This window comes from Sinohyriopsis cumingii, chromosome 12 (assembly GCF_028554795.1).
Source record: "Sinohyriopsis cumingii isolate HCF-2022 chromosome 12, ASM2855479v2, whole genome shotgun sequence".
Taxonomy (NCBI): domain Eukaryota; kingdom Metazoa; phylum Mollusca; class Bivalvia; order Unionida; family Unionidae; genus Sinohyriopsis; species Sinohyriopsis cumingii.
In genome coordinates this window covers 61,313,376-61,385,464 of record NC_142972.1, presented here as the reverse complement: position 1 = coordinate 61,385,464, position 72,089 = coordinate 61,313,376, and the positions used below count along the sequence as shown (strand labels likewise).

At 35.4% G+C, this 72,089-nt stretch overlaps 1 long non-coding RNA gene across 2 annotated transcripts; it reads right to left on the bottom strand.

Annotated features, from left to right (window-relative positions):
- Positions 1 to 21,762: 21,762 nt before the first annotated feature.
- LOC149786572 (uncharacterized) lies at positions 21,763 to 67,311 on the bottom strand. Of its 2 annotated transcripts, none has more exons than XR_016425208.1 (3): positions 67,174 to 67,311; positions 33,757 to 33,949; positions 21,763 to 22,383 (listed from the first exon to the last, which is right to left on the bottom strand). It is a non-coding gene; the product is annotated as an uncharacterized LOC149786572 (long non-coding RNA). The 2 variants fall into 2 exon arrangements; XR_016425209.1 differs by lacking the exon at positions 67,174 to 67,311 and adding an exon at positions 34,088 to 34,187.
- Positions 67,312 to 72,089: the final 4,778 nt, after the last annotated feature.

The following is a 72,089-nucleotide window of genomic DNA, read 5'->3' as shown; positions in this document are numbered from 1 at the left end:
CTAGTTTATATTTCATAATCAATTTGGTACTTTTACTGATTTCATTTTGCAGCTGTTCCTCCTCTTCGATTATATTTTGCGTCGGTAACATTTGGGATCCATTATTCTTCTTCTATTAATGATACTACAGTTGCAGGACTGGTCATAAATGATCATGCCCAAGCGTTATATGCGTCGGAACTTCTAACCATTTACAGTATTTGAATATTACAGCTGTCACACAATTATAGAAAGCCTCTGTCTAAAGGAAATTTAAATTTTAAACAAGAATACGTTCCAGAGGTATACCATCATTTTCATTAAATATACCGATTGCACCTCCGCCTGGTGTCTTAAACGATCTTTCTCGTCGTCGCCCATTAACTGTTACTCGGATAAGTGAGTCCTTGCTGAATAACATTCGAGATCTTTTTTGTTTTAATTGAGTCAATGCTGTTAAAACACATTCATTGGTAAAGGTAACCGGGGTGAGTTCAGGAGCAAGTCAGACTAAATTTTCTAGTGGCACATCACGGTGGTCACAACTGTTGCTTTTATGTGACATTTAACGAGGGTCTGGTAACACCGTTTTGAAGCAGATGTTTGTCGACAAATGTAATAAAATTGCGATCAATGTTAAGATACTTCGTTAGGTCATTCAACATTCGGCAACCTCAAAGGAATCCATCACGTGTAATGACAAGACTAATCTGTAACAACAACGCTAAAAACGGTTAAGTAGCACTATTTGGAAAGATGTTGAGTCCCTCGAACTGAATTTCATCACCAACGACCAAAGGCACTGACTTTGTAAATATTAGCAATGTTTAATATATTAACTATTTTTAATAGTATCGTCGTTAGTACCACTCCTTACTGATTGCTCACCCACCCCCAATAACAGTATTTATCATTATATTTAATGTACCACACTTGCCACTAAACTAACATGGATAATATAACCATACTCGAGAACCGTTAAAAAGTGACATTTAGGAATATCAAAGACATTCCCGACAGAACTGAAAACAAGTAGCCCATTTGATATGTCTACAGTTTTTATATCTCCTTTACCGGTTAATATAATTGAAATACACCCCAGAATTTACTACACGTGATGCTGATAGTACATAAGAATTTGTCTATCCACGTATTGTTTTGTTGTAGCAATAGCGGCATCTTTGATATAAGAAACTGACACACCATAATCTCTGATTTCCCATTGTATATTTGATCTCAGCCAGGTTCTTTGCGACAGCGCATTTCAACTTAATTATGCTGTGAATGTTTGAAAGACTGATCTTCAAAAATCACAAGCTCACCTGGTTAATATAACCAACAACACGACTAGCAAACTCAGTCAAATCAGCTTTGCAGGCAAACCTACTAAGATCGACTTCACCAACGAGAAGTCGAGTTATATAACATCAGTACATGTTCATATATACGTTGTGTAATATGAAACTTACTTCAAAGTGAAATCATTAAGTATTTGCGGTGTTGATTGTACGGAAAATTTGATTCCCACCAGCGCATGCAACACTTTAGCAAGAAGATCCCCATATATGTGTCTCTCCAAAAGAGAATGGTGGTAGAGTTGAATAAAACAATGGTAGACGATTCTGTCGTTCAAGTTTATCGTTCTCCGTTAAATAATCACCAACTTCAACTAGTTATGCAAGTCAATACAAGTCAAAATACTAACGATGATGAGGTGTCACCACATAAACCACACAATCAGTGTCTGTTCTTGTTGTCAAATCCAGGTTGTCATTGCCGGTTTCACGTGTGCGTGACACTATCGATGCAAGTTCATTACGCCTAAAGACACCACGAAAACGCTTGTCTGATTTTAATTCGTGCGAAATTCAAGATTGGTCAATAGACGCTTGGCTTTCTGCATGTTATATCGGGTAATCAAAGACCTCATCGAGATGATATTCAACGACTTGTTGCTGGTAAATTAAGGCCTTTTCCTTCTCTTATTCGTGTACAACCTCCAAACTCCTTTTCCAGTTCCAACAGCCCATAACGCTGCAGCATTTGCAACTACTGGATCCGCTTCAAGGAATGGAAATATTTTACAAGTCTTTTGTATTTGTATTACCCCTTATTCGGAATTATAATGCCACTAGGGTTATATTGTGTTTGGCTTCTTTAAGCTGAGCAAGGTGTGTTTGGGCACTTCCAGCCAATTTTGTTGCAGAATGGTTCAATATGACCTTGCAATTGATTTTATTGCGTTTGTTATTTTTCCCAGCTCATTTTCACCATTTCTGATCTTTACTTCGTGATAGGGACAACTCTGGTGGTCTAGTGGTTAGATCGTCTGCCTCTGATACTGGAGGTCGCAGGTTCGAACCTTGTACCAAAGTCTTACAAAGATGGTGCTAGGATATGATTCGCTTGGCGCTCAGCATTAAGAGGTTAGTGCTAGGATTGGTCGGCCTGTTGTCAGGATAAAGGATTGGGTGGGATACGATGCTACATGGCTACGGAAGGATGCCCCAGTACTGGATATCACTATCAACTGCCAAACTGGAGACATAGTAACGATATGACTCGAAAATTGTCAAAGCTACGTTAAAATCAAAATCACACACACCTTACGATAGGTAGTGTATTTTAAGAATGTCACACTTTCAATGTATGTGTATATTTCCTACAGACGCATAGAGGAACATCATTAGACCATCAGCAACAGCCTTGCATACAAACATTCTAATGAAGCTCCAAGAAGTTGTTCTTGACGATGAGTAAATTCTTTCTTAAAAGTGACGTTAGGGCCTACAATTACAGCTTGTAGATCTGAATAAGCGTTGCAATCATGATTAAGGTTATACATGGCGGCCAGTATTAATGGTGGAGGAAGAACCTGGGGAAAGACCGGATGGAACCACTGACCCACGAGAGGCTACTGGCAAGCTTTCTCACATACCGACATTGACCGAATCCGAAACTCGAACCCACGCAGAATAATAAGGTCATACCTCATCAAAAATCATTTGCGTAAATTGTCCATGATATTTTTCCACCAATGGCTTCTTGGTCCTAGGTTGTTGAAAATAATTGAATCTGCTTTGCCGTGTTTAACGTGAAAGCATTGAGATGGAACTCATGAAGTTCAAATAGAATTCTACACGTTCACCTTCCAACAATGCTAACCAATGCATCTTCTCATGCCCGGAAAAGATGCAAGAAGATATTACGGAGGCGATATTATATTATAAAATATAACTCTTTAGCAAGCAATATTAGATGCAAGTTTGTTTACAGGCATTTAATCATGTGATTGATGTCATTATTTCATAAATTTGGAATTTTCTTTCGAATCGTAGAGGATGTTATGTTTAAGAGTGTTTAATGACTGCATTATGCTAGCGAACGCGTATTACTGCACGTAGATCTATAATGAAAGAACTCCAATTCAAACTATAAATTGAACAGTTTTGTCAAATATGTGGAAACGGACATGAATTACCCGCTGTATCAGCGAGAAAAAAGACGCGGGAGTAGTTCTAACCAACCCTGTTGGTTATGATATCGATGCATTACTTTCTGCACCCACAAATACATACGAGGAAACCACCACGTTTTTCTACTCGACGATTGTACGTCTCTTTCTGGCGTACGGCATGATGAAACGGCTATGTCAGCCGCCATTGCAGCATCATTGTGTAGAATCCAGTGCAAAAGTACAATGATATTGCCGCTTGCATGCCTCATGGGTAACCCTCTTCCACCGCAAGACGAAGACTCAGTTAGGAACATGAAGATATGAAACTATATCGTTGATGTCTCTCATCGAGCGGAGGCACATGCGTTTCTTAAAATGGACAGTATCTGTGAGCTTATTTTGCACACAGACACACCAGTGTCCCACCAGTTTGTTCCCAGATACAATGATGTGTAAAAAGGGTCGAGAGTGCATCTAACATGTAAGTCGTGCTATCAAACGCACATTAGCAGTACAACACATTTTATTTGCTACTGTGGGAACATTTTCCTCCCCTTATTCCCAAATCAATATTAATGTTTCTTTCTTTTTATATGTGTTCGTAGTGTAATTTTCCAAGAAAACCTTCTAAACCCTCTAATTTAGGTGATTCCCAATTCATTTTTACATATATTGATATATTATTTACTTCATGAAATCAAAAATGCAAAGGTTGCTCATTGATTCCGGCTGTAAGACAAAATCCCCACAGAATCAAAACCGCCCCCAGGACAAATCATTTAGACATTAACATATTAAATAGCTCATTTTATTTATGACTGTTAGTTTGTGCTTGAAGATAAGATCATTTTGTTGTAGCCGTTTGACCGTGGAAAGTGTAGACGAAATCTTCATGACGAACTTGTTGGAAATTCTAGTTCAGTCCTAATTGGTTAACTGCTAATGGACTTGACATTGTAACTATGATCTAGAAATAATTATTCGACCCTCATTCTATTTATAAACTTGCATCTTAGTTTTGCCTATAAGGCATGTTTACCTGAGAATTATGTTATTTCTTCCTTAAACATCAATCTTAGTGGAGTCATTTTGTTCAGTTGAGATTGATTATCAATTTACATTATTCATTTTAATTACAAGGAGTACATAAACTTTGGTACTTAGCGGCTATTTTGGAATTACTGGTAATTCATTCAAAGACATTTCATCATTTCATTTATTTCCTTCATCAAATTCAACCGCATCCTCCAGAAACGTGCAAGATATTTTCAAGTCACATCTATTCGATTGTTCACTAAATCCCTCCGATATAACAACAAGAGAGACCTATTATATATATATATATATATATATATATATATATATATATATATATATATATATATATATATATATATATATATATATATATATATATATATATATATATATATATATATATAATGCTAACTATAAGGTCCCTGGTGGAAAGAATTGTTGTTGATAATATTTATATTATTGTTATTATATTTGAAATTGATAGAATATTTAGCATTTTAGATTTCATTCGCTATACTGTAACTTATTTTTAAGTTTTCAATTTGTATTTTAGGGAAATAAATAAAATATTTGAATTTTCCAAGACTTGATGATTTTCGCAGTTTTCGGTTACTAATTTTAAGACTAAAGATTCTTAGCATAACATATATATTCCTGTCCTACTCTCTTTAATTATAGTTTTGGTAGTGATGGTAATTTTGTATAAAAAGGAATAGTTAGTTATTTACAGATGGATGAGGGTTTTAAGTTCTTTGTAAGTAGATAATTGGAAAGTTTGAAATAAGTTTTGTATGTAAGAGGTTTAGATGCATTTTACGTCACTTCTTTTACATCCTTCGGAGTGTGGACAGCAGATTAATGGGTAATGGTCACTCCAAACGGCGTATTGAATAGCAATTATGGCATATTGGCCACTCGAAACGTCCTTCTGACAAGCTATTTTAGGGTAGTGGAGAGCAGATGACCAGGTGACTAATAGCAGATGTAGATTTAACATTATATTTTCTGATTCACTCTCGCCCTGTTGCCTTCTTTCTCTATTACGATATATCTCCGCAGTCCAAACAACTTTCATAAATAAAACCTCAAACATTTAATAAAGAATACATTTCTTGTTTGCGTGGAGACAAAAACAAGACAAATCATTAAACCTTCTTTTAAGACATTGAGAGAAACTAACAAAGCTTTTAATAACTAGATGGAACTTTGATCTGATATGTATGTTCTGCAAGCAAAAGCATCGTATAAAGATCGTATGTTACAAGCTCCCTAAGGAAAAATTTGGCACTTTATGTGATAGAGATAGACTATAGAAATTTGTTGACTTTGTTGTCGCAATATTTGCAAAACTGATGTACGTTTTGATTTACAGGAGAAAAATATGATTTAGAGACGGGAATTTAACTTGAATAAACTCGTAAAAATTAAACAAATGGCTATAGTTAATCATTAGTGTTTGCAGATAACTATTATGTTGTTTCTGATAAAAGACTGTAAATACCAAACAAGTAATTATTCAGTGGTAAGTATTACATACTACCTGTGTGGTTGGTAGTAAATAAATGCAGATCTATCATACAGGGCCTTTTCTGGACATTGGAGATTTCTAGCTCTCATTTACTTTATAAACTCTATTGAAACTGTCCTTGAGGTAAGTACTATAAGATCTCTGATCATGAGAGATTCGATGGTTGAAAGGTTGAAAGAAAAACAATTAATTATACTTTTAACTTGTTTGGAAATACCTGTTTGATTATAAGCTATTCCACTGAATAAAGCCATATGGAAGTGTGCTTATGTTAACCACTAAATACATGTTGTATTCGTAATAATGACTTCCAACATCATTCAACGTAATATTTTATAATTGATGTACAAATTATGCTTATATGATCTATTTATAGCCTTAGATATCTACAGTTGAGATAAACAGACAGTCCTTAAACGTCTGTGAACATCATTTCGTTATCACATTAATTTATATGCTCTCATTTCAACCTTGTGAGAATGCAATTTTTGTTAATGCATACTATAATTTTTTCTTGCGAGCTACCACCAAAGTCCTATTACATGTATTTCAGGCCCCCAAACCCTAGCAACAAATATATACCGAATCTGCTACAAATATATTCTACATAGCTATGATTATAATGCGTCCAGTATTAATTTTGGCTCTGAATCTCAATCTCAAAACAGAACAAGCATATATTTTATTTTTTCAGCAACAGGATACCTAGATATGAAACACAGGGTGATTCTGAAGGCGTTATATAAGTTCATGACAGGTGTGCTATGTAAATACTTCAACTGATATATACACCTCATCGGCAGAATTAGTATAACTACCATGGTTTCTTTATATTTCATGTTCATTGTAATGAACTGAAGGGCAGAATTTTGCGTAAATTATAGCATGTGGGCCGGATCAGTTACATGATTCTGTATTTCCTGTATTTCCGATTTGGCTTCATAGGTCCTTAATCCCTTGTAGAGCATGGCTATTGCCAACGGGGCATTCTTTAGCCAGATACCCTGCGGCGGTGCGCGAAGAAGGTGTGAAGAAACCTGGACACAGCCGGGTAAAAAGTGATTATAACTACGGTAAAAAATGATTATAACTACTGTGATTATAATGGCAGTCATTGATAACAATGGGCTTGTATAATACAAATACATGGACTATATAGCTGATATTATCACAAACGATTCCATACCTTTTCTAGACGGCAAACAAAATGTTCACACCTAACAAATAAGGTTATTAACCTAACAATGCTGTATTTAGGAAGACTGCCATGATGGAAGATGCTTTCATCAAAAATACTGAAATATTGGAACCAGATCCTGATCCTGATGAAGCTTTGATCTGTTTTAATGATTTCTTAAGAGCTGAAAGCTCCATGTTGGAAATATCTAATTCCTTCATGCACAGCCTGCATGAAGCTTTGGTCTTAATTTTGGATAACTAGCATACCATAAAACTTAATGAAATAATCTTTAAATTGAAATTGTTAAGAGTTGACCAGTTGTCAGTACGTAGGACTTACACATGGAGAGAATAAACACTGGAATGTTTCGTTAAATGAAAACAAAACTAGTCTGCAATACACTAGTATATTGACAAAGTGCATTTGTGTATCATATCAATAATGCGTCAACGGTTAAGTACTCGACATGTATATGATAAATTAATGAATCTGAATATGTGTCACATTGTTAGAAAATTCACGTGTCACATCCTATTAGTAAACATAAATAACATACAAATGTAGTCCTTATTTGATCTGCATCTCATTGTCAATAAACATGTGTTACTAACAATGCAATGTCATATTCATTGTCACCACTAGCCATTGGCTGTATAATTGGTCTTTTTTGTGCATGCCTGGTTTGCCTGAGACAACTATCAGCTTGCTTAGACAACATGAGGGATGAGGGTATTCCTAGGGAAATAAAACATGTGAACAAATTAAAACGTTTAACAAACAGCTTTGCGAGTTGCTTCACATTCGATTAACTTGAAAGTCAGATATCTCATTTTGAAAGATTTAATTGGCATTTTATAACACAGCTGTCAATGTCGAAAGTCAATCTTTTTTGTTCTGTTAGTGAATGAGTACTATGTCAATTTAAGACAGTAAAAGGAGATCAGCTTTTATTTCACGGCAACAATTTAACAAATACTTGTGCAAATCAGGTATCAAAACACAATCAGCACTTAATTAGGTTCTCAGAGAAACACTCAAGGACGTAGATGTTACCGTAGACTGACATATTTCACGTTTGAATACAAAAGAGCACAGTTTGTTTATGATCATTATACTTAAACCAAAACTAAAAGACAGAACTAATACACAAATTTAACTTTGTAAAAAATATTATTGCAGTTTTGTTGTTCTCAGTGGTAATGCTATATTTCTGTCCGTATACATGTTTTATAATTATGTTTTATTCTATGTTTCGATTCCATTGTTTTACATTTGATTTTGGTGTTAAAATATTTAATCCACGATAATGATGTGTGGACTGGCTTGACGTCCTGAATATGTAACCTTCAGACATATTCAAAGTCATTGTTTAATTACACGTACTGTTATTTTAAAATAGCAAAGTGCAAATGATATTGCAACTGCAGCTTCCATCATTTGCAATCTTACATTTTGATAGTATAGACAATAGTTGTCTGAATAATAGTTTGCATAAGTACTTATTAAGCAATAAAGGGGAATATGAAAAGGTGTTTCCGATTCATGTCAATATTTGTATGCAATCAAAGGGAATACAAACAGCAGCAGGGATGGTCAAAAGACCACTTACTTGAAAGTCCATTTATCAAAAATAAAACTTCATGCCAAATAAAAAATGAAAATTACAATCATAATAACGTCAAATCGAAGCCTCTAGCTAACACCAAGAGTTTTTCTAACTGGATTAGCTCATTTTGTTGCTTCATCTTTGTCGCTCGTGTTTTTCAAAAATTGTATGCGTGTTTTGTTTATCTTTTGGAGACTATTTTTTGGTCGCACCCTTCCTGCTGCTGTATTGCGTGATTATTTAAATAATTATTATCTCAATAATATAATCTCGTATAGCTAGGTTAGCTCGAGAGTGACTAGAGGCAATTTAGAAATATATCCATGTTCGTGATGCTGTCCAGCAGCAACTACAAGCGCGTCAAGAGTCTTATGTGGAATTTGCAGATGGTGCAGAACATTTATTTAAACCGGTTACGAAGGCTACCGAAGGGATTACAGAGGCTACAAAATATCTTCTTAACGTTGCAGTAAACCACTAAATTAACTGGAATAATAGAAGAGAGAACAAAACAAAAACAAAAAGGATTCTACCAGAGCTTCCAAGTACAATAACGTCTGCTCAACGAATGAAAGAAATACTTGAAGGTATTGTTGTTGTTGATGTTGTCATTGAGGGGTTAAACGACATTTTCAACACACGATAGGCTATACATGGCGGCCAGTATTAATGGTGGAGGAAGAACCAGGAAACACCCGGAAAAGAACCACCGACCCACGAGACGCTACTGGCAAGCTTTCTCATATACCCAAGTTGGCCGAATCCGAGACTCAAACCCACGCAGACAGAGGTGAGATGACCCCTTGAGGGTATTGACCAAGCTCGTGCTGAAATAGGTGATATATAAGATCGTATACCAGAATTAGAACCAGAAACATAATCAAAACGAGCAGGTGAGCAAACTGAAATAACTAATACATCTTCCGAAGAAGATATTACAATCATCAAACAAATTGACGACAGGGAAACATTATCTGAGTATGCCGTGAGCAGTTTTGACCAAACAAAAAGCACTTTGAAACCCGAGTACGTTAATGATACTGTAAGTCGTGATAACTGGTACAAATGGCTATTTCGTTTACACTACTAGTTGATCAGGCCCAAAAATGTGATAAAAGATATATTGCATATATTAATAGAATAGATAAATATTTGGCAATGTTACAACTACGAAACAACAACAACAATCACAAAAACAACGACAAAAAACAAAACCACAGCAACCAGCACAAATAACAAGTAAGGAAGATGCAAATTCTTCCCCCGGTGCTACTGAAAGTGGTATTGGTTCATGTACCAGGGGAGTGGTCTTATTACCCCATGTCCCAATAACGTCCTTGCCGATGTTGAACGACTAAAAATTATGATTGGCGGAAAACGAGCTCGTATCATTTACACAGCAATTATTAATGAAGTAGTGGATATTTTTCAACGATTATTTACAGGCGGTATCATGGACAATAATGTTTATCAGTCTCTTATTGATGAAACCTTTGATGATTATCACAGTGATTGAGGGTATATAGATCAGTGACGAGAAAATAAGATGATTTTACATAATGCTCAACTTGAACCTGTAACGATCAGGGTGATAAATTCGAGATTACCAACATAAAAAGTTTCCTACGGAGATAGACTGGGCGATGTTGTTCAGGGACTATTTAGAAGGAGAGCCCCAAAAGCAATACCGATTGCAACTGGGAATGAAAGCTATTGACATTGTTCGTGATAAAGGTATTGGTTTGTTGGTGATGTTACTACTAAAGCATTCTCAGAAATCAAGGACAGACTAGCACGATTAATACGAAGAAAACCCCAGTCATTAAAATTACCCAGCACTAACGTTATGCCTGCAAACGTTAGTAAATAATAACTCAAGCTGCAAATCAAAAACTACTGAGTTGGCTGGTGAGCCCCTGCAAGAAAAAGAAAGAATATAACTGCTAGTCTGCAAGCAGGAAGTGGTCTTCGTGTTAGACGATAACAATTATTTAAAACATGCTCATACGTTTACATGGATGCGCCAGTTCTCAAAGATGAATATGTGCGCGATGATCAGTATTGTTCTTATGACGCATGTGTACCTAATGCAAGAGGAAGAATCGAATAACAGGTTCAGGATACAAGTAGATATTTCTTACCCGCTGAGGCATTTATTGAAGTAGAAGATAGACTTTTGAGAGCAGACGATACAGCATACGGAATTGGTGATAGAGTTGGTTTTGTTAAAAATTGTTTCATGGCGTTATTTAACAAAGCCATATATATTATTGACGGAATAAGTATTGAATCATGCCTGGAAAACGTCGACGTTACTACGACGATACTTGGCCTTGCAAGACACAGCGACAATTACTCAACATCAGTTGGTCCCTCAATGATGTTTGCAAAGAGATACCACTGATCATCCAGAAAACAGAAACTTTACAATGAACGTAGGTGGAACTGAAGTTACATCGATGAATAAAAATTTCAAATTGGGATTCGCAACACGTCGAACACTGTTCAACGGCGATGGAGAGTTCTCATGCGCAATTCTGCTGTCTCATATCTTTAGATTTGGATAAATGCTAGAAAGGTTATATTTGGCGCTAAACACACCGTGGTACTCATAAGAAAAGCCATCTATAATGATTCAATATGGAGTGATGCTGCATTTGATGTTGGTAAAGTAATACTAACAAATCTGTCGCTGTGGATGTCAGTAATGAAGAACAACAGTTACTTTCTTTCATGAGTCAGGGCGGTAAATCAATATTATCATGATTGACAATGAGTAAGGACAGTATTCAAAGGAATACTGCTGGGTTATTCGCATGGCATATAGCAGTAAAGCAGGAGGTGTCAGCACCACGACATATATTCATCGCATTTCAGGAAAATGCCAGAGTAAATTGTCAGGAAAGAAATCCAATAGCGTCTGACACGTTTGGGGTTTCTGAGGCTGCTTTGAGGATAAATGGACATCAAGAACCTTCTGAAGAAATTTTGCTAAATTTTGATCACAATCATGTTGCACTTGCATATCATCGTTTGATGACATTCATTGGACGTGTTCAAAATGTTGATCTAAGTGGGATTTCACAACGCTGTATCCGATCTATTATTTTTCATTGGAATATTTAGATTTGTTCAGGCAATCAGTCATTGATAAACACTTCCCAACTCGTGTAATTCGACTGCCCGCTGGTGGTTATAGAGCAATTGCTGTTATTGTCTCAGATAAAACAATGTTGCTTGAAGGTTGTGGACGAATGAGAGTCATTGATGCTTTAGTAGAAAACGTGTAATTAAATCGCTCATGATAGTTATAATATAATATCATCATGTTAGTTTCAGTCTAACTACTGGTAAGATTAAAAAGCTTCATCCAAAATCAGCAAAGAACTATGAAATAAAAATATCACTAAAGTAAGATCAGATCACAGGTGGTAAAAATAACTATCATTGTCCGAACGTCAACTCAGCCATTTCAATGCCACCATACAATCAAATCAGGCTTTAAACTTAATCTTTCCGCTACCGCTTTTAAAGATTAAATCAAGAATGGCGGTATATCTCCACTTGTTGCAGCTATACCAGCGTTAATAGCCACTGCTGCTCCAGCGGTTGCAGCTGCACTTGGTACTGTTGGAACTGCTGATGGAATGGTATTAAATAAAGCGACAAGAAAAGGAATAAATACTTCTAAAAAGGCAAAGGGTCTAAGATTGACATGAACAACTCATTGGTACGGAAAAGGTCTGAGACTACCAGGAACACTTCGCTGATTCTGCCTATGTCAAATTTTGATTTACTTGATGCTGCTAAAATATTAAATGTAAAAATATTTAGAGGTGTTTCGTATGGGTTGGCGCCAGAAACAGAATCTTTTAAAATATGTCTCAGGCATTTCATTGACGCCAAACAATCAAAAGCAGGCGTTAAACTTAATCTTTCTGAGAGCACCTTGAAAGATTCAGTCATGACTGATCGTATATTTCCACTTCTTCCAGCTATACCAGCGTTAATAGCCGCTGCGGCTCCACCTGTTGCAGCTGTACATGGTGCTGTTGGAACTGCTGCTGGAATGGCATTAAAGAAAGCAAAAGGAAAAGGAATGAAGACTTTTAAGAAAAGGGAAAGGGTCTACGATTGCCAGGAACAACTCATTGAAACGAAAAACTTGATTTACTTGACGCTGATAAAAAAAACTAAATGTAAAAATCTTAGAGGTGTTTTCTGCGTCATCAATTACCAAAACCGCCAAGCAATTTTGAAACCTGTATCATAAATCTTGATAAAAGTTCTGGTCCAGGTACTCATTGGGTTACATACGCGATTGATCCACGTGGAATTATTTATTTTGATTCGTATGGGTTGGCGCCACCAAAATAATTTTTAAAATATGTCGGCACAGTGCAAGGCACTCATTTTCAAAATATTCCAGTCTGGCATTCAACATTACCAAAAAATTAACTGATCCGACAATATGTGGCCGTGAAGTAATTGCTTTACTCGACGCTGTGCCATCATCAACAACACCATTGCATAATGTCGTGCACGAGTATAAAAGTAGACGGTCCTTTCTTTTAACAGATCTCAAAGTGTAATGGTCGATATTTACCAAAAAAAATCTAACGGAATAACTCATGAAAATGTGATTAAACAGATTAGTGATGAAATTTCTGAAGTATTAAATCTTGCAAATGTAGATCCTAACGACGTGGTTGTATTTCAAGATAAGCAAGAATAATTGTTTTATAAAAAAAAAGATTTCATTGATAGATATTATCGTTACAAGTAATGGAACAATTGAATAAAGTATAGCTGTTTTTTTATAGTAATGGAAAAATCAAACCTGGAGTTATCATGTTAACGATATCATATTATATTCGTGGTTGAGCACAAATATCCGGTGATACAGTGACAGGTTCTCTCACTATCTCTAATAATACAATTACTGATCTTGGAGAACCAGAATAAGACAATGACGCTGTAACGAAGACATTCATCACTCCAATGATGAACTCGTTTTCATTTAATGATGCAATGACCACACTTAAATCTGATTATAATACTCATGTGAATGCATCTTTGAATTTTCGCAAAGGAATAAATGGAATTGGTGATGATTTTTTGGGGAGAAAGTCAGTAGTTACCGGTATTAAACTCTCAGACGTAAAACAAAATTACCAACAGTTTAGTGTATCATCTGGACAAGCGTTATGGTCACCACGCAATAAATATATCACACGTTCCGCTGAGGTTACCGGTATATACAGGTACTCAGTACTTGGCGTTACAACATTTACCATATCTACCACAATTTCACGGCGTTATCTACTCCTGACTCCGTCAGGCGGATCTTCTGGCTATATATTAGTGATGTTGAAGCAAAACAACTGAAAGACATTTGTAGTGGAACCCGAAGAAACAAAACCTCGGTTTGATTTAATCTTGGTATCTTGAATTAGCCTTTAAATTCCCACCTAATTGATATAATGAGCACTCCGACCAAAGTTCAACGTTTTTGATACAATCAGGCACGTGAATGGCAAACAAAACTAAAAAATATCGTATAAAGTAAAAGTAAAAAAATATCGCATACGTGTGGTCTTATTTAAATAATAATGCTAATAATATTGATAATAATAATAATAACAATAATAATAATAATAATAATAATAATAATAATAATAATAATAATAATAATAATAATAATGTTAATAATAATAATAATAATAATAATAATAATAATAATAATAATAATAATAATAATAATGACAACGGCAAATGAATTACTAAAATATATCTTTGGGGCCCCAAGTGTCACAGTGGTCTAAAGCGCTCTACGTTACGGATCATTGCCATCTCATCTCTGTCTGCGTGGGTTCGAGTCTCGGATTCGGCCAATGTGGGTATGTGAGAAAGCTTGCCTTTAGCTTCTCTTGGGTCGGTGGTTCTTTCCGGGGTTTTCACGGGTTCTTCATCCACCTTTAATACTGGCTGCCATGTATAGCCTATCGTGTGCTGAAAAATGGCGTTAAACCACACAACTCCAACACCAACACAACATATCTTTGTTAATACTACTCCGTCAAGAACAACGATGATATCAGCAAGTTCGACTGCTCCTGAATTTAGTGTCAACTTTCCAACTGCAATTCGCGCGAATGAAATACCACTAGCGCAATTAATAATATATCATAGTTGGCCAAATATTAGATCAAAATCATTTGGTGGATTACCAGCAAATACATTTTTGGTATTTGCAAATAAAAATAACCCCGATGCAATTCCAGATTGGCATGTTGTAAATATTCCCACTGGTAACTATAAAATTGAACAAATAAATGATGAATTCCAGCGCAGATTTAAATATATCATAAGGAGAAAAAAATAAAAAATCGCTATCACTGTTCACGAAGCAAAATTATCATCGACTATATAAATAAATTCTTTAGATTATGTTGTAGATATATATGAATCGTCAATCCGAAGTGTGATAGCATGTGTTGGTGTTTAGCCAGAATATCAAGAAAACCAGAACCAAAACGAGACGATTTCATCACGGAAAAGAAAATATTCTTATATATAATTAAATTTCAATAATATTTCAATTTCAATATATATTTGTCTTCATTATGATATGTAAGAGTGTGAGAGATTATCTGTAATTGAACCTTCTAAATCTAGATTCGATCTTGATACAAGAACACCTGACTTGTGGAGGCGAGCTCTGGTTAAACCGATGTAAACTCTGATTAAAAGTATATGTGACGCCAAGAAAGAATTTAGCAGAGATGGCGCATCTCATGTGTGGTCAACATTCAAATTTATGCACAACACCAAAGGAGGTATTGATGCTACATTGAATGACCAACAAGCGGTGACGATTATTAATTATCTCGATAATCAAAGACATTTTTTCAGAGTAAAATTTATTTGTTTAAAAACGACGACACTTCGTTTATCCGTGACAAACATGACCCTGTCCGTCTTCACACTGGAAATATTGTTACGTCAAATAAAAATTCCAAACCAGGAATGTTGACTGCTATTAACAAACCGTATTATGATAGAGCGTATCCTGTGACCGCATTTATTTATGCAATATATCCGCTAAATGATAAACCCAGTGTTAGTGATCTCAAATCAATACAATTTGTGTAAATAAATTGTGTAGCCGAACGAGTAATGGAACATTTTACAAACGCGATACGAGGAAATGGTTTAACGGATATAAGATGTAAAAAAAATAAACAAATGGGAAGAATCAGTCAAGAATTAAGGAGCTACAATAAATGATGTTGCTGACTTAGGAACGAAATTAAAATTCCCAATATGTTTAATATTATTAACGAAGTAAGTAAGAATGATCTTGTATCAGTATGGTTATTTCAGAGTTTTTAAGAAAAGCACAACGAATTGATAAAACCTGATAGAAGTATCTTTATCGAAGAAAATAAGTTCCATCGGTTTGTAATACTTAATGGTGAGATTTATCGAACATAATATCTCCACGAAGAAATGATAAACCTTGCGTTGAAATATACTAACGATCATGAAAGGTTGCTCAGTAATTGTATTACGATTCCATCAGTCGCAGCTCATTTTGCTAGAGAGAAAAATTCGTCGAAGCCTACGAGGTTCTATTTTCCCGATGATATAATATTGAGATGTGTCGAATACGGACACGGTGGATTATGGAATACAAGATACGAATATAAGGATGTTATCTCGGTTGATAAGGTTGCATGTTATCCCGGAAGTTGTCTTGGAATGAGAGAGTGTTCTAAGTCTTAAGAGTGATTATGATATCCAACACACGAGATGACCAGATTATCAATAAACGGACCATTAACAGATTTTGACCTGACTGGATTCGCTTGTATCGAGTCATTTAAGTTTGGCGAGGATCTTCATCCAATTTGTTGTATCTGGTTTGGCAAACACTTTTCATAAACATGTGGGCACTAACAGTATTCTTAAGGTATATGCTTGATGTAAACATCTATTATTGTTAACAGTAAGTAGAGCAATTATAGAATAACGTCCGCAAAAACAAGTTCGTTTACCACAGCAAAAGAAATATTATGATGATGAAAATCCTGATATAACCGATTTTGAAAATAAAATCGCAAAAGATCGTGGCAGGAAAATAATTGGTAAATCTACCCAAGGAGGATAATATGAACATAAACGAGATAAAATCTGCATATTGAATGTATCTAGATGGTGGTAGAATATTTGCAATATTGCCACTTTGCATCAACAGAACATATAACATTTCCTGCATCTGCAGCTTTACTAAAAGCTGCTCTACCCCTCCAATATCTTCTTGGACGATAATAAATAGACTCCATTATAATAATAATAATGAGTTGATTAATTACAGCACATGGGGGCCCCGAATGGCCGAGTGGTCTAAAGCACTCTCCTGATGAAAAAATGGCGTTAAACCCTACAACAACAACAACAATAACAGCACATAATACTAGTTTACCTTTCATCGCAGATTGTATTAGGTAGCTAGCATGTTTTTATATGACAAGCTTAATTTTTTTCTGGAATTTAACAAGTGAATCAACTTCACACCCCCAAAATGTCTATTGGATACTCTCCAGGTCTTGGTTGATTACGCTCGTCAATGCGGATATCAATTTGAGTTCCAGGACAACAATAATTATATCCAGGAAGATGTTTTTCTCCTGGATACTTAGCCCATGGAGATCCTGGTAATTTTCCTAACGAATCAGCAATATCACCAGCAGACACTTTGTGCACTGACTGTGACAAGGAGATAAATGTATATCTTTTTTGTACCACGTTTTACACATTTACCTGCAAGTGCACGCTTTTTAATTTTAGTTATTATTGTTGTTAATCTATAGTATTTATTATATTTGTACAACACGGATGTCATTGATTTTTCAGCAACACGAAAACAAGACCCAGTTAAACATATTTCAGCATTACCGAATTCGATCATAATGATAATAATAGGTCCATCCACAACCGGAAAAACACAATATCTGCTTAATTTGATAATGATATGGCTCAAGTGGGATACGTTATATTTGTGGCACCATCTGTGGATGATCAGAGAGATTCTACGATCTGCTTAAAAATTTAATGAAAATGCAAAGTTGTTGGACGAGGATGGTAATGATATTAATAATTTTCTCAATGATGAAGCGCCATATGTAGATGACCTCGATGGATTTATTAATAATCTCGTAGTATACGACGATGTAATGCTGGACAAACAATCAAATCCATCTCGGATATTTCCTCGAGGTAGGCATAAAAACACAGACGTAATTTATGTTACTCAGCGATGTACACAAATACCTAAAGTAATTAGAGATAACTGTAATATTTGAATTGTGTTCAATGGAGTCGATACACATATTCTGCGAAACATTCACTAGATCTGGTGTTTTTGGGGATGTGGACATGATTAAGTTCAAAAACTTCTTTTCAAAAGAACAAGCTACCCTACACGGAGTTATAACAATACATGTGCATGATCATAGGTCGCGGTATCGCATAGGCCTTGATTAAATCTTTGGTTAAGAAAGACATTAGTTTGTCATTATTTTTAGATTTCTCATCAGAATCTTTATAAGTCGACTAGCTCTAACTCTGATTTAGAATCATTTTTGACTCGCGGTATTTTTTCATTTACACGATTTTCTTTTGCTTCATCTATAACCTTTTCAAATTCATTCCCTAATTCCGAATAAGTGTCCGAAAGGTTTAAAAAAACAACGAGCATAACAATTTGAAAAACAGGAACGAGAAAGATAAAGTAACTATATGAGCTAAGCAAATTAGAGAAACTCTCGGTTTTTGGTTATATGCTTGGGCTTGACGTTATTACGCTTGTATTTTTCCTTTACTTCGTAATAAGTTTTTTCTTCACAAATGGAATTTCACGCAAGTGGTCTGTTCGCCATCCCTGCTGCTCAAAATGGTGTCTTGCTTTCGATTCAATTTTTTATGCAGTCAAAGCGATAATAAAAAGGTGCTTCTGATTAATATACTTTATTTGTATGCAATAAAATGGCCACTGCAGATCATAAAGTTACAACATATTTATTTGCTGGCGACGACTGTGCGACAAGGATTTATCTGAGCCAAGAGTGAACATGCGGTTCAATTAGCACACTACTTGGCACGCTACAGGAGTAGTCTTCTATAAGGGGGTGTCTCAACAGAACCCTATTTTTGTACTTGGACGACAACATCTTTATTACTCTCTCATCCTCCCCATCCCAAACACCCATACCCCGCCCGGGTTTATCAAAACATATCTGAAAACAAATTTGTTGACTCAACAAAACCGATTTCATTATTTCATTATCGATTACGATATGGGACCGTCATGGAAAATCATCACCGTATTCACACATAATAGGGTTTTTAATATTCACACAAAAGTTTTACACAGTAACTTGTCGAGATATTTTTAACGTCTCAGCTTCTGCTATTATATAACTTTCATCATCATGCTAGAACAGGTACAAGTTCATTTTGCCACTGATAGGATAACCAGGTTCCACAGTCTTAATAACATTTCCATATGAGACTATTGTCTTATCGACATATCATTTTTTTAGCTCATCATCAACTGTGATCTGAGTATATTGATCCTGCGATATCGGATTGTACAGATTATCAACAACACCAGAAAGATAGTTTGAGACCAAAGTTATTATATCAAAATACTCTAAATCTTCTTCACAAACAAGACACAACATTATCTTGTTTCTATTTTTATAATATGTGAAATATTTCTCATCGTTGAGCATAATAGTCATATGCTTACCTCGGAAGATAATTTATTTCATCTTTATCTTAGAGTCCGCTACTGTAATATCTTCCATATTTCATATATCTCATAAAATATACCGAGTATCGTTTGTCGTGTTTCAAAACTCTGTTCGGTATTATATCAACGAGCAAACCATCGTTGAATCTCATTTCTTATATCAGATCCAACGTAATGGACTTTTCCCCTCTGAGATAAGCTCGAAACCGATTAAGAATCTTGTTGTAGGTAGCTATTGATATTTGACACGAAGTATTTCTATTCTCGTATTTGTGCTCGATTCTTTCGCTTATTGCTGATAATACAATACATGTTCCTGATACTATCAGCATTAGTGGATTTGCTGTTTCACCCGCTAATGATATTCAAGCTGTTGTTAGTATCATTGGAATGTAGTTTAGTACACTTATTAATTCTCTGGAATATTATCTGGTGAGTATGACCCAGTAATATTTTTAAAGTTTTTCTATGACAATCATTTTAGCATTTCATCAGCTAATCCCTTTCGTTCCCTGAGAGACTAGATAATATGTGATTGAACTTAATTATTTTTCTTTTTGTCATTTTGAAACTGGTTCAGTAATTATATTGATTGAAAGTAAACGTTTTCTCAGCAGCTGCAGCTTTATCAATTTGAGGATGAAATTTGCTATTAACAGGATCAGCAATAAAATTTGATATGCATTATATACGTTAGATGATGTATTTCCATAACTGACATCATCATTAAAAAAATTATGAATCAAATTAAGAGCAGGATCAAAATTCGTTGGTATGTCAGTGATATCATTCACACTATCCTGATAAAGATCTTGTTAAGTACCAGATATTATGCAAGTATTTCATAGGCTTTGCAAAAGATATACGTCAAAGTTTATCTTTCTGATGAGATAATAATCGAATATATCATGATTGACAGGCTTGATAATATTGCTAATACTTGTTATATCATCAAGTGTTTGATAGAATAGATCTAGATCGGCATCGCTGCAAGACTCGATTTTTGACTCAATATCAGATATTGCTATTAATGCATCGTTTATCTGACCAGTAGAATGATTTTATAATCGCTGTTTGTCAGAGTATCTACTAGCATAAGATACGACGTAGCCAGGAGATTGGCATCATCATGATAATCTGCGACCTCAAATAACGTTTGTATTAGGATAGTCCATACCTAACTCACGCAATCTACGACGCTTAGCAAAACCGTCTCTTATTCTGCGATTTTGTGTAAGCCTATTTTATTCCTGTTTCCGCTAGTTTTTCAAGTTCATTCTTTATTCGTTCCTGTTCTGGTTTCTTACCACCATGAGATTTTGTTTTTATAAGATGTGTTATAGCCACCTATTTTATTTGCCGTTTTTCGTTGCTTATGGCATTCAGGCACGCTTGCTAATTGAACTTGATATATCTACAGTATCTGAGAGCGAGTAGGACGTTTTGGTGTTTACGCGAATATATGATACCTTCATGCAGGTGTCATACTCCAGGAACACTAGTTAAGATAAGATCAAGTCTGAACATGCAAAACAGAACAAATACCATAATGCAAAGATAAAGAGTGAGGTCTTCACTTTTGGCGACAAAATGTTATTATACAATTCAAAAAAAGTAACACTGAGTGGATAACTTAAGGTCTAAAAGAACTGGACTGTTGGCAATGAACGCGATGAGAAACAAAGGAACATTCGCGTTGCAAGGTATAAGATCAGAATCCATAGAAATAGGTTGAATGAATGTAAACAAACAGAAGGAAGATAAGGACCATATCTTCTAAGACAGAAGACGTATCAGACGAAAGCATATCAGAAAATAAAGCGCCCCTTAAAAAAACAAAGCTGAACAAAAACCTGAAAACATCACTGAACAAGGCCATGTAAGTGAAAGAGAGAGGGGGAGGAGAGAGAATATAAAGTACTTAGTATTTTATCATCAAACGCAGTTACTTTTACTAAGTTTGTTAAGTATATGATCACAAATAGCAAATACATTTCTTTTCCCGTAGATCTTGTTATGTTCATTAGTCTGCTTGCATTTGCAAAGAATTTGATCATCTATAATACCTGTCACTGATTCTATTCTGCGACCAATGTAAATAATGTATGTATGTACCCAAGAAACTGTGCCGAAAAATATTCATGCTGCTCGTCTTTTATTTATCATCTGATAGTATCAACATTTTTAGAAAGACAAGATGTTCGTAAAAATGGAATCCGAAGCTAACAATTCAAAATGAAAATGCAGTTGATGAATTCTGTAGCGACATGTTTACCACATATTATATATTTACGTTAGCTTTTAAAGATAATAAAACTTAATATATCAAAGTAGTGCAGATCATAGAATGATATAAGCTATGAAATCCATGACAGCTCTTCAATTTATTTATGGTTTCATCTAAAGAGTGTTGTAATATTGTCTTATTAGGTAACATATTCAACAATTAATGGGAAAGTCTACCATACTGTGACGTAATAATTTTCAAAGTTCTGTGAGAAAAACTAGTGGCATACTTATTTTATAGAATATGTAGAAATTGTGGTATGTCTTGCTTTTATTATTTGAGGAAGATTAAATGGAATTCAAAGTTCTGAAACTCAGTTTTATATTCGATGAATCAGAATTCCTTGGTAACTACTCCTGGGTCCTGAATGAAATGTTGAAACCCCTTCCGCCGGTCACAGAGTCTACAAAAAATCCAAAATCAGCACATGATTCGTTGCAAGTAATGTCAAGTCCAGGCAGAGTTGTTTCGTTGGCCAAGGTTGTTACTCTGCAAAAAAATAATAATGCATGTTATTACACCAATCATTTACAATACCTCTCTTTGTTCCTGGGACCCTTCAACTACTAAATAATAATTTTTGTACACTCGACTTCTATAATGATTACTCCAGAGAGTTTGTTATTTGAGATAACCATATGAAGTAAAATTTAATTTGGTCGGCTTTTGATATTGTTGTCACTGTCTTTGTTTCAATTATTTTGAATCTATATTTGGAGGATTTGATAATTTTGGTAACGCTTAGGTGACGCCAATCATAATGACAATGCCGACTGATCCCGCACTTTCGTATATGACAGGAAAGATAGTGGTTCATTCCCCAGACTCACTTCTCCGCGTTTGTATGGGTGGGTGGAGTGGGTGAGAGTGCATTTCTCAAATCCTTCAACAAAACGTCAGTTTCTCAAAATACCAAATTCGACATTAAAACTGGAACCATCAATAGCTGTTAGCTCATACCTGCTGCTTGCCATTGCCTTTATGTAATGCAGCGTTGGTTGATGGGTGGAAACTACTCTCCAATACTGGACCTAATTATTGGAAGTTTACAGTAACTTTTGAGCTACAATAACTTTTAGACACAATTATTTGGATTTTTATCAAATTTAGTGGTTGACATTTTCTCTTTCGTCAAACAATTCGTCATATAAATTTCATAAAAGTTGATACGTTAACAATGTTTATAAGCATTTGATCGTAAATGGGAACGGAATTTAATTAATTTTGACGATGATCAGATATATAAAACCAGCTGAGAAAAGAATCGACTTTGATCATAGAATAATATGAATTCAAATTAACAATGACACTCTAAAACAAACAATCCATTGAAAACCATTTATAGTAACTTAGAGCATGGGTTAGAAAGTAAGGTTAGAAAGTTCTCCATTCTTCTTGATACCTAAGACTCAGCAGACAAAATAAATATCAAATCGAATCAAATCGAATCAACTTTGGTGATGTTCATAATCAAGCGGAGAAAACCAGAACGTATGACTGAGCAAAGGAAAGGAACAATAAGTTTACAAAATAAACTACCTATGAAGAACAAATAAACCGATAATCTGGGAGACATTTCATTAATAGAAATAACATAGAAAATGGTGGAGTGAAAGAAAATTTAAATCTAAAGGTAAGCAACATTGAACTCAGTCCAACACGTAGCACTGTCTATTCTCGTGTAACCAACAACAAAGCTGTCTGATGCTGCAACGCCTTCCATGGACGTCAAAACTATGAGCTCCACATAGCCGATGTAGTCACAGAAATAATATAAGTCAGAGATATAAGAGAAAATAAACAAAATGTTGAGAATAATAATTACTGTAAAGTAGCAACGATTGTAAAACTAGAGTGAAGTTAAAATACAAAGAGTAGTAATTAATTAGAAACTTGTACTCTTGCAGGGTTTCACTCGAAGCTAATGATCTTTCATGAATTGGGGGGATTTGAAATTCTAGTTCAACATTCAACATAGGACACCACGGAAGAAACATCCTTTCAAATAGAAAAGGTTGCAATTAATGTAATGATTTATTACTTCCTTTACTTCAAGTAGGAGACAAGTAACACTTTATTTTAAATAGTCCTTCCCTATAATCTTTCTAGAAAATGTTTAAAATGTGAAGACGTTATATATGTATACTGCAGAATCGCTGTGGAAGGTAGAGACAAACTTATAACTCTCTGTATAAACACAAGTCTCAATTCTGAAGACGACAACAGTTTTAAATTTTAATGATTTAGAGGAAAATACGCAGTTAAATAGAAAAACGGGGCTTTCAATTATAACGAAGTGGTTCTGATTTTGTGCCTGTAACAGCAAATCAAATAATCCGTCTTGAATATGTTCCAACTATATGAACTAATCATAGATAAAGGAAGCAAAGTGAACAACTTAAAATAGACATTATATCTGCAAGATTCGTAACATTTAGTAGCCCAGACAAAATCATGTCAAAAGTAGTTATGCTGAATTCAACAAATAACTGTCAATGATCACTGTCATGAATTGCTGGGGTAATGACATTATGCCATTTTGGTATTTCGTGCCTTTTGTTTCCTGATATACATCACATCCTCCATTCCCCATGATTTTAACACTTTTTATCAATCAAGCCACATATGTGCATATGTGCTAGCATCACAAAAGACACAGACTAGCATCGATAACCCCGACAATAATTCCGATTGGTGCACCTATGATTGTCTCGTGGCTGCCATTCCAGTAACACCAAGGCCAACAGTTGTTGCCGCGGCAAGAGCACAAAATAAACTCTGAAACCAAACACGCTAGTTTGTATTTATAATCAAGGCGCTTCTATTGGTGATTTCATTTTGTAGCTGTTGCTCCTCTTCGATTATTTTTTACGTCAGTAACTTTTGGGATGCATTATTGCTCTTCTATTAATAATACAATCGAGTAGTACAATTGTAGGACTGGTCAGAAATGATCATGCCCAAGCGTAAAAAGCGTCGGCACTTCTATCCGATTACACGTTCTGAATATTGCAGCTGTCATACAATTATAGACAGCCTCTGTCTGAAGAAAATTTTAATCTTAAACTACGATTCGTTCTCGAACCATTTTCATTACATATACCGCCTGCGCCTGGTGTATTAAACGATCTTTCTCGTCATCCCCCATTAACGGTTAGACGGATATATGAGTCCTTGCTGAATAACATTCGAGATCTTTTTTTGTTTCAACTGAGTCAATGTTGGTGAAACACATTCATTGGTAAACGTAACCGGGACGGGTTCAGCAGCAAGTCAGACTAGAGTTTGTAGTGGCACATCAGGGTGTCACAACTGTTGCTTTTTTTGTGACCTTTAACGAGGGTCTGGTAATACCGTTTTGAAGGAGATGTTCGTCGACAAATGTAACAAAATCACGATCGATATTAAGATCCTTCGTTAGGTCATTCAATATTATGCATCCTCAAAGGAAATCATCACGTATGTGTAATGATAAATCTGATCTGTAACAACAACGCTAACAACGGTTAAGTACCCCTACTTGGAAAGATGTTGAGTCCCTCGACTGAATTTCATCACCACTGAAAAAAGACACTGACTTTGTAAATATTAACAATTTTTAATATAATAACTATTTTAATAGTATCGTCGTTAGTATTACTCTTTACTGATTGCTCACCCCCATGACAGTATTTATCATTATATTTAATGTACCACGCTTGCCACTAAACTCAAATGGATAATATAACCATACTCGAGCACCGTTAAAGAGTGATATTTAGGCATATCAAAGCGATTCCGGACAGAACTGAAAACAAGTAACCCATTTGATATGTCTACAGTTCTTATATCTCCTTTACTGGTTAACTTAATTGAAAAACACCCAAAGAACTTAATACACGTCATGCGAATAGCACATTAGCAATTTGTTTATCCACTTATTGTTTTGTTGCAGCATTAGTTTCATCTTTGATATTGATACACCATACTCTCTGATTTCCCCATGTATATTTGATCTCAGCCAGGTTCTTTGCGACAGCGCATTTCAACTTAACAATATTGTGAATGTTTACAAGATTGATCTTCAAAAATCACAAGCTCACCTGGTTAAAACACGCAACAACACGACTAGCAAACTCAGTCAAATCCGCCTTCCTGGCAAACCTACTCAGGTCCACTTCACCAACGAGCCGTCGGGTTATATAACATCAGTAAATGTTTATATACAGTTTGTATAATATTAAGCGTACTTAAGGTGAAATCATGAAGTATTTGCGGTGTTTGTTGTAAGGAAACTTTGGTTCTCACCAGCGCATCCAACACTTTAGCAAGAAGATCACTGTATATTTGTCCATCCAATATATAATACTGGTAGAGTTGAATGAAACAGTGGAAAACAAGTATGTCGTTCAAGTTTATCGTTCTTCGTTAAATAATCAAAAACTTCGACTACCTGTGCAAGTCCATACAAGTCAAAATACAAACGATGATGAGGTGTCACCACATAAACCGCACAATCAGTGCCTGTTCTTGTTGTCAAATCCAGGTTGACATTGCCGGTTTCACGTGTGCGTGACACTATCGATGTAAGTTCATTAAGCCTAAATACACCATGAAAACGCTTGTCAGATTTTGCCTTCGTGCGAAATTTAAGATTAGTCAATAGACAGGTGGTTTTCTGCATGCTATACCGGGTAATCAAAGACCTCTTCGTGATGGTATTCAACTACTTGTTCCTGGTAAATTAAGACCTTTTCCTTTTCTTATTCGTGTACAACCTCCAAACTCCTTTTTCAGAGCTGTGCCGGATCCTATTCCAACAGCCCATAATGCCGCATCATTTGCAACTACTATAGCCGCTGAAAAGAATGGAATATTTTACGTATTTTGTATTAGCATTACCCCTGATTCGGAATCTTAATATCACTTTGGTGCTATTGTGTTTGGCTGCTTTAACCTGAACAAGGTGTGTTTGGGCAATTCCAACCAATTTTGTTGCAGAAAGTTTCGATATGACCATGCAATTGTTTTTTTTTGCGTTTGTTATTTTTCCTGGCTGATGTTTACCAAGTCTGATCTTTACTTCGTGATAGGGACAACTCCAATGGTCTAGTGGTTAGATCGTCCGCCTCAGATACGGGAGGTCGTAGGTTTGAACCCTTTGCCAAAGACTTACAATGATGGTGCTAGGATATGATTCGCTTGGCGCTCGGCATTACGAGGTTCCTGCTATGACTGGTCGACCTGGTGTCAGGATAAGCGACTGGATGGGATATAATGCTACATGGCTGCGGAAGCATTCCCCAGTACTGGACATCGCTATCAACTGCCAAACTGCAGATATAGTAACGATATCACCCGAACAGTCTTAAAACCGTGAACAATCCAAATCACACACATCTCGCGATATGTGTTATTACCTAACATTGTAACACTTTCAGTGTATGTGTATATTGCCCATAGACGCATCGAGGAACCTCATTAGACCATCAGCAACATACCCGTGACTTGCATACGAACATTCTAATGAAGCTCCACGAAGTTGTTCTTGACGTTCAGCAGATCCTTTCTGAAAAGTGACGTTAGGGGCTACAATTACAGCTTGTAGATCTGAATCAGTGTTGCAAGCATGATTTTGATATCGACTAATTGAATACGATTCAGATTCATAATCATCAACTGTATCTTTGATAAGCATCATACTTGAACCATCTGTGCTCGCATAATCATCGCTGTATCTAGACAGACCAACATTCGCTGTGGAAATATCAACGTTGTACAGAACTGATTCGGTTTCCTTCCCATCGATGGGATAGCGTGCACACTGAATAACGCCATAATTCCGTTGTTACCAAAGCCACATTTGGTGTTGGCAGGATAATCGGTATCACCAGCATCATTCTTTACACTTTTTCCTCCCAAGAATGGAAGAAAGAATTTATACTTATCCTGCACTTATAATTATTTTTTCAATTGATTGGGTTCACCGGCCGGGAATGAATAATATTGAAAATCTCATTTGCATCGCTCCAACAACACAGGCTCGCCCATGTCTAATACGGGATCTGATATATCTTTGAACAGAACCATTGTTTAACCATTATTAGCTACGCCTAATACCTCTTCCTAGACGACGGTAATCATCTTCCCATTGCCAGATATGCAGTCACCGAATATAATATTTGTTGTTGCGCGGCTTCATTAATATTTTTTCAACCGCCGCCGACATAGTGTTGTGCTTGCGTTTAAAGTGCTCGAGTCACTAATCGCCCATGTCGATATTATAGCGATTGAACTGCTTTCAGTTCCAGTTTTTCCATCCAATCCACAAAATCGTGAAATGAAATACTGAACACAACATATACTACAATTTCAAGTGCTAGGTCTAAAACAAAATTGAAAAATTCCCCACAGTTATAAACTTAACTAGATATCTACTTGACCTCAGGTCACAATTAGCATTTTCTAAAATAGAGAACAAGTACCTAATGGAAAAATAACCTTCTAGAACCATCCTGATGTTTACAAAATACAAAACAGAACCGGACAAAAAACCTTGACTATATATAATTCACTTAGGAAATTCCTAAACCTAGACCCAAATAAACATATTTACTTCTTCTATTGATAATGCTGATATTAAGCCCATACACCGAGAGAATATTTTAGCTATGTAATAATTGTTTACAAAAAGTCAATTGGGTCAAGCAGAAATATACTCAGTTGTGGACAAGGTCAAGTCCAACATACAATGTTACAGTACAATAGCATGTAAGGAAATTAAAAAAATACAAACACTAACGAACAATTGAATTAAATGTACATAACAATCCTCCCAATGTCAAGAGCGATACAATATCCATTCCCAGATGCAGATGATGCAAGCGCAAATTGATGATTGTTGGAATATTCAAGAACTGATCTACAACGATGACTGCCTAACGTAAACCGGATATTACCGAGAATCAGTTATGATAATGGAGTTGAGTTTGGGCTCATGTTAGAAACATGGTCTTTAACGGTCATCACCGTAATTTTTCAACGGACCTATCACTGATTGAAGTAATTTCATATGCACCTGTCGAACGTTCAACCATACCCAAGATATTCCACGATATTTTCAAACCACAAATGCGCTATTCGCGTCAAGAACACCAAGCGGTTATAGGCCGACTGTTAAAAACTCACAGCGACGCTAATGCAGTCTCAGCTGTGCGTGATGCGTGATGCACCAGCAGCAACAGGTGCAAAATGGGTACACTGAGGTCTGATCTCGTTGATGAGATTATGATCATCGAACTAACGCTGGGCAAATCGCCTCAGAATTCAACATCGGTGTCGTAATACTATACAACAATGATACCTTCAAAACGTTCAATGAGCACGAATCTTTGATTCAGCCATCACCTCTGGCGAGCGTGTAATAACCTTACCATTTGCTTTTGTGGCTTCTTTTATAGCCTTGGTGCGTTCAGCTATTTTACAATTTTTACCCGGTTCTTCTTTTTGTCCCTTAGAATTGCCACTTGTTCCACTGATGCTTATGTTGATTTCTTAATATCCTCAGTATGTTCGGCAATTCCGTTTGTTGGTTTAATCAGCGATGCAATTTTTGTTATGTGATGTCGTCTCATGCAGTCTGTCGAGCCTGTAACATTGTCTTTGACACTTTTTTGACCTACAATAACAATACGAATTAATTCCTGGCGTTTACGAGCAACTTTTCCGCGCCGCTCTTCACACTGGCGGACATGTTATGTAATTGTATTGTTTCTTAAATTGTTTTTATCGGACACGTTTGTGTCTCAACCCGCACGATATTTTCCACCGCGATATTTTCCACCGGGACCGCAGGTTACAGTCTTAACAATGGTGAGGAAAAATATATGGGTCCTGATCCAAGCCAACATTTCAAAATTTCCACCACGAGTGGAGAGCGGCACAACAAGTCCAGTAGATATTTGCAAGGCAGTGCGCCTCAATAGCATGAAATAACTTATCGTTACATATTACAAGTGAATCCTAGTCAAGAATTTCTCAGATGTGTTGCTGCGCTGTTGTCAGAACACCATGTGCAAGTTCGTGCTGGTCATATTAATATGTATTGTTTTCAGGCCATTGAGGAACGATTTAATCGCACACATGCAGAATGGTTATTCGGTCATCAGTCCTAGCAGGAATTATTAGAGAAGTTTCATAGTGCATCAGTCTCGGACAAAAAGTGATGGCACACAACAGGTTAAACCCGTCAACACCCCATCCATTAATCAAATGGGTAGTACGACTTTCATTAGTCATAGAAGCATTAAATAATGAAAAAACAAGCACGATTGGATTAAAGCCAGATAGTGAGAGTGGGCAAAAGAACTGTTCTATTCATACTATAAATATTTTCATATATAGTAACTACTCGGATTCAAGTTTGTACGGCAACTGTATGCAACTGGAGAGTTTGAAGGTTCTCTGCGTCGTTCTACTGACCTGTTATGATCGACGACGTGTTTACGATTTCGTAACGGTTTGTTGCTCCAAGAGAACCGATAAGTTACCGTTTGGAAGCCGCAAACCGTTCAGCCGTCCAACTATGGGAGGCTACGCCACCAAGCCGAGCATTTGTACGAGAGTAATTGCAAGCCTTTCCATCGAATCAATATTTGTTTGATTGCACTAGTGGGAGTCATCAGTGCACCAACAACAGTCATGTTGACATGCGCCAAAATTTGACGTCGACTAGTAAGATTTTATTAACTACAGCAGCAAATGATGCAGACAGTTACAAAATGTTTTGAAGTTAAAGTGGTGAGTGAGTGTGACTTGGACTTTTAACCCAGCTTTTACATTTAATCAGTGATATCGCTACGCTGTCTGCAGTGTGGCAGCTTATACTGATGTCTAGCACTGGGGCATCATACTTCAGACGTGCAGCATGATGTCCCACCCAGTCACATTATCCTGACACCAGGCCGACCAGTCCTAATAATAACCTCTTAATACTGAGCGCCAAGAGAGGCAGCTGTTAGTACCATTTTTAAGTCTTTGGTATGACTCGGCAGGGTATAGAACCCACGACCTCCCGCATCCGAGGCGGACGCTCTAACCACTAGGCCACCAGAGAGGTTGAAAAGTGTGATGGAGTAAAAAGCGAGATGCAAAGAGCCAGATATGTAAACAGTGTGTAAAATCAGTGCCTGTACAATGATATTGCATACAAGAACACGAACGAATGTTAGAAATATATGAGCTAAATATTACATTCAAATACGGAAACACAGTAAACTCGGGCTCAATGTACGTGGATAACAGAAGTCAATTTTATTTACGTAGAATAAGTGTTCAACCCTTTAACGTATATAAATGAACTTCAGCTTGAACGAAAATAACATCTAACAAGTACTGCACCGTACACTTTTCCTCCTGGTGTATTTAATGTATTGCTTGCCCAGGGCTTTCAGCAAGTATTTAACGATAGAAACATTTATTATCCTGAAAATATATTTATCGCAGAAAAACCAGTAAACACATTTGATAACTTCGCTTTACACTCCAAAGATGTTAAATCTATGAACAGATACATGGTGCAGTATAGCATGAAAGTTTGGAAATCTGATTGTGGTCGATCCTACTAGCTGCTTAGAGAAAGGATTCTGGAGTGCTCAGAATTCGTATATATGCTGGATGAAAGAATTTTTAATAGGTCTGACATTCTTCATCGTTAATATTTAGAGATACATAGAGGGGGTGGATTGGGAATGCAAAATATTACTGGCGAAAATGAATCGAAGAGATGATTTCCATCATTCCTATTTTTCCATAACATAAATATCCGGTCGACCATTGCTGAGTGGTCAGGAACATAACCTCGAACCATGGTGCAGCGTGCAAGGCAGGACATGATCAAGAAGAAAACGGACACGAAGTCGCCCATCTTGAAACTGTCATATGAACAGGTAGAAACGTCCTGCGCGAGGAAATGATTAAAGGGGAAAAAGAATGGAAGTAGAGATAAACATACTTTCATGAGCAGCAATAAAATCGGCAGAATCAACGGATGCAGAAACAAAAAGATGTACAACTGGAATGCATAACGGAGACGAACGACATTTCCTTCTCTTTTTGAAAGAGTCGACCCTATATTGTGGTAAGGCTCATAGTGAGACAAAGCCGTAATCCTAGAGGAAAAATCCAGGTCCGCTCACCAAAACTAAACGACTTTTCCATATCTCTAATAAACAAAAAGACTAATCATTTTGACCCGGATTTTGTCTTTTGTGTTTTCTGTTTGTTTTTATATGCTTGTGGTTTTGTATTTCACCACCAAAAACAAAAATTTGAAAATCCACTTCTTTTATAAAACGAGTTTCTTGGTATAGTGTATGTTGTAGTGCGTATAAAATAACACTACGAACACATCCTTTCTCTTGTGTAAACCAATGAAAACACGCCAAAACAAAATTATTTAAGTAAGATCTGCCCAATTTCTGTTCCATTTATATTCTATGTGAGGGCTGAATGCTATGTTAGGATTGTTTTTCTTCATGTTTTATCTTCAGGCAAGACAGAAAAATGGCGGAACACTGCAATATGGGAAGTTGTAAGAAGTAATCAGATGAAAGAGTGGAGCACCTCCTGTGTTCGGAACAATAATTGGACATCTGCCCTCTCAAGTAGCATCTGAGGAAGGTGACGATATGGTTAAATTCAGCAAGGGGCTCAACAGTGGCCGATGAAGGTCACAACAAATAAGCAGCATCGGCGGAGGATAGGAGGGTACTGGAGAGAATGACGAAAATGTGAGAATAATAGAGTATGAGATCTAAGAAGGGATTTCAGAGACTGAATAAGAAATAGATCAAAATGCAAGAGAACTTTAGATGACTGGATCAACCAGATTGGAAGCAAGAGAAAAAGGGGGAGGAGAAGACGAAGAAGGAAGACAGGGGAATGAGGAGTAGTTTTAAGTTCTTGTTCTCCATAAAAACATAATTGTCTTTAAATGTACACAGACTGCAACACCAAACCCGGGAGGTGCAACCATTAAGTTGAATGTTGGTCAAAAAAGCATTTTCAGTGCAACGAATATCTCTAGAAAAAATGGACACTAATTATGTTGTATATGTCTAAGTTATTGACAACTAAACCTTGAAAACTCTTTACCCCTTCTCTATTATATCTGATTGTATATTTGTATATAAGAAAATATAAGTGTGTCTATCCACACTTCCTACCATTGTATATGATATTAAGTTTGTATGTTTGTGTGAAATTAATATCTAAACACTTCCTACCCTCTTCCTTCTAGGGTAGGGGTCTGTGATTGGAGCGTAGTGTGTATAGGTACGGTTATTATTCGAAACACAGGTGATATGTCATATTTGAGGGGTATTGGATTGTAAAGGTGTACGTTGGATTGTATATATAATTTTAACATTAGCATTTCCGGTTTAATGCAATATTATTGTTTGAGGCCATCAGTTGATAGACACAAAGGATTACATGTACCGTCATTATGAACACAAGTCAAATTCCCCGTTTGAGACCATAAACATTCAATCCTTTGATGTGTAATACCATTCCTATATGCAACCAATGTGTAAGGTTAGCAAAGGATATCCAATTCAGCGCTCAAGTGCCTCGTTCATGTTAGCCAAAGGTGTGATCCGAGATCCCGTTTGAGGCCCATATATATATACATTTTATGTGTATGTGTATGTCTATGTTACTGACAACAAAACCTTATATATATATATATATATATATATATATAGACAGAGAGATAGATAGATAGACCTTTTACATTAAAGTCAGAAGATTCGAAAATTTTATATAAATCTGATAGATTCTAAAGCAAACTTACGCGTCACCTTAATATATGTTCGTACATACCCATTTCCGCACAGCAATCGCAATGATGATGTCGAATCGATATCAAAATCTTCTATTCGAAATACAATGCTCGTCCCTGGTGTCATAATGCTCCAAGCGATACTTTAATTGTTATATGTCGGAATGTAATTCGCAGGATAGTTTGGGGATGTAATTGCACCACTCGTGTCAACCACAACATGTAATTCATCCACTGAAAAACAAAATAAACAAAACAATCAAACAAGGATTTGCTCTAATGTCCTAGGATACTTGGAAATTATTGTTTAAAGGCAAGTGCCAAATATTCCTAACACACTTTAAGATTTTATTTTGCATTATGTAACAATACCAAATCTAGACGCTTAAGGTTCCATTTAAAGATCAACAAAAATTAGCACGAAATCTTCTGGAAGAAAGGAGAAGACAGCTTTTATGCACTTGTATCCAACTCTGAAGTCAAACCACTTATACATGTGCAGCATTAGCTTCAGATTGAATCGTGTAGAATAATGCATATACAAGACACGCCATCAATCCATTGAACCATTATGCACGTTATTATGAATCCAACTTAAATATCACTAGGACAATGTACTTATATTGGCATGTGAAATATCATGTGAATTAGCATATTTATCCCTTGTACTACTAACGCTTTTTCCCTGATCACTCTCATTTATACATAGAGACACAATAAATTAATTTCAACATGTATATTAATTGATTTGTATATAGTGCTAACAGGTCAAAATATGAATTTTAACATCTGGGGGACAATGTATTCCTTGTCAATGGTGTTTTCGGTAGTCACGCGATTGACATAAATTCTTTCTTACGCCAAAAGATAAATTATGTTGGATATATTTACATATCTCTGGATTGTTTGGCCTTTCATTATTTCCATTCTGGACAAATATATAAACTGTTACACACTAGAAACTAAACAATGTTTACTTAAGAAGTTTCATTACAGTATTAATGTCTTATTGACTTTAATATACCAATATAATAATTTTCATACATGTTACACATGCAGTTGACAGCAGGACACTACAAATTACAAAATAACGTCAGGCAAAGGAAAGGCGTAATGTTTTAAATATTACATAAAAGTAACACAAACATGTATACAGTTAAGAAAATTCAATTCACTTTTAAAGAAATTAAAATATTATATAACGCTATTTTTTGATTTCAGTATTTCTTATTTTTATTATTTCGATTTTAATCAATAATATTTACCAACTGGATACTGGCAGAAACATCAAACAGTTTTAAGTCTAATGAAAACGTAATATCGGTATTATTTATCAATTCATAATCTTACGTTAAAATAAATAAAAAATGTATTATATATATATATATATATATATATATATATATATATATATATATATATATATATATATATATATATATATATATATATATATATATATATATACACAAAGGGTATTAAAAATGAAATTTATGAAACTTGAAATGAAATATTATGAAACTTTGATAGTTGTCAAATAATGTAAATCTTTTGCAAGCAACCAAACCTATGGGAATAGTTCGACTTGCTTTATAAATTTCGAGCGAATGGTTTATTTTATGTCAGTGGATATTCAGGTACTAATTCGACAGAATCAAAAGACAAATTTTGCAGTTAGTATGCAGTGATTGGACCAAACAAGGGTTCTATTCAAGTTCAAAAGAACTGAATTTTCCGACTAAATATCAGATCCTCGAATGTATGTTTCACTACCGTATTGCCCAGAAAGGGTTTCAATAATTCACAATTGTCCCAGAATAACATTCTAGTCCAATTAGTACGTGGTAGTGCCAGTGAATAAATGTGTCATTTCAATTCATCCAAACAAATTATCAGATACATATGCAGACTTACTTCAATTTATTGAATATAAATCGGAAACAAGAATGTATCTAAAATTGGAAATAATCGTATTGCTTCGTTTTCTTGCTAATATACACCTTCAAGAGTCTGTTACGAGTATATGTTGCAATATACCCCAAATGACAGATCTTATTGCTCAACCTGATATTTCAAAACACATATTCATCACATAACCCATCCAATGGGAAATAATTTAATCATTCTAAGAGCCCACCTTTAATAAACCCTCCAGTTAATGACAAATCACCCCAAAGTTGTTAACAGATTTTACTATTAGAAACCTACAACATCTATGGAATAGATCCTACGCAGTCTACACTCATTGTTACGACCCTATGGTCTTAAACGATGTAACAGAAAAAACCAACAATAAAAAAGTTTGTAAAAGTTAATAAAAAAAACAATTATCAAAGTTATAAATGAAAATATGTAAAGAATTTAAGGTATTATGAAGTGAATCCAAAATAATACTGATGAAGTTCTATCAAATTTTAAAAAAAAAAAATTTTAAATTTAAATATTTAATTTTTTTTTTAAATAAAAATTGTTAGTATAAGAGGATAGACAATCAATATATATTTTAAATTTTATACTGTCTCAAGAGGTTTCTTTTCCAGACTTCCATGGGCCCGTTCACTTCGCGTAGCGCCATGTGACATAGCCCCATCACGTCATTATCCGTACTTTCCCTCTTGAGGGCTTCTATTTGTCATAATTAATAGGTCCACATATTTTTATTGTATTCACTATATAATTTGATATTTTATACAACGTTTGTTTATTAAAGTTACCATCCAGATATAAGAGACATTGAGGTTTAAAATTATCACTTAAATTTATTTCATCTATTAAAGTTTTTCTAATATCTAATTTAGCGCCTATTTATCTTTCATTACTCCTACCCAGGGATGAAATTGCGAATACAATTTCTCATTAGAAAATTAATTTACTGCATAGCTTGTTATTTCTAATAGCCACATTTTTCACCTGCGATTTTAAGACGTTTATGCGTTATTTTAGTTTAGTTATTGCTGTCCGTTAACTGACCTTTACGTTATATAAAATTTTAACGGCGTTTTGATTTCGTAAAAGAATGACTGAGAATATCTCGAAAAATAATCCATTTTTCAGTACCCACGTGGATTTCTTCGTATATATAAACATCGTTATATCTGCTCATACTTCTGAATATAATAATAGCTTACTGTAGATATCATCGGAAAGACTTCTGTGCTCATGAAAGTCATTCAACGAATTGATTACTTCTAGTAAAGCCAGCTAGAAGAAAGATATACATATATAATCATTTTCTGCCATTGGCACACACAAATGTATTTTATTTTTATTTCCGTTTGCAATTCTAACAAGTCCTTCATCTGATTCGTAGAAACGGAAGCCGAATGGCACGCAAGCAAACTGATTTCCTATTGTATTGCAAACATATTTTAGCTGTAAAATAATGCCTTGAGTGCTAAACTCTGAAATATATAGTTCTGCTTCCTACTTTAAAGCCTCAAGGAGAGGGGCCCCGATAGGTTTATCTTGCCCTATGAATTTATTGCTTGGGGAAATGAATGGTAGGTTTTTTTCTACAATGCAGAACTTAGCGAATATTTTAAGTGTATATATTGTGTCATGAACTGATGAAATACCAGATTAGCTTCATTAAGTAGGTATGTTCCCTTTTATTTTTCATGACCTGTTCCTAAGGAATATATTGCACAAGATATCATGACAGTTATCTGAAATTATTCAGATACACACTTCTAATAAGAGATTTTTGTGAATTGCCATTTAACGTTAAAAAAGCAATGTCGTATGTCACAGACGTTAATTGGTAATGCACATCTTTCCTTTTTAAATATTTATTTAGCCGTTAGACTAGAAGACGTTTGTTTCTTGTTCATCATCATCTTTTCGTCATCATTGCAAACTCGTTCTTCCCTCCTGCTGTGATAGTAAGGATGTGCGAGTACTGTACGACCCAGTTGGTTTAAACTGGTTTAAACCAGATAGACATTTCTTTCACTGTAATACCTCGTATCAGTACATAAGAAAATGTTTGCTTCGCTTGTGTCTTTTTTGTTTATAATTTCTTATGTTTTATAATGCAAAACTACTCCAAACGTTCAGGACCAAAGTATAAACTGGTGCCCTCTTAGCTACTTTTGCGTTTTCAAAACCGATTACTTCTGTATACGGGAATATTTCTGGACCACTCCTAAAAGTATCACGAGGTTCAGGGTCAATATAGAGATTCAAAGTAATGTTTGCATCCCGCATTAAACATGTACAAGAATAGACAAGTCCACGAAATAATTTATTGGCAGTTCGCTGTTTTGGACCTGTCAAATTATTGTAGACTAATGTGAAATTTGCATACAGCATACATATGAATATAATTCAGCTGGCTAAACGTAAACCTTCGTGCGCTAGCGGGTGAAAGTATGCATCCTTGAACTGCTTCACTAGAATAACGTCATTTCAAATCTCAGCAGAACTGATGATTTTTCTACACCATCATTGTAATCTGCGGTACGAAATATGTTTTACATACAAATGGTTAACATGAGTAACTAAATATTACAAAGTATGGGTGGTATTTGGAGCAAGGATCTGGTTTTTAAAAAATGACGTTGTATGCACCACATTACATAATAAACTAGTGTCATAATACTCATTTTAACCTGATCTCGACTTGCTTGCTGTATCTCAGCATACGGAAACTGTGACGTAATACCCTATCTTAACTCATAGAATGGTTACACGATGCCTTTTACAGAACATTACATAACAATTGCGATGCAAGCACTAGTAAAAATTATAATTTGATTTGGAATTGCTTTGTATCTTACAGTGCACAGAAACAAAATGAATGTTAAACTCATAGAATCATTCGACTGGTCTCTGAATCATGCTACACAAATATATACGTGGTTGCATAGTGTCATGAAGCAAAATGCGAATAATTCCTAAAGATATCTTAAAAAGTTTCTTGCTTAAATTAATAAAAATAGTGAAAATGTCGTTATTATTTTCAGTATAGAAAACTGAAAAAATATTTCTAAATTGTTATTGCATAATATATTTTAAATGCTGAATGATCTTCTTCGAATTGTTCTGTAAAGTATACTTTCTTAAAAAGATCAAGAATTTTCCAACAGAAGTAAGCCACCTTGCATTCGTCTCTCAGGAAAAAGACTGAGACACATAAAAGGACAAATGAAAATTGAAAACAAAATTGTAACGAAAAGGTTATGACATTCATTAAGTCGTATTTTAGGCGATTAGTGGTTTACGATGGTACCAATCAAAACTTGACTGGATTTTGTAATCACATAGTAACATTTTTATGGACATCATCAATACCAAAGACATTTGGTTTAATGAAGTACTATTCGAAAGAACTCTCAGGCATGTAATTATTACAGTTATTATTTTTCAGCCTTGTTCACATAATCTATTTCATGTATTGTAGCTATACATCCTAATGACCAAGAATCTGGAAAATGTCCTATATCAAAGAAATTATATATATGTACTACCTGAGAAAAGTAGCAATGTGTCAGTCCCAAGCACAATAAATTAATTCATCATTATATCGGACCCATGACGTTTTCTAACTTCAATTGATTAACAGCGTTATCGTCTTGAGATACAGTATCAAACAGTTCATTTAACAACGTTTGCACTTCAGATTATCTTTAACAAAATTCAATTGTATTCAACCGCATTAAGCCATCTCTCATACCCAGTAGATTAATAAAACAATTTCGAAAAGCAAATGTAAAATATACATTTGTATTAATTTTTAATATGATACGTTCTTGCTTGTTGAGAACGGTATCCTGTGTCCAAGAGTAGTGACTTTTATGTGGGTATACAATTTTATATTCGGATCAGGGTCTACGTCTAATTACATTTTTCACACGCACGAGCAGCACGAATGTATTTCCATTTGTATATAAGCAAAATTCCAGACTCGAGCGTCTGAGTTTACAAGAAAATATCACACTTTTTCGAGGCCCCAATCTTATAAAACCCGCGTAGGTTTGTTCATATAAAGGCTGTCGAACACAGTAATGACATGTGCGACTAACCTCCTCAAACTAGTTCCTTTCTTGTGTGAGAATGGAAAATTAAATAAACACTGTAAGATTATAGTATGTCATCGAAAGCATTATTTTTTTGACGTATGTACATTTTACGAAAGTGGCTGATGCAGGATTTAAAGCTCCGTCCCAGAAATGCCTAAATCACTATTTAGCCCAACGCGAGTGATAATGCATACGCCCATATAGTGAGAAAACATATCAGACAATTATAGCCAATGGAGAAAACGGGAAGGGAAGCGACTGGTTTAATTTATGTCAGTGGATATTCAGGTTCAAATACATTAGAGTCGAATTACAAATATTGCAGTTATTGTGCAGTGATTGGGCCAAACAAGGGTTATATTCAAGTTCAAATGAATTGAATGTTCCGAATAAATATCAGATCCTCAAATGTATGTTTACTATCGTATTGTCCAGAATTCATTTCAATAATTCACAATTGTCCCAGAATAACATTCTAGTCCAATGAGTACTTGGTAGTTCCAGTGAATAAATATGTCCTCTCAAATCGTCCTAAACAAATTATCAAATACATCTGCGGACTTACTTCAATGTATGCAATATGAATCCGAAACAGGATTGAATCTAAAATTGGAATTAATCTAATTGATTCGTTTTCTTGCTATATACACCTTCAAGAGTCTATTACGAGTATATGGTGCAATATATCCCACGTGACAGATCTTACTATTCGATCTAATATTTCAAGACACCTATTCATCACATAATCCATCCAATGGGAATTAACTTAATCCTTCTAAAATCCTACCTTTCCTAAACCCTCCAGTTAGTGACAAATTACCCCAAAGTTGTCAACAGTTTTTATATTAGAAACCTACAACATATATTTATAGATCATATGCAGCCTACACTCGCTGTTACGACTCTGTGGTCATAAACTAAGTAACAGGAAGAAGCAACACTAACAAGGTTTGAAAACGTTAATTAAAAAAATGAATTATCAAAGTTATAAATGAAAATGTTCAAAGAATTTAAAGTATTATGTATAAATTTCAAAACCGGATTTGCTCCGGTCCGCCATGAATTGTGACGTTGTCAAACTGGCATTGTCCAGGACTTCCTCTAATAATTCACATCAGTTCCAGAACAATACTATACTCCAAATAATGAGCACTTTCTATTTCCACTGAACGTTCCAAACAAATATTTTTCCTCTCGAATGATATCTTTATAAAACATAAAATACGTCTGCAGAATTACAACAGATACAAAATAATGTGGATCACTCCAAAATCGGAATCCATCTGATTGATCCGTTCCTTATGTACGCATATAATTATATTACAGCAATATTTCACAATATTCCCAACGAGACGGATCGTACAACTCATTTTGCCTCAAAATTGATTATTCATGTGACCAAGTCCAACCAATCGGAATTTATTTAAATATTCTCCTAACAACTAAGACATATTCTGCAACGAAATATAGATATACATGACTCCATAACAATATGAAAAAGTATAACTGGCATTCCACGCGATTAACATATTCTGTGATTTAAAAGTAATGTATGACAAGATTTTATTTTCGTCCTATTTACTTTGGTCCCTTAACTGAATGATATTTTGTAGTAACGAGACATTCACTGTCAAAGCAAAATCGCTTAAGTAACGTTCTTAATTGGACACTGAAACATTAATAAAAATCCAGAGAATGATTTGAGCTTCATAAATTTTGTTTAGGGCTAAGGAACAACCTAGATGGTACTATGCTTACAATAAGTTGTAACGTTTCTTCAATCCTATCAATAACTTCTGATTCTACCGCTTCCACATAATATATACAGTCTAAATTGTTTGCTTTTAAATTTGCACTTTTTCAGTGTACATGTTGTATGAAGTTTTCTACTTATTGTTTCTGAGCATTTGAAGCGAAAAAGCAGCAACGAAATTTCTCTGCTCATGAAACCAAGGATATCCAGTTCGTCTGTGATAATGAATTCTTTTTTCGTGCACTTAAATGAAAATACAAACCGTGGCGAGCGGCAAGGCTAAGCGAGGTATTTGTTGTCGTTGTTGTTGTTGTTGTTCTTGTGGTTGTCGTGGGCTTTAACGCCTTTTTTCAGCACACGATAGGCTATGCATGGCGGGCAGTATTATTGGTGGAGGAAGAACCCGGGAAAACCCCGGGAAGAACCACCGACCCACGAGAAGCTACTGGCAAGCTTTCTCACATAGCCACATTGGCCGAATCCTAGACTCGAACCCACGCAGACAGAGGTGAGATGGCAGTGATCCGTAACAGATAGCGCTTTAGACCACTCGGCAACTCGGGCCCCTACGCGAGGTATACCCCTACTCAAAGAGCTTGTGCATACAATAGCATTTGAACTTCTTATAGAGAAGAATGTGAGCTATTTTTATACAATCCGAAATTTTTTAGAAAGCTATGGCTTTACTCTTTTGGACTGGTTACTGCTCTTTTTGCGAGAGTGAAACGAAGGTACTTACCTGGGAAAAAGACGGATTGATTAGTAACAAAATCAGGTGTAGAAAACGTTCCGTTCGCTTGACAGTAGATGATTGGACAAGTCAGGGGAATAGCTACGTATTGGTTTAAAGCTGGACAGACGTAAAAAGAGGCTTTTTGTGATTTTGTGCGTTTTGAAATTACTTTTAAATAGTATTGGCTATATCGTGATGAAGAAATGGAAACCATTCGCCTTTACCAAGGATACACTGATGCAATTACAGTGGTTACCCGCTAATAGATGATTTGTGCATACTTTTTACAAAGCATTAAAGGTCAAAACTTGGCACATGGTCTGATGATAATGTTATTCAAGGGTAACAAGCAGATATTCGCAAACGAATTCCACCGTCTACAGGATGAGCAATAGTACTGTTATTGTCGATCTTTTAAATGTATTTAACACCTGTCTTATATCAAGCTTTCGGTTTCTTATTTAATGAAAGGCATATAGGTGTAATTGCAAGAGGTACAACATGTTTACACGACACGCTGTGACTGACCATGTTTCCGTACGTATATAAATGAAAATATTCAAAATAACTGAGTATTATGAAACCTATCAAAACCTATAAAAACCGCAGACTGGTAGTAGAGTTTACAATTTCACAAAATAACATTGAATATGAGGTGACCTAACTGTGTGTATAGGTCGAGAGAAAAAACATCTGAAGCCAAACTGATCTGAATCAGAAGCTTATATTAATGTACGATAATTTTTTTCTGCTAAAGAAAACGATAAAAATAGCAGAAACTTGTCAAATAATATTACAAGGAGGATAGTTATGAATTTAAATATGGAATTGAAAGGCTGCAAGTTATTATGGGATATTCATTATCAGACAAGGATTAAGGTTATGAAATAAAAAAGAATAAACCGCATACTCTGCATGCATAATATCTATCAAAACTAAAACTGTTTGGGGATTAGTACTTGCTGAGAGCCGCAGTGGCTCAGTCGTTAGCATGCCGGACTTACGACCAAAAGGTTCTGGGTTCTAATTATACCATCGGACCAAAGCTGAATGTCCAAGATGAGCTACCGTGGTGTGTCCCTGGGTAGTGCATTTTACTCCAATTGCCGTGGCATTAAATAACATACTTATATTGTTGTGCCGTAAAGTACCAAAACAAAAATAAAGTCCTTACTGAATCAGCAACAGAAATGGCAAGCAATATACCTTTCAATTTAACTGATCAAGTCATACGGTCTAGTAGATGCAAGGAGATGAGGAAATCTGTGTAGAGCAATACATGATACATTTCTCAGATCACAAGATTCCCTGGAAAGACGTGTGATTGCATAGATTAGTAATGCTGTCATTGTTTTGCTTGAACGACTTCAAGATACATTTTACTAATACAATGGTCAGGGTAAATTCCTAGATACGTCTTAGTTTAACACCATGTATTAAGTCTCCAAAAGATTGTCGGTATCGGATTTTCCTGCCTAGTAGGCATCTGACAAGGTCGTGTACTAGGCCCTAATTTATTCTCATTATACTTTACTAGTACTGATCTTAAGGAAGGGCTGCTTGTAAAAAACATTTGTGTTATCATTATAAATGAAAATACAGAGCATATACTTAATATACTGCATGCCGATGGTTTTGGTCACTGCATTAAAATAGATTGTATTTCCGAAATAAATATTTATTTTTTTCCAATTTTTTTTCAAATTTTGGTGCAAAAATAAATCTGGTTATAATTAAAGTATTTTTTTTAAATGAAGGAATGTTCAGATAGAAATAGAAATGGTCTTTTAGACGTTTGTCGATTGACTGAGTCTGCTTATATAAATAAATGGGAATAGTGTTCGCCTTAAATATGATGCTTGGTACAGCTGAACATGAATTGAGGGATATAGTTTTAAAATTTAACGAATGTATTTTAGATATTTTACGATAAATTTGTGTGGTTTTATGTTTTATGTATTAAACTTGTCAATGCATGATTAAGCTTGTCTTCTACCATTAATCAAAAGTCTGCATCTGCAAACAACATAACTTTATGAACGGCACTTGTGTGAGTAATACATAAGCAGTTGAATATTGTTTCAAATACCAACTATGTGTTGCCTATTATATACGGTCTCATATATTATCACAACTTATGTCCCGTGGATCAAACTATGTATTTTGTATAACTGTAATATCATGATCCAGCTGTTGTTTTTATTGTGGGGTTTAACCCATTTTTCAGCACACGGTGGGCTATACATGGCGACCGTTATCAATGGTAGAGCACGAACCCAGGAAAACCCAGGAATGAAGCACCGATCCATGAGAAGCTATTGGCATGCTTTCTCACATACTCATGCTAACGTAATTGTATTCAAAATACAACACACGTGAAAAAAATAATATATGCATATAGGTTTGATTTTATATAGACAAGAAAATAAAAGTTTATTTATATGGTTCGACAAAGAGTTCAAACATGTATTAGTTCAACTCCAGGAAGTTATAAATATTTTATATTCATGTCAAGTTTATTTTTCTTAGACTTCAATTAAATCTTAGAGTTGCAAATGTTTGAGCTTTTAATGTTCCAGTGATACTTTTGCTATAGAGACAGGTTGATATTATGATTTGTATGACCTATTATAAATTTTCCACATCGTGCCAAGAATGGTTTAAATATTGTCGAAGACGAATGAACACCGTTTCCTTTGAATACAAAATGCTTATCACGCAGATCATGATCTCAGATGAAAGTGTTGACACAAAATACTGTTAAATAATAGATAATTCATATTTTTGTTAGTCTTATATCTGTTGTTTATTGTAGTACCAAGACTAGACTGTCAACATTTTTGTACTATCGATTCAGAAGAGGAAAAGTAATGTGATCGGTTGTTTGAAAGCTCTGTAATCGGACATTGTATTGTACTATTTTATATGCAGTATCATCCTTTGGTCTGAAGTACCAACAATACATATGACGGATTTTTGTGTTTTATTGCCGACTAAAACACACTGAAACTACAATAAAGAAGGTATGTTACATAAATGTTTCTATCATGATGGCTTTATAGAGAGAGATAGGCAGATATACAGACACAGGCAGACAGACAGAGACAACAGAGAGACAAACAGACCAGACACATGCAATGAACTTTCAACATTCATTAAACGCGTTTTCCTCCAATAAACGTTAATGGAATCTTTCACAGAGAGAGAGAGAGAGACAGACAGAGAGAGAGACAGAGAGAGAGAGAGACTTACTCTGGAGAATCACAAGAAGTACCGTTAGACCAATAAAGGCTTGTACAGCTGTCAACCCAAATGGTCTTAAAGGTGGACCAGCTGGAAACATGAATACCATCTTTATCTGTCGAACCGAGAAGCTTCTAGTCCTAAACAAGATAGTGCACAAGGTAACTAAATATGTTATAACTTACTGTCACGTTTGACTGCCCGCGATTACGTAAGTCAGGAACAAACGAATGGGTTAGCGCCATGAGTATCTCGACCCTGCACTGTTGTGGCCATTTGTGTTTGTACAAGAGCCGCTCCGTTAGATGTTAAAACTCACATGTAGACGTTGAAAGCTTTGAACAAAGGACCCTCGATGCTGTTGTAAATCTCCCCTCTTTGGCAGATGTCCTGAGGCTCATCTGTTAAGGTGGACCGACTGGAGGTAGAACTGATATCCAATCAGAACTGAGAAAGGGTGGGGCCATCAATTCGAACCAGAATGTAACAGTCATTTGGGCTGATAACGAATTAATGATTGTCTGCCATCGTACTGGTCAAGAAAAATACTCACTCCGGGAGCCACTCGTGATTTGGCAGGAAAAACCTTGGTACATTCAAGGACAGAAAGCTTCGTAAAGATCAGTGAGTTATTTGCTCGATTGTTGCAGAACGTTACAGCATTGAAATTGTAATTATGTGCAGTATGTATATTTACGTACTAGAAGTGTTAGTACGAAGAATTACCTTGTATTGTTTAATTCACATGCGTACTTGAGAAATGAACTATGGTTATGTAGATTGCTCGCTCGTCAGAATTAATATTGTAATTCACTATTTAGTTACTTCGTAGTAAACTAGTGTATTTATTCATGTGATATTCTAGATTTTGCAACTATTGAATTGAATTGTAACTTTAGAAATGGTTGCAGTGTGTAAAATTAAATAATATGGATATTTGAATAGTTGTGTACACTTGTGGGAGTGTAATGTACAGAAATTCGTCGGATTGTTGTGATATTGTTGGGAATAATGAGATTCAGAATATATATGTTTATGGGACGCAATTTAGTGATTTATGTATGATAAGTAGGATACCGCTCTTATTGCAACGTTGTTTCTATAAGAACATGTGGGTTTTTCGATGTGCACGAATGCGTGACCGGAAATGTAGATAGCCTTTATCTGATGATTGATTGTTAATGTAGTGTGAGGCGAGATGGCTAACACAAATGCTAACGTCCTTGTGTTTTTCGTAGGATGCTTTTGGGGACAGAACTACCGGGTAGTCAAGTCCCGAGTCTCAGAGAGACAGGATAGAAGTAGGCGGAGAACAAGCCTCGTTGCTGGAGAAAGAGAGAGAAAAGGAGGAGGAGAAAGGAGACAAAAGGGGAAGAGGATAGGAAGAATCGGAGAAGGCCGGAAAGAGGAAAGAAATTGGCGGAGTAAACACAGATGAGTAGAAACCAAGTACAGGGGAAAGCCATCTCACACTATAATCACGTGATGAAATAGGTTGTCACATGGTCGAGAGGAAGAAGATTGGTTGAGAAATTAATATCGTTTAATTTGTATTAAATTGTTATTTTTTGAATTTCACCTTGGTGTTTTTAATAATTTAATTGTCGGTATTGCTGACTGGGGGCTCGGAGCTTTACCTCCCTCTATCACTAATTTCACTTCCTACAAAAACTAGCCAGGGTGGGAATTCCACAGTAATTCAAATAAATATTGGGAGCATCCCACCCCAACGCATAACAGTGAGTCACATAGATTACATTTACACTTACATTTACGTGAGTTATGACTTCGGTACCCCTAACATTGGTAAAGTTAATAGAGAACCAAACAATACGACAAATAGCATAAAATCAAGCAAATTTAGCTGTAGTTTTAAGTTTCACTTGCACGAGTATTGTCCTAGAATGTAATTTAGTGCACAATTCTGTAAGAATATTTGTCGCTTTCGTGACTATTCTTCTTTCATTCCTAAACAAAATATTGCACAAGATAACTAAACATTTTATAACTTACATTTAAATGAGTTATGACTGCTGTACCCCTAAAATTGGTGAAAGCAAAACATCTATATGTTAATAGAGAACCCAACAATTACATAAAATCAAGCAAATTTAGCTGTAGTTTAACGTAGTTTAATATTTACTTGCATGAGTAGTGTCCTACATTTCAGTGCACAATTCTGTAAGAATATTTGTCGCTTTAATGCCTATCCTTCTTTCATCTCTCCTACTCAGAGATAAAAATACGAATACAGTTTCTCTTTAGAAAATTAGTTTACAACATAGCGTATTAGTTTTAATAGCCACATTTTTCACCTGCGATTTCAAGACGTTTATGCGGTATTTTAGTGTAGTATTCTGTCCGTTAACTGACCTTTACGTTATATGAAATTTTAACGGACGTTTGATTTCGTAGAAGAATGACTGAGAATATCTCGAAAATAATCCGCTTTACAGTACCCAGTTGGATTTCCTCGTAGATATAAAAAGCGTAGATGTGTTTACGTTACCATGGCATTAAATCTGCTCATACTACGAAAGATAACAACTAGCTTACTGTAGATATTATCCGTAAGACTTCTGTGTTCATGCAAGTCATTCACCGAATTGATTACAATTTGTAAAGTCAGCAAGAGGAAAGAAATATGTATATCATCATTTTCTGCTATTGGCACACACAAGTGTATTTTATTTTTATTTCCGTTTGAAACTCTCACAAGTTCCACGTCTGATTGGTAGAAACGGAAGCCAAATGGCATGCAAGCAAACGTATTTCCTGTTGTATTGCGAACATGTTTTATCTGTAAAATAATGCCTTGAGTGCTAAACTGTGAAATATATAGATCTACTTCCTACATTAAAGCCTCAAGGAGAGTGGCCCCGTATGGCCGAGTGGTCTAAAGCACTCACCGTTACGGATCACTGCCATCTCACATCTATGTGCGTGGGTTCGAATGTGGTGGTAGACATATAGCAGACTATCTCTCTCGTGTAAAAAGGGTCGAGAGTGAATCTATAAATGTACGTCCAGCTATCAAACTTACATTCGAATTACAAAACATTTTTTCTTAGTTACTGTTGGAATAATGGTTCCTACAATTCCCAAATGAACATTAATGTTTCTTTCTTTTCATATTTATTTGCACTGTTTTCGTTCCAAGAAAAACTTCCAACCCCTATAAGCAATGCGCATTCCATTTTATTTTACATGCATAGACGTAGTATTCAATAGAAGAAAAACATGTGAAGGTTTCTCATCTTATCCGGGTGCAGAACAAAATCCCCACAGGACCAAACCCGTCTCACCAGGACAAAATGATCTCAGGCCAATATCCCCAAAGTAACTGTATATAATGTGTGGTACATTGAGTGTTATGATTATAGATTGTAAGGATCGTTTAGTCAATAATATTGAATAGCTGATGTTGTTAATGATTGTGAGTTTATAGTTTAAGATAAGGTCACATTTGTTTGATAAACATGTTATAGTAGCCTTAGAAAAGTGTAGACGAAATCTTGATGGCGAACATGATGATATTCGAGTGCTAGTCATGGGTTCCGCTAGGAAAAACGAATGACCTAATTCCTGATTAGTTAACTGCTAAAGGACCTGACATTATCACAGTTACAATGATCTAGAAATGATTATTCGACTTTCATTTTGGTTCCAAAAATACATCTTAGTTTTCGTATAAGGGATGTTTACCTGAGAATTATGTTATTCCTACCTTGAACATCAGTCTTAGTGGAGTCCTTTTGTTCAAATGAGAGGATTTAATTGATTTATTTTAATTATTTATTTTAATTACAATGCACTCATACACTTTGGTACTACGTGGCTATAAGAGAATTCATATAAAGACATTTTGGGATTATTTCATTGATTTATATCAAGAATGCTAGCACACGAAAACATTCCAGCCTATAGGCAATTCAGCGTAATAGATTGGACATCATTCGGAACAGCATTGAATTAATTTGAAATACTCAATAATTTTGAACTGTTAATAAAAATGTGTACAACTACTTAGGATATAATTCACAATACTGTAAGCTATTGGTTTATGTATTCTTTGTTGAATTGTACAATCTAGTTGTATTTAACTCTTCTCCGTTACTTAGTTTAAGACCATAAGATCAAAACACACACACACACCCACACACACATATATATATATATATATATATATATATATATATATATATATATATATATATATATATATATATATATATATATATATGACATCAGTTTTAGTTATAGTGAGAGGCCAAGCTGACCCAATTCTTAATTAGTTGGTGTTAAAATAGTTGATCCGTTTAATACCAAGAAGATTATTTCCAACCTCGTATTGCATTCTCTCTGCAACGTTTACGTATGTATATATAGGGAGAGAGTAATGATGACGGTGCAAATAAACACCGTTTTTCAATCTTTTAAACAAAACAAGCGCTTCATCAGATGAACAAACAATTTACATCCAAAAGCAAACAATAAACACAATATCCACGAGAAATAGCTTTGACTCTTACATGTGTATCACTATGAAATATTGAACAGACAGAAACTACAAGACAGAAGACATAACTGAGAAAGGTATAAATCCTGTAATTTTCATGTCTATTTTATACAGACACTAACTTAGCACAGTTGTATAATAAAAGTCAAAGAAGAGACTATTGTGTCCATCACGCAGAGAACCAAATTCTTTATATAAAGTTTTACAATTTTAATTTTACCATTGTGGACTACATTTCAGAAGAAAAGCTTGAAAAAGGAAAGCAATGGTATTTGAGCAAAGGAAGAATTGCACATATTTCAAAAATATGTTTTGTAATAATCTGTTCTTCGTCAAATAGTTGTTTGATATAAATGTGCTATATAGACCAAAGATGTTGGAAGAAAAACATGAACTGTATTATAAAAGTTGTATACAATGTAATTGTACCAGCATGTTGTTGTTGTTGTTGTAGGGTTTAACGCCATTTTTTCAGCACAAGATATGCTATACATGGCGGCCAGTATTACTGGTGGAGGATGAACCCTAGAAAACCCCGGGAAGAACCATCGACTCTAGAGAAGCTACTGGCAAGCTTTCTCACTTATCCACTTTAGGCGAGCCTGAGACTCGAACCCACGCAAACAGAGGTGAGATGGCAGTGATCCGGAACGGTGAGTGCTTTAGAACACTGGCCACTCGGTGCCCCCGTACCAGCATGTATTTCGATAATAAAATAATAAAAGAATTCAAGTTGAAGGCAGAACTGACAAATTGATAGACATGTATAGATGTCGATGGGGTTGGGATCATACAGCTTTTATCCAGTTCAGTTAAACCAGTTATTTCAGACTGAAAAGAATGCATAAGTGATCTAGTATCGTGGAACTGGTTTAAAATCAGAGATCTTAAACCCCTCCCCACTCCATTTATATATATGTTCATTTTGGTATATGCACAATAAATTAATATTTGTCAGGTAATTGTTCCTTTTGCTTTAAACTATACAAATAATTAAAAATGAAGAGACAAATATAAAGGAAAAAGAAATCAAACTGCATAAACCTCATTGTACAGGTGAATGATATGATGACGATAATCAGGGTCTATTATTTGGATTTGTAATAATCAGATAAAGTCAAAAACGGTAAGGCAAAAGAAGCCAAATTACATACGAATCTCTCAAAATGATGATTATAATTATGATGCTGATGATAATGATGATATAAATAGTAAGGATCTTTTCTGCGATGTGAGATTCTGCGGTTTAGGCTGATTTCCCCAAGAACCATGCTGTACATTCAACCACATGCTCCGAAAAAGTGCGTGATAATTTCAAACCACATCTAAGAAGGTTCATTAAATCCCACCGATATTCAGAAATTTTCTCCCATATCAAACGGAGGGGAAAAGTTCCCTTTATTTTCCATTGTAGAATAGAGACAATAATAATAATAATAATAATAATAATAATAATAATAACAATAATAACAGCAATGATAAAAACAATAATAATAATAATAATAATAATAATAATAATAGGGGCCTATCTCACCTTTACATATAATATGCTGACTTTAAGGTCCCAAATGAAGAGAATTATTATTGATATTATTATTATTATTATTATTATTATTATTATTATTATTATTATTGGTGATATGTATGGACGTATTTATGTATACTATATTAATAGGTCTTCATTTATGTACGTAGAGAGCAATATGTTGTGCAAACGTCAGACACTTTCAAGGATATCCTAACTGCAGGGCACTGCAGACCTCTGCTCCCACCACCCCGCACTGTCCCTTATCACTAAGTAATGGCTAGAGAGGTCAAAATTCACATTTTAAATAAAATAGTAATAATATTCGCGATTAAACCTTTTAAAACAGATCTGGTCAAGCAATTTTCCTCAAAATGTATTATACCGTGGAAAAAAAAGTATATTCAGCATATTAAATACGCGGATTTGTTTTATGCTAAGTGGTGAATTACTTGATTTTCTAATTAAAATAATAGTGATATTTCTGTCAGTGAACTACTTTTTCATTATGTAGTGGTTGTTTTCTTATTAATAATCCCAGTCTGTTATCCTTGAAACTTGTAGTTTGTTATTCTGGAAATATCAGTTACTTTTTATCAATCTGATGTGGAACTAATTCCGCACCAAAGAATCGGGTGATAATTTTAGTAATGAGTGTTCCAAACTCAAGACTGTTAAAGGACTGAAAGTCCATCGATTAAACATTGTCTCTATTTCTTTCACTTACAACTAGTATAAGCTCTCAAAAGATTCGTTTTCCTACAACATGACTTACATTATTAACCAATCCTGGTCAGTCTAACCCATATATACTCTATTTTATGTTCACCCATTTCCAGGATGTTTCCCATTTTTTCATACCATTAGTATCCTGTGTCCTATATCGCATGAGGTTTGAGGGGGAAAGACGAAAAGCATCGGCGCCTGACTGTAAACCCAGTGTTCACACCCGGAAAATATTTAGCATCAGCCTCCTTTAGGTTTACGGCAGAAAGGATTACACGAATTTACACCACCAACTGTGTAACGGACAGTCAGTCCTGGACCGCATTAAGGAACTTATGTACGATTTGGGCTACAATTGTATCAAGTCACGCTGTGGTGGAAAGGCTTTCGTGTTATACATGGACACCGACAGCCAGCTGCTGAAGACTGAGACTGCCGATGAATATCTTTTCTTTCGGGGGGGGGGGAGAGGGTGCTCTCTCCTGTTTTGATCTTTGCAGACCAGATAGGGAGGCCCTCCTACCCTAATTGTAAGTGTTTGCTATATTTATATTTTCCAATTCGGTACACTTTTTGTTTATATGTATTATTTTTGTTTGTTGTTTGTTTAGTTATATATATATATATATATATATATATATATATATATATATATATATATATATATATATATATATATATATATATATATATATATATATATATATATTAAGATTTTTATTTATTTATTTAATCTAAATATTCATCTATCGCTAAAAAAGGCTTCTTCTGCCATCCTTCGTTCTTCTTCCTGCCTTTTATTTTCCTTCCTTAATTCTGTCTCGTTCTCTTCTTTGCTCTAGGGTTCCTGTAATTGGCGTTGAGTTTGGGGAGTTGGGTATCTAATTTTTTCGTGCAGGTTGTATTTGCTCTGCGATAACTGTTGATGATTTAGTTGGTAGAGTTTCTTCTTGTCGTTGTTGCTGGTGTTGTTGACATTGTTGATTTGGAAATTGACAATTTTGCAGTTTTACTGTTGCTTGCCGTTCTTGTATTTTTATTGTCTTTGGATTTTCTATGGATTGTCCCTTTTTCCGTTCTAGTTGTTGTTCTAGTGGCTTCCCTTATTTGGGGTTTTGTTCTTTTTTTTGCTCCTCTTGTTGTCTTTGTTGTTGCTGTTGTACTTTTTGCCTTTGATTTGAAGTTGGGTTTTCTTGCTGTTGGTTTTGTACTGTCTGTTCCGTGTGGATTCGTTCCTCTTCTCGTTGTTGCCTCTGTTGTTGTTGTTGTATTGTAGGTTGCCTTTCTACTCTTTGTTCTTCTACTGATACTTGTTGTTGTTGTTGTTGTCTTTATATTTCCCTTATTGTCTCTTGATTTTGGGGGCATTTGTGTGTTGTATGTCCGGTCTGTTGACATCTACTGCACTTTCTGTGAAATATACACCCTCTGTACCACGATTTAGTCAAAAATCATGTAGGAAGAACGCTCTTTTCACTTCCATTAGCTTAGTTTTCTCTATTTCCAGAAATATATTACCGTTGTATATGGATGTCGAAGGTATTGTTTCCAGTCTTGATGAGATAACTTGTATCTTCAATTTCTCTTCAAATTTTTTGGACTGTAGCCTCCAAAGGTATTTCTAATGGAATGTCAGATAGGTGTAACTCTCCAATTTGCTTTTTTATATTTCGGAGAATTGGTGTAGGTTCTTTGATTAACGCTTTTTCTCCAGCAATCTGAAATTCTCCGTATGGTAGTACTGGTTTTGTCCCCTTTGGGCACACAATACACCTTTGATATTCCTTCTGGTTTATTGAGTAGATTTTGTTCAAGCAGTCTGGATACTGGACTTTAATCGCTATCATAACTGAGGCTACTCTCTTCACTCTATCTCTCGATAATCCTAACATGTCTATCTCTTGGGCTCCTTTTTTGTACATACATTCCAAGAAAGATCCATCATTTGTTTCTATCCGTCTAGTGTTGAAGTATTTTTCTAATTCCCTTATCTCTTTCTTTGCTCGAAGTGACTCCATTTTTTCTCGTGCGCGTCGTGCTTGTGAAGTTATTTCCATTGTATATGTGCAATTTGTTTCTTCTCAATTTGTGATTTTTTTTTCCTCTATATGTTTATCAACTCTTCTGTTTAAATATATGTGCAATGATTTGCAGGTATCTGATTCATAGCATAGTTTGCTTTGTATATGCCATTGCCGACGATATAACAAGCAGTTTCAAGTTGATACAGAGCGCACCCAAAGTACGTCTGTTCTCCTCGAAATTTCAATATTGTCTATCGCGATATCGCTGAATATGCCAGTTTGTACGACACAGTGAATACCCACTTGAGCGCTCTGAAAGCACTGCAAGCAAGAAGGTAGTAGACAAGTTTAAACCAAGGTTATGCACCATTCTAGAGGCAAAAATAGCTGTTGTTAAAATATCTGATAAGTTTACTGATAACCTGATTTCGTCCAAATGCCAAGATGATTATTTCAAGCCTCGTATTGAATTCTCTCTGTTACGATCAAGTATTCTATATTATAGAATTATTACGTAAAGTTAGGCATTCGGAGTAGCACCACCAGTCATGAAAGTTTATTCTTTTTTATATTGAGGGGAGTTCGTTTATTAAATGTAATCGTTTGTTATTAGTACAGTGCTCGAAACATTTCAGATTAATTTGAATAATAACTGTCACGGAAATATATTTGAGTTTATTTATAGACTATTTGGATATTTAATAGCTGTACAGAATTGCTGTGAATTCATTTAATGACTGTTTGGATTTATCTCCTCTTTATTGTCGATACATCAGTACATTACTGTCCATAATTCGTAATACACTTGGAATTCATTTGGATTACTCGAAATTTTTGGAATTAAGAAAATATTTAGGAGTTTAAGATGTCGTTCGCTATACTGTAAGTTATTTTTTAAATTTTTCAGTATGTATTTTAGGGAAATAAATAAAAATTATTAATTTTACAAACCTTGTCTTTTCTCTTTCTTTTCTGTTACTTATTTTAAGACTATGGTATCTTAAAATAACATGTACGTTTGTGTATCTTACTCTCTTTGATTATAGATGTGGTAGGGACTGTTTTTTATTTTCAACATGAATGGTACGGACGTTATACGAGGACGAGTGTTTTAAATTGTTTGTAAGTAGATAACTAGAAAGTTTAAAAGAGATAGGATAGTTGTGTTTCTAATGGATTTAGATTGCATTTTACGCCACTTCTTTCACATCATTGCAGTGTGGCCAGTAGATTAGTCGGTGATGATCGACTGCAAACTGCGTATTGAATAGCAATTAGGCTGTACTGACCACCCGAAACAGCCTTCTCACAAGCAATTGCGGGGTAGTGGAGAGTAGATAACTACGTAATCGACACTAGATGTAGCTTGAATGTTAATTTTCTGCATGCACTCTTGCCCTTTTGTCTTCTTTCACTCCATTCATGATAGTGAATAAGTACGTTTGTATGTATATCTTGTATATTTCTACCCGTTGTTATCCTTCCACCTTACTGGTAGTTTTATTTAAAAGAGATGATAGGAAACTTATAAGGGATAGGGGCTTCAATTTTGTATAGAAAGGGATAATAGTAATAATAATAATAATAATAATAATGCTATATGTAGGCAGAGAGGTTAGTTATGTGCATAAGGGTTTCCAGTTATATTTTATACAGCTTCTTTACATCATACTTTGTGTTGGCTGTAGTTGAGTGAGTCTTGGCCATTCTAAACGGAGATTAAATGGTAAATTTCGTGGTTTTCGTCACTCCAAATAGTGGGATATTGGATTGTAGATCATTATATATTTGATAGTAGATTTTGATTTTAGGGTTTTGAAAAGTAGATGACTAGGTTTCGGATAGTAGACAGCTGTTGACTTATTTAACATTACATTCCCTATCTTCAATGTGTAATACCCCATCATATGGAACTATGACATTTTCACCTTAATCCTTAAATATTTCATCATGGAGGCGTAATGTCAAATTCGCTTTGTCCAAATAGAGTCCCATCATATCAAACAAATGGATATAGTTGATATTACATTTCGCGGCAGAGGCCAGAAAGCCCCACCATGTTAAAGCTGTGTTTAGATTGAACAAGTCTGTCATTTAGTGTGCTTATTTTATTCTCTCAATCATTTTAACATGAACATGCGAACCTTCGATACCACAACCTTGTAAGAACCCTTAGCTTTGTACCAAAGTCTGATTTAGTTTGCCAATATGGTCAATTTAATGAAATCTAGGATGTCAGATCGTAAATTTATAACAAACTTAAGAAAAACTAATGAAAATTTAGAATCACACTTGGATTACAACCTATATGTTTTGTCTTGATTGCTTAGTAAGCAAATGCATGTTCTTAAGTGTGTGTGTGCGTGTGTGTGTGTGTGTGTGTGTGTGTGTGCTCTTCTCTCCATAATGTTGAATATCAGAAGCAGGGTATGTGTGTGTTTGTGAGTTTGCACTCTTACATTATTCACTTCGTTCACATCATATAAAATAGGGTATAAATATTGTCGGGGATTGTAACAGGATTGACCTGAATGAATGCTTCGATTAAATGACCACACAACACAATATGGTGAAAGATGGACATTTATAAAATGAATTAATAAAAAAATACGTATATACTCTACAAATACAGTGATTCATTCAAGCACTAAACATACGATTCATTCAATTACTTTACACACAGATTCACAAATATGGAAAACAAAAATGTGGTTCATATTTTCAAAAATAAAGGTAAGATTCATACAATCTCATGTACTGAAATTAAGATTCATACAATCTCATGTACTGAAATTAAGATTCAAATAATCTCATGTAATGAAAGTAAGATTCATACAATCTCATGTAATGAAAGTAAGATTCATATAATCTCATGTAATGAAAGTAAGATTCATATAATCTCATGTAATGAAAGTAAGATTTTAAAAATATCATGTAATGAAAGTGACTCAGTTGTATTCAGTTGAAACAGCATTATCAATTGAAACACATATGTTCAATTTTAATCACCATAACAATTGTACCAAACATATGACTCGTGATTCAGTCATTTGTGCATCCCGTAAACTAAACATTTTGACCGGGTTCACGTGTCCATTGTCAAACCACACTTCTCCTGAATTCTTGGTTTGGCCCAAACTTGTATTGGCTACACACAACCCTTCATGGATCCACCATGCGCACAAGTTTACAAATCAGCAGTTCCGTCCTTGTATGGCCTTGATTGTCACACCTGCTTCCATCCCCATACAGACATACGAACCAAAAGCCTGATATACCCGCACACACATACGAACAGCTAAGATAAAGCCAAACTGGACATAATAACATAATAGATACATGCTACTAAATTAAACGTTCACAAGGTTTCAAATCCGCGTAGTGGTAAAGGCAGCATTTCACGCTACGACACTAAAAACTGAATATGCTTCACATATCAAATACAATAAATATTTAACGCTTACCCCTATGGCTGTAGAACAAGAATGGAAAACGTACACTCTTTGACAATATCCAAAAGACCAGTGAGTGAATTACATTTAAAAAAATAATTTGCCTTAAATCCACTTGAGCATGAGTATCAGTAAGGTAAAAATGCCCGTACATACCGTGCTTTCTGTGACTCTTGAAGCAAGCGATCTACGACGAGATATATAGCTATAAAAAAAATATTATCCACCCTAGGTAACGTTGTACGCATGTATGTACGACGAAAATAATCAAATCGTTCTAAGGCGAAACAAAGTTATTTCTTGCCTTATTCTGTGACACAATGGTAAGCTAATGCCTGCCTTTAAGTGTGCATTTGTTTGTTCCTTCATCCTATTTAATATCTAAAGAAAGCAAGGTTTGTGTATGTGCGTATGTACTAGTACTAATTGCTCTTTGTCCCCTCCATGAATGCTAGAATTACAAGCGTTGCATAGATTATGAATGTAGCAGTGGATGGTAGTTTTGTTTCAAAATTGATGGTAGTGAAGTTTTCTGGGATATGCATCTTCCTCTGTTTTAAGGGGATATTAAATCCGTTAGAATAAAATAGTCCTGTGTAGATTATTTTTATTAGGGATCTACCTTCCATTTCTATTAAACCTATGAACAGTTTTAACATTACATTTCCCCATAATAAAATCGTGTCAGTTTTTGAAAATACTTAAACTACCGCTAGCAGCTATAGTGGCATTCCTATGTGAAATTCCCTTCAGGTCCCAAATTAATCTTCCCATATGAAATTCCGTTTAGGTCCCGTATTGATATTCCCATGTGAAATTTCCCTTTAGGTCCCGTACTGATCTTCCCATGTGAAATTCCCTTTAGTTCCCGTATTGACATTCCCATGTGAAACTCCCTTTAGGTCCCATATTGATATTCCGATGTCAAATTCATGTTCATGCCATATTGTAATTCCCATGTTAAAGTACCGTTAGACCCCATGTTAAATTTCCGTTAGACGCAACAGTTCCAATCTGATATTAAATTCCCCATTGTCCCGACTGTGCCAATTTTGTCCATGTGAAATTCCCATTGTCTGGAGTGTGACATGTTTGCCCATGTGAAATTCTCATTGCCCCCAACGTGCCGTTCCCATCTTGAATATCCGCTACACGACATAGTCTCTTGCTTTACGCTCAAGTGCTGCATTATACGACTCACAATTTCACAAATAACTGTTATCCATTCTTTTTAATTTATTTAGTGGACACGTATCATATTGATATTAGTAACTATTGCTGCTTTTCACTAAATGATGCACAGTAAGAAAGCAGTGTTTTAGAATATCGGGAGTAAGTGATATCCTTTACATCATTATCTCATTTATCTCTTGCACCAATTTGTGATGAGTACAAATCCAGATCTGTTTGTCAATAATGAACAGTCAGGTCTTGATTTCCAATGTTTATTCTACAAATGCCTTTCATTGACAAAACAAACCCTAAATATCGGCCTCAAAAGTACCAACACGTCGTAGTGTTCATTCCGCCATGAAAACTTTGAGAGAGAGAGAGAGAGAGAGAGAGGGAGAGATAGATAGATAGATAGATAGACAGATAGATAGATAGATATTTTGTTTATAATAGTTGGGATGATTCATTATAAAGCTAAAACGTATAAGTAAACGGCATATTACTTGCCATTTAGACCACAGGATCAGGTCACAATCGTAAAACATTTGTAATGTTTTGGTTTAAGTGATATCTACTTGCCATTTCAAACATAGGGCCCAGGTCACAATTGTAAGACATTTGTAAGGTTTTGGTTGAAGTGTTTCGTTTGCTTTAGTTTCTAAATGACCACATTTCTCTACACATTCCAGAAACAAGAAAATGTTCTTCAGACGTTTCTTCGGTATGCAATTACCGCTCGTTAAGCAAGTTACCTATCAGTGTCATAATTATTCAAGACTATAGCATTATTGCTAAGACGATGCAGCCATTGCACGAAATTCGCTACATGGAGACGCTTACTAAACATCTGCAAAGTACGAACTAATAGAAGCGTTATCATATTTGAGCTTTCAAAAAAAAGGACACTCCGGAGAGTGGCTGTATCTGTATATGTATCTTATAGAGATTTTAAGTATTATTATATGCTCTTTTTTCTCCCTTAACTTTACTTTCTATTGTAAACAAACAATGGACGCAGACGCCAGCATTTTTTATTTGCTTTAGGTATTGGTTGATTAAATTTGTTTCTAAGTGAACTAAAAGCAGGTGTTTCTTGGATTGCCACATACCAGCTGTTTTGCTACATTCCGCGTTAACTTTTTGATACATTTTTTGGATTTAGGCGGGCAATAGACGCCAGATTTCATAAAACTGCTTGGTACCTAAAACTCACATGCAAGTGAAAAGGCATAATCTGTCTTCTTTAGCTGGTAATAAGAATGACACAAAATATACTTAGTGTTTTACATCCTGAATTTCCTCAAAATGTACTTTCTTAGTTCTGCAAATCAGAATTACATGAGCCATGTCATGGGCTCTCAAGCTTGATTGCACATTTTGAAATTTTACTTTAATTTCGACTATATTCCAAGTGCAATTACATCCTTCTTACTGCACTCAAAATGAAATAAACATTATACTTCATAGCGTCTATTTTGATAATTGCAATTGGAAGACTTCATATTTTTCCCACATTATGATTTCAAATAGTCAATGACAGAACAGAAACACTTGTAGATGTCAACACGCTGCTCCGTCCCCGCTGAAATCCGATGTACTTCATGTAGAATTGGCACACATAAATCCAGTCCATAATCACGAATTTCGTACATGCCAACATTTATTCATTCCATATCAAATGAAAAAGATGTTTCATTGCGCATTTATTCACAAAATGACTCCAAATTTCATTTTTAAGTAGACAAAACGCGCGACCAAGTTCAAATAATGTTGTTGTGTAATGATGAATATGCGTTTGTGTAAGAAGTAAGCCATATTGCATTCGTCTTCATGGGGAAAAGAACTGAGACGCATAAAATGACAAAGGAAAATTAAAAGCAAAATTGTTACGAAAAGGTTATGACATTCATTTAGTCGTATTTTAAGCGAATGTTGGTTTACGATGACACCAGTCAAAACTTGTATGGATTTTGTAATCACATAATAACATTTTTGAAGTGATCAACAATAACAAAGACATTTGGTTCAATAAAAGTACTATTCGGTGTGATGTGATGTGATCTCGATTTTTAACGTAGCTTTAACAATTTTTCTGTCATATCGCTACGATGTCTGCAATGTGGCAGTTTAAAGTGATGCCTAGCACTGGGGCATCATGCCGCAGACATGTTGCATTATGTCCCATCCAGTCACATTATCATGACACCAGGCCGAACAGTCCTAACACTAACTTCCTAATGCTGAACACCAAGCTAGGCAGCTGTTAGTACCATTTTTGTAAATCTCTGGTATGACACGGCCAGGGATCGAACCCACGACCTCCCGCATCCGTGGCAGACGCTCTAACCAGTAGGCCACCGGAGCGGTTGAGTACTATTCGAAGGAACTATCATACACAATAGGACGTCAACTCACTAGTGAGCGCAGGTTAAGTATATACATTGTGACAAGAAAACAAAGTTTCTAAATATTGTAAATAGTGTCGAAATGAAAAATGTGAGTGAACGTTTATTCAACACCTCATATACTAAACGTGAGAGACGGAAACATGCTTCCACATTCTGATGTTGGAAATCGGAAATGGCATGTACAATCAGACATAGCAATTTGGTTTATTTTTTAAAAATGGCGCCTTGAGAGGAAATGGAGACCACCTGATATATCTGCTGGTGACGATTGGCCAATGGGTTATCACATTGTCGTTCCAAAGTCTTATCGACATGAAACTTTTAGTCTACCCAAGAAAATCCCTTGGCTGGTTATTTAGGGGTCAATAAGACTAGTGATCCTTTACTCTATGGATAAAATCTCTATTGAAACTGTGCTTCTGGGAAATAAAATAGGATATGTGACCCCGAGAGAAGCGATGGTTGAAAAGTTAAAAGAAAACAAAAGAATTATACTTTTAAATAGTTTGGGAATACCTATTTGATTATACGCTAGTCGAAAAATATCGCCATTTGGAAGTGTACTTATGTTACTCACTGAATACATATTGTCTTCGTAATAATTAATTGCAACATTATTCAACGTAATATAATATAATTGATGTATAATCGATGATTGTATGGTCTGTTTATAGCATTCTCTTTGAGAACTGCAGTTGGGATAAATAGACAGTCCTTAACCATCTGTAAACATCTTTATTCACGTTATTTTGCATGATCTCATTTGTAAGAATGCAATTTGTGTTCAGTCAAAATAAGATCAATCTTAACATATCCTTTTCCGTAATTTCTCGTTATGTTACTTTAACCAGTCTTATAATGCTGTCTACAGTACCATTTACGCATATTTTATATTCATCTTTAAAGTTCCCAAAGTCGTCTATTTTAAACGGTCATGTCTGAAAGAGTGTTCATACCTGATGAAGTCATACTGAAACGTTTCTCTCTTCCTGGCTACACTTGCCACTTATATTAATTATGGATGAAGTACAATTCTGTTATACCAGTTCTTTTACAATTTTATATCATCCATTTTTTTCTTCTGATTTTTAATTGCGGATATCAAGTTGAACTATAACAGAACGAAACTCTCCAAATTTTCTATTTATTAGTGTGCTCAAGTATGGTCCGGTTTCTTCAGAAAATTAATACAAACACTAATCGCATTCCCTGTACAATCTGCGCTGGTTTGACATTCAGGCGAGTCCTTTAGGTTGTTTTAACGGAATAGTTTTATTATACAAGACGTCATTATATCTGGCCTTTGTATAATTTAGTTGACTATATTATGAGGTGATTCCACAAAATATTAGACCAACCGTCATTATATTTTCTATTCTTCATCTAAATAGTTTTCATCTATTAATGTTCGTGTACATAGTTTCAGCAGTTATCCAACTGTTAGAATGATGAATATATACTTTCCATTTTAGTAGTAAATATATTTATGGGATTTATTTGTTTCATTTTTGTTTTGTTCTTTTGCGTTCTTTTCTATTTTTACGTTTTATATTTTTGATGGTTTATTGCTTTGCTTTTAGATTGTTTCATCCTTGAACACAATGTCATGTCCCATGTATGGGAATAACTCCTCCTCGTAAGATATACTCTCGAAATCTCTTCCGTAAAATTAAGAAGATGTAATTTTGCAAAGAATATATTTGAGATGCAGATCGTCTCGCTTAGTCTTTATTCTTGCGTTCCGCGAGTATCAGTTATCCGTCAACTCAAATATTTTGATGCAATCTATTCTCTTCCTTTCGTGCTTAATTAGAGGAATATGAATTGTATTCTAGGCATTAGTATATCCATCAGTGACTCGGGTATTTCCATATTCAAGTTTTTTAATGTCATATTCACATTTTCTTGGATGTTTTCGTCCTTTTAAGTCAAAATGGAAAGAATTAGGTATTTTCTTTCCTTAATAATTTCTTAATGCTACAATTATGAAAATATTTCACTTCGTAAAAGTATACTTTGTCTGGTCTTTGCTTATAACACATGTCTCTGAGGGCATCGTGTATGTCGTCTCCAGTCGGTTGTTTCACTTTTTTAGCCAAAGCCTAATTTGGTTAGAAATATATCACTATTAGAATTGAGTTATATCCGTTGTACTTCTTTTTAAACGATTGCATGTTAATAACGTTTTAGTGACATTACATTCCAACTTGAATACCATAAACCTTTTATACGAAAGTGTATTTTCTCGCTTGCTTTGCAGTGTGTATGCAAATGTTTGGGTTCTCTCTTCTTTAAATTTGAATATTTATCTCCTAGCAGCCCCGTTTAATAATGTGTCCAGAAATATACTGACTTTTGTTTAAGTAACTGAATTTTAGTAATTGCAGTAAATATGTCTAAAATGTTTCCATTTAACATATAACCTTCCCTTGCACAGTCTCAGTAATCTGTCGTTTTATTTTGAAATAGATGTCACGTTTTTAATCCAATTTATCCTAAATGATAACAATGAAGAATTAGTATGCATATTTTCTTAGACAGGTCATACGTCATCGATGTCTGTATCTGAACAAAATACGTATTTACCTTCAAATTTGGCTGAAGCTAACGACTAGTTTAACATATCAGTGTCGAAAAATGATGTACGAGAGAAAAGAAGCATTTATTTGCAGATCTCAGGATCATGAGAAATGCTTTTCAGCGCTTTTTATTATTGTGAGATACGATATTATTGCGAGATACAATGAATTTAATAAGTTTTCATTCTACACGAAATAAACCTTCTGGGTTTTTTTATCACCTGCCTTTTTTATCACAGCTTTAATTTCTTTTAATGTTTCTATGTCTCTATATAATGACTCGACAAAAATAAAAATAAAAAACTAAATTTAACAAAAATACTGCTGAATTTACTACTTTAAAAGAAGATACTATATCTAAATTTCGTTTAATATGCAAAATTAGTACATGCAATGCGCATTATATGGAATTAAGCAGATGTAAAATATGAATTATTCAAGATCTTAGAAACCATTCTTCTCTTGATCGGCTAGAATCACCTGATGATGCACTGTCAAGTATTCAATATTTAATTTGTCTGTTCATACCATTTGAATGTATAAATATTTTTATGTTTAATGTATCCGACGTATAGCAACTATACGTGTTTTATTTAAACTTTTGCCACAGCCCAACCGCTGTCTCTTGTGTGTAGTCTGGCTGGCTGTTGTCTAGATTCATTCATTTTTTTACTGACCTTCAAGATTGTTGTCCCCGTAAATTTGTTACGTTAAATCAACCAAGATATCGCTTCAATTACTTCACTTTTACAGTTGAATTCAGCTCCACCAGAGTTCATAAATCGAAGCAAAAGACTTCCAGCTTCACACGTAATCCCACCTTTAGACACAGGGATACAGTTCTCAGACATATGAAGTGCACCGCAGTATGTTGTCTTCTGTAAACAAACGTTATCTGAATTCATACTATTATCGCCAGTTTGGTGTCGTATCACTTTTAACGCATGATTCTGACACTCACCCACACTGTCATACTTCAACGAGACGAAAGTAGGTTTGCTGAGTTGACAAATAAGCTTGGCACGCCAATGACGGGATCTTAGCATAAACTTTAAGAGTAGATGGGATCGAAACCAACGTGTTTTCCACTTTGCTACCGATGCTGTTGAAAGCAGACTTTTAAAAACATACTCTTCCATCAAAGCTTGAATCTGCAAGATTTAATCTACTCTTTTTTCTGATACAATCTATTGTTATAATATGATTTTAGTTCTTTATTTTAGTTCAGAACTTTAAATATCTAAACAGATAATTTTTATTTCATTCCAATAGAACACGCATTTATTCATTTGATTCAATAAATTTATTTGAAAAAGATGTATGTCCATGAGGAGGTTACTAACTTCTGGTTACATTTGAAGACTGTCAGATAATAAAATAATGTTCATCTGTAAAACAATTATTCAAATGATACTCCTTTTCTCTACGTATTTTAAAAATAAACATGAAATAAAAAAAAAATTTAAAAAAATAAAAATTGGTGTGAAATTCGAATATGACAGTCCGTATGCAGACAGTTATTATGTCACTTCCTGGAATCACCAAATAAAGTTTTTACATATGTTTATATTATTTAGCGTGAGCACTCTTCTAAACAATGCTTAGAGATTAGGTATAAAATATATTAACAAAATTAACAAATCACACAAGAATTGCACATTATGAAGATTATATGTCAACCACATGTAAATTTGAACAATAAGGTATTATTTTTCTTTGACTAATACACTTATAATGGACGGCAAAGACGTAAACATTTAGTTTCTTCTCCTATTTTTGGTGGTCGTGTATATTCAGTAAAATTCTATTTCACTATGTTAGGGCATAGTAATCTAGCTACTAAGTTATCGTGTATTCAAACGTTCAAGGGGTATATATCCACATTGTTCTTCGCTGGCGTTGAAATTCGAGAGATGAATGCTATTGTTCTGTCGGCGGGTAATGGTTGTAATTATTTTTATTGTGGGTATTGTTCTGTGGCTCGCAAATAATTGAGTTTGTAGATGGGCAGGACTGCTGTGTGGAATATTTAGTGAAAGTATTTGTCGTTTCTTCTTAATCATAATGGCTTCTCCACGTCTGCACCGGACTCGTGTCTGCTAGAATGTATTTTTTGTCCATGCTGATAAATTCATTGTTCTTTATTGAAGACATATGCTTAGATATTTCATATGCTGCATGTCACAAAGATGGACCTACCGGGAACTGGATCAGCAGAAAATACGAACACCCGTTATCAAAGGGATATTTATTTACAACATACTATAAAAAAATAAGAACACTCGTGACCAATTTCTGACAACTAACAGCTGCAAAAAGAGATTCAGGCGCATGTCATTTTTATCTTTTACACAATTCAAACTAGACAATCATTTTTAAGAAATGGTCTACGTATACACTAGACTTTGTTATTCAAATCATCACTAAGAATCTAAATGAGGCATTCAAACGTTGTTCACATGTCTTTGCAAATTTTTCTGCTCTTTCAACAGAAGGTGTTCACGTTACCTTTTCGACAATATGAAATTACTATCTGCACACACAACGCATGTATGTATTATGTTCAAACAATAGATATGACATTAGTGTGTTCGCACAAGGGATAAAAAAGTTCGCAATTAGCAGCTGTTGAAACCACGCTGTCCATAGAACAGATACGAAATTATTTTGTTTCGCACGTAACGTTGGACGAAAAAAATGACATTCCTTTTGTCTGTCATTGAACTCGACTTCCATGCAGAAGAAGCTGAGCATGCCATCCAACGTTGATTCATTAGACCCCATGGCGCAGAAATGGATCGGACATGACTTTAGGACAGCCAACAGACAACTAATTACAGATCCATCATTTCTGCGCTAAGCGCCACACGTTCATCTGATACAGATGCACCGAACCGTGCAATGCATGGACTAGAATCTTTCAAACGACACAATACGTGTCATGTATATGTATACAAGAATTGACAATAAAAACTGGTCTACGTTCAGAACGATTTATAAGATTTCGCTATAACCAGTGAATCTATCTCCAACAAGAAAAAATTATAAAAAGTTACAAAACGCTGAAATCATTCTCATCATTTATTACACGTAAGATTCGCAATTCCTGCTAGTTTGTCAAATCAGATCAAGATAGGACTCCAAACTGAAAACATACTGAATTAAATCTTACAGGAATGTGCCAGATGAAATTTGACAAACAAAATGGAAATCTGGGACAAAATCACGAAATGTTTAATAAAGCAAAATAATCCCTCAAACACTGATAATAGAAAGAACGGGAAAGGATCAATTATTACATACCTCTGAAGGAGACGGCATCCTGAAAAAGCTTCGCACTATATGCTTATAATGGAGGGGGAATGCAGTCCATACTCTTTCGAGGCACGAACTATGAACGAAAACCACGCAATGAAATAACTGAGTTCATAAAGCTCTCAAGATTTCCATGCCATAACCAATCTAGCAATGAGTTCGTATGTATCTGATTACAAACGGACATCAGGACAAATAATATAATCACATTAAATTCAGAATAATGGCAATTAAGTGCACATGCTTCCTTGACATTTTCAAATGCCCTATCTGTATAGCTGTAATAGGTTGTGATGTATCAGAACATAGTAGCAAATATCCGTGGCATTGTATGGAGCCTTTTTAATGAATCTAATTTTGTTTCTGTCCTGACTCTAAATACTGGCATTTTCTGGGATTCGGCCAATCCAGCCTGTCTATATCAGATATATGACATTCTTTAGACACGACAAGTTTATCCATTAAGCTGTATCCTGGTGTCGGCTACAACTAGCGAACTTTCATAATCACGTCAGTTCAAAAGTCTGTTTGCCATCTTGCAAGCACCTTTTTCCGCAACCCAAATTACAACATTTAGTCCCTTACTGCGTTCACCAGCGTAGATTTCCAAATCATTTCACAGTTCAATTATGTTGTAAAAATAATGAATTCAAATGATAACATAAACGAAGTTTATTTCCAGTCTCCTCACACACACACACACACACACACACACACACAGAGGGGAAATAGACAGAAGTCTTAAATACAAATGAAAGGAATAAAAATTATTTCAAATATAAAACTTTCTAAATGCTTGTATGCAATCTCATGTAATTTCGAAATGCTAGTCAGCAAATACCAGACTACGACTTTCTCCATCAATAAGTCACTATCATTTATCGCCTTATTCTCCGCTCTGATCTTAGCAATGGCTACTTTTCAGTCTATCCATCTACAGTGCTTGGTACTAGAATAGCTTTGAGGTCTCCTTTCCGTGATCTGCTTTTAAACAGGTTTTACGTAATATCGTGTTTTGTTATTTATTCTAAATATATTTATTTCCAAGTTGTATTGAAATTCATTCATTAAAAAACCTATTTTGATGTTCTCCTATGACAGGTTGATCGATTTCTATTGATCAGTATCAACAAAACAATGAAAACATAGTTATTAAGGATCCGAAAATGAGGCTTCAGAAGCTGTATATTTGGGTTTTGCAGAAGTGTCCACAAGGTTAATTTCGAAGCCAAGCACACAGTCGTCTTAACCCACAATGACAACGACAACGAAACAATTTGTCATAGTGATGGTGTCGCAGAAAACAAAAAAAAAATTTGAAATTGAAATTATGGATAACCCTGTTAACACGATCACATTAGTGTTTGTTATTGTAGATGGGTTCTTTGTCGCGCCTATCAGTTTGTCTTGTAAATAAACTCACAATAATGTATCAGCATGCCGACACGCGTGCTTGTGGCGTTTCAGGATACGAATTGATTGGCTGACAGGCAGCTAGCTGTACGTGATATTATAACAAATTAGGATGGCATGAAATTTCGTTGTGGATACATCGTCATCAGGAACGTTTCGAAGAAATTTTGTTTGACTTGGAAAACAGTCAATTGGCACGTGCATATCGCATGCTGTGGTCGTGTATGGACCGGCATTAAAATATCGAGACATGTCAGCAGAGTTCCCAAAAATACTTCATTACATTATTCCTAATTTATTACTTTTCATCGGGACGCCTACAGTTGTTCAAGCAAACCGTGGTCAACACACTACTGAACATATAAATGTGCCTGGTGGAAATTACAGGTATATTGTTGTGATCCTCTCCGATAAACTTCCGTTGTTGGAAGGCACGGATGAACCGAATCGTGTCATTGACGGGCCTGTGGAAATCCAGTCGTTATAATTGAAAAACACAATTAAAATATGGTTGTTCTCAGCAAAATCTAGATTGCGAGAATAAAATGTGATTTAAAAAAAAAATAGTGCAGGTTCATTGCGATCTTCTCCGTTAAAATTAACTGGAAATGTTCCCTAGTAGCTAGCCAAACCTAACCTATGTCAAGGAGGACAAAGAACAGAACATGATAACATTAAAGTTATTGAAATCTGAGGCAACCCACATAAAAAGCGGCTGAATACTTATACTTCGCTCAGCAATTCCAGAATCGTTGGCGGCTGCGGTTCTCGCGATTACAAAAGCAACTGTTAGGGGCGTACGGAACTACATCCGGTATGGTTCTGAAGAAAACATGCTCTCGGTGGAAGCATGGTGTCTAGAAGCGACATAACAAAATGTAAATGTAAAGAGGTTTCGTCGTAGACTACCTTAGGTTGGGGTGGGGTGCTCCCAGTATTATCTTTAATTATTACAGAAGATCCACCCTGGCTCGCTTTCTTTTAGACATTGAAGTAGTGATAGAGATGCAAAGCTCCGAGCTCCCAGTCAGCGATGCCGACAGTTAAATTACTGAATACACAAGGTGAAATTCAAATAAACAACAAATTTAATGCCATTCAATTACAGATAGTCCTTCCTGAAACGAAATTCAATATTCAAAACCCTATCACTCGTCTTTCACTCGACCAAGTGACGACCTATTAGTGTGATAGATTTTCTGCAATTTTCTGGGAAACCAGTCGACCTTGGCCTACTCGACCTTGAAGAAGCTGAACAGTTGTGTGGTGTGAGTGTGTGTATGTGTGTGTGTCTGTCTGTCTGTCTGTCTGTCTGTGCGTGTTTGTGTGATTTCTGAAGTATCTTTATCAATTTTAGTCATATCGCTACTATGTCTGCAGTGTGGCAGTTTTTAGTGATATCTAGCACTGGAACATAAAGACTCAAACATGTAGCATCATGTCCCTCCCGTAAAATTATCCTGAAACCAGGCTGACCATTACTAACACTAACCTCTTAACGCTGAGCGCGAAGCTAGCCAGCTGCTAGTAAGAAAAGTATAACTGTTTGGAATAATTATGTGTGTGTGTGCGCACGTGTGTCTGTGTCTCTTTGAATATGTGTGTGTGTGTGAACTGTGAAGTAGCTTTAGCAATTTTAATCAAATCGCTACGATGTCTGCAGAGTGGCATTGTATAGTGATATCTAGCACTGTAACATCAAATTCCAGACATGTAGCATCATGTCCGACCTGGTTACATTATTCTGAAACCAGGCTGACCATTACTAACACTAAGCTCTTAACGCTAAACACGACGCTCGACAGCTGCTAGTAACAACAAACTTTGTAAGTCTTTGGTACGAGTACGTGAGTGTATGCGTGTGTGTTTGTGTTTTTGAGTGTCTCTGTCTCTGTTTGTGTGTGATCTGCGAAGTAGTTTTAGTAACTTTAGTCAAATCGCTACCACTGGACAACAAATTTTTACAAAAGTCATGTTACTGAAATAAAATTAGTCAATTCTTATCAATTTTTATGTGCTGAACACGAATATGACAGTCAAATTGCAAAATTGGCTCTAGTTTTTTTGTAATCTGCAAGAAATTAATGTTTACATAACGAAATGCATTCCAATAGTAAAAGGTCAACTGTAATAGCCTACCTATAAAAAATCAAGTCATTGACTACATCTTAGATTTCTTCGCCTGTCTCTTGTACAGCTGTTCGGGAGTATCTCTGAGGAGTGTCCAGCAGTAGTCAGCCAGCATTGTAGTGGACCATTTTCCCTGGTATCTTTGTTCCATTGTTGCGATATCTTGATGAAAACGTTCGCCGTGTTCATCACTAACAATACCACAGTTGCTAGGAAAGAAATCCAAATGGGAATGAAGGAAGTGAATCTTTAGAGACATATTGCAGCCAAGTTTCTTATACTTCATCAACATGTCTTCTACTAGTTCCTTATAGTTTTCTGCCCTAACATTTCCGAGGAAGTTTGTAGAAACTAGGCGAAAAGCATTCCATGCTTGTTTCGCGTCACCTTCCAGCAAGTTGTTGAACCGGTCATCTTTGAAAAGCTCTCGAATCTGAGGACCCACAAAAACTTCCTCTTTAATCTTTGCTTCGCTGAGTCGAGGGAATTTTTCATGTAGGTATCGGAATGCTGGCAAAGTCCGGTCAATGGCTTTCACGAAGTTCTTCATCAAACCTAGTTTGATGTGAAGGGGTGGTAGCAAGATTTTCTGAGCCTCAACCAGAGCTGGGTGTTGGATATTCTTCTCTCCAATGGCTACATTCTGCCTGTGAGTCCATTCCTTCCTCATGTAGTGCATTTCCCTTGCTCGGCTATCCCACTCGCATAAGAAACACATGTATTTTGTATATCCTTGCTGCAGTCCCATTAAAAGGGCAACTACCTTCAAATCACCACAGAGGTGCCAGCTGTACTTGTTATACTCAATGGAATTCAGTAGCTGCCTTAAGTTATCGTATGTCTCTTTCATGTGGACAGCATACGCTACTGGAATAGATGGAAGAATGTTTCCATTGTGCAAAAGCACAGCCTTGAGACTCAGTTTCGAAGAGTCCACAAATAGTCTCCATTCTTGTGGGTCATGAGTGATTTTTAAAGCATTCATGAGGCCCTCAATATCGGAACAGAATATCAGATTACTTTCCTTTCTGAAGAAAGGCTCCAATTGCTGGTGGCGCTTTCGATATGCAGTAATTGTGACATCTTCTTCTAGAAGATTCCATTGTTGGAGTCTTGATCCTAGCAATTCTGCCTTGTTCTTTGATAAGTCCAAATCACGAATCAGGTCATTTAGTTCTTCCTGTGTTATTCTGTGTGGGGTTGATGATGCACCACAGTGAAAATCTGGATCACTGCATGCTGATGGACCAGGAGAAGAACAGGTCGACTCACCTTTGTCTTCGTCAGATGAATCAAGAGAATATTCTGCTGGAGGTTCTGGAATAGGAAGTCCCTCACCATGTGGAACTGGTCTCAATGCA